Source organism: Pezoporus wallicus, unplaced genomic scaffold, assembly GCF_028554395.1.
Source record: "Pezoporus wallicus isolate ANWC-B61680 ecotype Strahan unplaced genomic scaffold, APGP_CSIRO_Pwel_v1 contig_8047, whole genome shotgun sequence".
Taxonomy (NCBI): domain Eukaryota; kingdom Metazoa; phylum Chordata; class Aves; order Psittaciformes; family Psittacidae; genus Pezoporus; species Pezoporus wallicus.
In genome coordinates this window covers 4,303,785-4,375,873 of record NW_026639548.1, presented here as the reverse complement: position 1 = coordinate 4,375,873, position 72,089 = coordinate 4,303,785, and the positions used below count along the sequence as shown (strand labels likewise).

The 72,089-nt window shown below is 38.8% G+C and overlaps 1 long non-coding RNA gene across 1 annotated transcript; it reads right to left on the bottom strand.

Moving 5' to 3' along the window:
• Positions 1-28,071: 28,071 nt before the first annotated feature.
• On the bottom strand, positions 28,072-68,985 carry LOC130602277 (uncharacterized). Its single transcript, XR_008972868.1, has 3 exons — positions 68,839-68,985; positions 58,522-58,613; positions 28,072-28,188 (listed from the first exon to the last, which is right to left on the bottom strand). It is a non-coding gene; the product is annotated as an uncharacterized LOC130602277 (long non-coding RNA).
• Positions 68,986-72,089: the final 3,104 nt, after the last annotated feature.

The following is a 72,089-nucleotide window of genomic DNA, read 5'->3' as shown; positions in this document are numbered from 1 at the left end:
CACCCATCTCACAGCACACTGCAAGAAACTAGAGTAGATGGAAACAGCATTTGGATCAGTTGGTAATTTACTTTAGCATGAGAAGATTAAAAGCATTTCTCATCTCTTTTGCCTGCTTTTGTATATTCATCTGTTTTGTAGTTCCCATGCCATACAGTTTCCACTTTGAGTAGAAATCTGCAAAACATAAACCTTTACGAGGAAAAAAACCCTGCACTGACAAAATTAGACAGCTGGATACATGTAGATTCCCCAGCAGCCTCTCATGGTCCTAGAAGTCTATGATGTCGGAAGTATCTGAAAGGCATAGTGACCTCTGCAGCAAAAGCAGATGCATCTAACAAAGCATACCTCCTTTGGAATGAGTAGCTCAGTCCACGCCTAAGCTGTTGGTCGGCAAGAGCTGTTTCATATCAACATGATACATAATTATGTTAGCAAATTTGTTTCAATAAATGCATCATATTGAATACCATTGTTCCTTAATTTAAATCCAGACTGTCTCATCACAAAATATATGCTGTGTGGCTTTGCCATTGGCATTTGCTCACAGCTCTAACCACCTCATTCCTCACCTCCATTAACTCCTGACGGGCCTTTGCCCTCCTGCTTTAAAGAATCTCTCCCAGCATCACATCACATGCTTAGTAACAAAATCCCAGCACATACACTGCATTTGGAAAAAGGTAAGCGAGCTAGCATGCCTAGACTGAGCTCAACTGTCTCTAATTCAACTGCATAACACAGCTTGTGTGGCAGGGCAAGAGCCTCACCTTATTCCCTTTTGTTAATAGCCATGTACTGCTACATATCAATTCAATAATGATAACAGACCTTAACTGTAGATGTTGCATCATGCCTAAGAAACTACCCCACAGAACTAAGGGGAAATTGGCAGGTATTCAATTAGCTGCCATTCTTGTTTGTTCTGTGAACTCTACATTTGAAGCCATAGCTGACTGTAATATTCCAATGGTCAATGCATGCTTCTCTATGATTTTCTATTTATTACACACTGAACAAAAGGCAAGAAAATGCAGACATCAAGAGGAAAAATTCTAGTACCACTACAGTAGCTAAAGCTGTCTGCTATTGAAAGCAATGATAGGTCATCTATAAAATAACTTCAACAACTCCACAGTAAGAGAATCCCACTATTAATAGTACTAGTGGCTGAAAGAGATTTTATTCAACAGTGAAAGTCAGTCCACTAGAAAAAAATTGCTTTTACAATACAAGCTACATTGGTTTATGATGTACAGACCAGTATCTTCAGAAACCATTGTGGAAGAATTACAGGGGTTTCAATCAAGATCAAAGTTTGGGCGATAACACAAGGTTAGATATGAAGAACGAAGCTGTCTACCAACAAAGGCACACTGTCTAAAACAAATTTAAACACACTTTGACAGTATGTTTTTGACAGTGTGCATCCTGAGGACAAGGAGCCCAACTAACTTAACCCACTGCATTTAGGATAAAGTAAGTTTTCAAGTCACCCTCCATAAAAAGTCAGATTTGTTTTTTTTAATTCTGTTTTATCAAGCATAACCAGAAATTCAGAACTCATTTCCTTGCCATCTTTTCCATTCACCTTTTATCACCTATCTTACCACTTTTTCATGTTTGGTGATCAACCACAACAGAGGTTAGGAACAAGTCCCTGCAGCTGTTCTGGCAACCAGCAGAGGCAGTACAGATGTGCACCTTCAGCTCACCCCTGTTCTTTCAGATCAGAGCAAGACATGTTAGCTCTGTGATGCCCACTTTCATTACGGTAGCATATTCCTAGGTTGGAGGAGCTACACAGATCATTTATGATGCAGAACCAATATAAAAGCTTTACACAGAACGCCAAACCCCGCCCTTTATTATTTGGTAAACTGGGGTTTCTTCTGAATGCTGACACAATCTATGGAATTAAAGGACCTGCAACAGCCTTTATTGTAAAACTTGCAACAATATTTATGACCAAGCCTATTATTAGAGATTTTACAGTGAATTAAGGACTTGGCAGTGTTAGGTTTAGGGTTGGACTTGATGGGGTCTTTTCTAACCTATATCATCCCACATATACTTTCCATATAAAGTAGCAATTGATTATGTTATATGGTAGGGAATTAAAGCAAAGAGAAATAAGATTAAGAGTTTGAAAATGTTGTTTTGTCCTTTGAAGAACCCATTCGTTGGCCTATCACAGTGTTACCCACTATCATTAACACAATGTAACTATGTATTGCTCCTGTGGCTGCCAAAACCTGGCTGCATCATTCCTAGGAAAATGGGAGAAATATGAAAAGTGAATAAAGAAGCAATTCTAGCATACTTGTTTAGTTCTAAGAGACTCATGAGACTGGAAGGGTTGAAGTTGTGTTTTGCTATATAAGTAGATGGTATCTGGCAACTAGAAACTGAACCACTCTCAAGGGAAAGCAAATAGAACAACAATTGTGTAAGCAAGGCATGTAGAGAATGGAGCACCACCATCCTCTAACATGATTAATTGTTCCACAGCTCTGTTCTCCCCAGGGCTCTGAGTCAAGATGGATTCAGAGGCTGACACAGAATTGGGCTGGAGTTCTCTTCTGAAAACTTCTCCAGAGCTACACATACAAGCTCCCTACGTATCTGCTCAGCGCACAGGTTGCCAGTTGGCAATGCATTTGCCTGTAAGCACTTGGCCATGAGTTTGCATGTCTAAACAGCATGCACAGTACTGTTTGGAGAGAGATAGCCAGGACCAGCTCTAAAAGAGCCATGTGGTGCCTACCCAGTGCACCTCAGTGCCATACAGATGCACTGGCCTGAGCTGCAGAATGCAGGGAAAGGCACCCAGGCTGAGCTGACAGGAACTTACGGATTCCAAGCGGCTGCTTTCTGCTTTGACAGCTCTACAGAGGGCTGCATTGCACTGCATAAACGTAGCCTGACACAGCGTTAAAGACTCTCGAGAAAAAGAATCACAAAGATTACCACAAGTTTTCATTTTAACTTTGCTTATTTAAAAAAGCTTTTTTTAACTGCAAAGAACATTTCTCTGCTGCTCTAAATCGGGAACTAATGCGAAGTCAAATGAGTGGTGAGAAAGTTTGGTGTCAGATATTTCTGCCATGGCTTCCTATGAAGTCAGAAACACTTTCCTCTGGTTTAGTACAATTAATTGAACAGTTACGCTCTGAGAATTTCATGTGGTAGTATAAACGAAGCGGCCCTGTTAATCCAGGCTGATGTGAAATTGCCCTTTAAATAGTTTTAGAATTCTTTTAAATAACTTCTCACAGCTGTATTTCTATTCTTCAGTTAAACAGGCTGGGAAAGCATTAAAATAGAGGGTGGGTTTTTTTCCTAATAATGATCTCTTTTATCATCAGTCAAGATAGTTTCTGCAGGGTTTTATAAATGATTTTGCTTCAATTCCAAATAAATGCCCAATTTTGATATTACAATAGAGTGACTCATCATGCTAAGTGAAAATCACTTTCTACTTCTCTAACTCAGGACAAAGAAGAGGACTGCAAGAGTAAGGGAAGATAGAGTTCAAAAAGGGACAGATTATCACAGCATGAAGTGCTTTAACCCCTGCCAGAGCCCATGTAACAAATCACAGAGGTAAAGGCAGTAACAGCACAAAACTTTCCATTATTGTCTTGACTGCCATCTATTTGTACGTTAGTCATTGGTACTATCAGCTTACACCCCTGCAGCTAAGTGTCCCCCTTTAACTGTTCCACAGACATCAGGAGCTCCAAACTGCAATACCCACTGAGTCCAGTATAGCCAGCCAGTCCAAAAGAGAGCAGTGGAAGAGTTTGACTCTGTTCCCTCCTACATGACTAATCACCAGGTAAAGCCCAAGTTCCAGAGCTGAAGCAAGCTGTTCCTCATTTCTGGTTCTCTTGGCCTGCACTGAAGCTCTGGGCAGACAGATTAAAGTGACACAACCAGATACCAGCTGATAAGGAGGTGTGGGTGAACCTCCCATCTTGAACTTTTTCCATGGCCTCCCCCCTCCCATCTGCTTCCTTGTACATCCTTTCTTGCTCAGCTCTGGGCAGCCCAGATTTGGTGGGATTTGAGAGAAGGGGAATTACAGAAAAGCAATGACACCACTGCAAATGTAATAAAGCATACAAAGACATTTCTGGCTATATATACTCCATTTACAGTGAAACAGCCAATTCAACAGCCAGTTCAATTTAGCAGACTGAGGAATCCAGCCCTCTGCTTCCCCATCTGAACCTCTGCAGAGTCAAACATTAAAAATGATTCAAGGCAGAGATAACACCATTTCAGTACTGGCAAAACCTCTTCAGCTGCTCATCTTTCAGATGTACTTTTTAATTCCTGAGCAGTATAGGGAGCAGCAGTAAAGCCTGTAGTTTATGCCTGGCCCAGTTACAAACAGAGACAAGCTATTACTTTCTCTTTCCAAGAATTCATTCAATTGAATCCAATTTTGAAAGCTTTGGAGAATAATTTGAACTATAAGGAATTTCAGGTTCCTTCCGAGCCTCCACAGTCCCCCGACACTGGCATTATTCATCCACCGTTTGTCAGTGGCTTGGAGGCTATAAATTCAAGCAGAACTAATAGCAAAACAGCTTCTTTGATTACACTGTGAAGGTGTAGCTTGTGTAAGCAAATATCTGGCAAACATTCCCACTTCTGTGAAGCCCTTACAGATACTTCAAGTGGAAGTATTTTTAGTATAATTGCCACTAAATGAAGTATAGGAATCCAATATAATTTTATAACTGATGAAAAATATTGCTACTTTATATCATTAAAATGATTTTTAGAACTGCTGCAATCACATTTTGCTTATATATTGTCTGTCAATGTATCTGAGATTCATAAAAATAGGCCAGTTTTACAGAACACTTGAAATACAGTTTATGTGCAGCCAGAGACATTTTATATTCCGCAATATGTGCTTTTCATTCTTCAGCACGTGCTCATCGTGCCATATACAACACATAGTGGGAATACAGAGCTTTTCCTTCTGCATCTCCTGCAGTGTCATTTACCAGTGACATTGTGTCAGGTATCCAGGTCTTTAAACATGCCTTTCAGCCAAGACACGGTGTATACGTGGAGCTACAACAAAACCTTTGGAAGGTCAGCACAAAGTTACACTGAGATGTTCTCTCCAATAGCCCTTTATCCAGCACAGATCATTCTCCCTGTTGTAACCACCAATTCTTGTTTTCAGGGCAGGCAGAGTAGAAACTGCACACAGCCTGTCCTTGCCTTCCCACTCGCCACCTGCTCACTTGCTAGGGGACACAGCAGCCATGAGGAACTTGCTGCATCTGAGAAGCTGTCCCTTGTAATGAAGCTGATCAGGCCAGGGACTGACTTTTCTCTTCTACCTTACTTCCCTGCAGAATTGCCAAATGCAAGTTACCCTCCCACCCAGTATGATTAATTAGCAAACCAGTGAGTCTGAAAATCTATACATCATGACAGATGGTGGGGCTCCTAGGAGCAAGCAAATAGGACTTTCCTTCCTTTGTGTTTATTACTGGAAACAATATTACCAGCCTGATCACATCCCCAGAACACATTATTCTACAGTTAAAAAGGACTGTCTATAGCTGCTGCAATGAGTCTTCTCACAGGCTGGCACCTGCATGCTGCTGAGGGTCTGTATGGCAGACCACTTGTTCTACCCACACAGATGTTGGCTGCTTTTTGCAAGTAACAGCTCAGCAGTATGTGGGGAGAGCAACAGAAGGCAGCCTGGGAAGAGGAGGAGCTTAAGCAAAAGCAGACCCCTTCTGAATAACCAGAAGAAAGAGGTGGCAGTAAAAAAACCCCACAGTCTAACACCTACTGCTCTCTGTCATCCAAGATGACCCATAAGTCTGTTCATAAACCATGCAGAACTTATTTTCTTCGGTATTTTTAGACTGGTCATGAACTGTTGGCTCAATTTGACAGTTTAATTCAAGGAGAAAAAGGAGGGGAAGAAATCACCCCAGAACACCAGTGAGTGCTGGGAGACATGGGCTTTTGATGCGTGGCCCATCGTTGGTCTTGCCATGTTGGCAAAGGGCAATCTCAACAAACAAGCATAAACTGATTCAAGGCACTAAATGCAACAAGAAAAATAAATCTGTCAGTGTTACTTTGCAGAATAAAATGCTTAAAAGAATTAACTTTAATATCTAAGCTCAGCACAGCCAAGTTTGCATTTGTACTGTTCCAGTGGGGCGTAATCATCTCGCTTGAGCGGTCAGTGGAAGAAAAATGATTGACTACTGTCATTGCTTGTGTAAATGACTCTAGCAAAGACTATAACAATTTAAAGATGAGGGACATCAGCAGGCAAAGAAGAGCCCAAGCCATGTCCATAGAATCAAAAGCCAAAAAAAAAAAAACCCCAAACAACAAAATCACCCAGCAACCACCCCCCAAAACAAGCCCTGAGAATAAAAATAATGGATGTTTTTAAATCAAAAGACCTCTTCTCTGCTGATGATTTCCTCTTTGGCTCCGCAGTGATTCTATTATCAAGCTTCCCTAATGATAAAGAAAAATAAATTCTTGTTTGCCATTCTTGTACTTCAGATAATCTACTCTAATTGGGTGTTTTACTGAGCAATCGATTGTACTTCACTCGCTTTCCTGGATTTGAGTGACAGAATTAGGAGTGAAAAAGTGCTAGCTAGTTAAGACTATGCTGCTATCCTAGTGTTAGGATGAAGTCCACACTGGGCAAAGAATTCCTTTGCAGCATTTAAGCCCTATGTGGCATAGTGAGAAATGCAATCTTGTCCTTGTCTTCTGCTCAGAACGGGAGCAATCCATTTTTAACAACCGCTTCTGGGTAGCTTTGGTGAAGCTGACATGATCACCCATAAGGCTGACATCCCACACACAAGCATTTTAAACCAGATGTGGTTTTTCGCATCCAAGAGAAGGTGGATGAGCTATTTATTGTAGCCATTGCAAAATGAACTCCTGCAAAAAGTGTCAGGAAGCATAATGAAAACAAGAAGAGTGAAGAAATAGCTAAAGTTCAACAGAGTTTTGGTATACAATTTAAATAAAATACACATCACATCAAAGATCCCATATTTATGATTTAAGAGTTTACTATTTTAAAAGTTAGATTTAGCTTCTGATGCATCCTATTAGCCAAGCTGCAGTGTGTTAAGATAATGTGAAAAAGCATTTTTAATAGTGGGTCTAGCTACAATTACCCATGGAATGAAATGGAGAGAAAAAGAAAGATATTGTAGTATATGCCACCACAATGGACAGTTACAAGGTATTTTGTGGGTCTATTTCAATGGAAATATCAAGTCCACAAGTAAGCACCGTAACTGTGGGTAAAAGAGCAATATATGATATCACATAAAGAACCAGAATAAGTTCCTTGGTCTCAGATTCATCCCAATTCATTCATGCATTGTGTAATGTAGTGTGGCAAATTACATTTGTCTCTCATTGCTACCAGAAGCCAGCCAGCCAAGTTTTGCAAATGTCAATTTAAACATTTGCCTGAGACACACATGTAAAGCCCAATGTTTGGTTACATCTGCAGCTACCAGACCAAGCACCCCCCTAGTGACTGGAGGATCAGAAGTATGAAGGAAGCTGAAAATCGTAGAGTAATCACAGAGCTGGTAAAACACTGGTGGCCAAAACTTCAGCTCTTGCAAATCTGTATTGCTACGGTGGCAAACCCACAAGGTACCCACCTAGAATTTCAGAGCTGACCCTAACTGTCTGACCATTGTCACACTTTGCAACCTTGATGTATAGAAACCCAAACCCTGGCATACGTTCCCAAGAACACCTCTAAGTCCTATTTAGGCACTTGGTTTCTAAGAATTATCAAGGAATTTTTACATACTTCATCATTTTTAAAAATATTTAAAATAGAAAAGTTAATGCGGTTACCCATATCACATCTCAAATCTGAGAACCCGTATCGCATCACAAAAGACGACAGCATAGACTAAAGCTGAACTAGCATTTGAATATTTCCCTCACCTCAAGTGAGGAAAAATACCTTGCAGTTCAATTTGAACATAAATACAATCCATTTTGATGTGGAAAAATAAAACCCAACAACCTTAACCCTGCATCAGAAAAAGCAGAATAAGAAATTTCCCCTTCAGCTTGTTCTTAAAATAATTATAGAAAACTTATAAATACCTCTTATATTTCTCAAAGAATTCATGCATGTGGAGATGGATCCACACAGTCAGTGCAATATTCCAGTCATTATATGGAGACAGGTTGGCTTGAAAGGCAAAGTTTAAAATATATTCATATAATAAGACAGTGGGGTTTTGTCTTGGTTGCAGTAAAAGCTACTGAAAGACTCAGAAAGGTAAATATGAAATTTACTACATAGGATTCAGCTTGGTATACCTACCATTCTAATGACAAAGCTATGTTTTCATCTTCACCTTAAAGATTCAGTGTGTGGTCCACTATTTCACTGCCAGCTCTGGAATATACTGGAACACAATAATCATTGTGGCTACAAGCAGACTTAGAAGAAACTGCTGCCTCTCAGTATGTATTTTGCATTACAAGGAAAGAATATTTGGTTTCTTTCCTTTAGTCCATTTGCTTCAGGATCTCTGAAAGTCCAAAGAAGGAAAGCATTTGCTTTCAAACTAGCAGATTTGAATGGTTAAATGGTATGGAAGCTATCTACAGTAAAATCTTACTTCTTTGTGCCTGTGTCTCCTGCCTGCTTTTATTGGAATCTCTTTCAGACATGGACTGTATCTTATCATGGAGTCTACTGTAAAATACCAGAGGTAGAAAAGGCATGACACTTGCTACAGCAGCTCTCCAACAGATTCTCCACTTTCCTGTTTTTCAAGTGTCCAGGGCAGCAAGTTCACTGTCTCTAATAGATAGTAATTAAAGGTAGGAGTAAGGAGGAACAGAAACAGGAGACATTTTGCTCTAGAGAAAGGAAAGGACAATACCATCCCTTTTAAAGCAGGTATATTAAAATGATACCCGCTCTGGCTTTATATCAAGCTGCTAGCAGACTTATATAAAAGGAGCAAGTCATTTTAATTAGCTCTCCCTGGACTCATGAACATGTGGGTCCCAGGTGGTGGGGGAGCAGGGAGAAATAAATATATATAAACTTAAATGAAGAGCAGGCTGGCCTTGTTGCAAGCTATCTCAGCTCTGCCAGTAATCACTTTCAACAATATAAGTCCACAGTGACCTCTGTTGTTCCTTTCATATTGGAGATAAAAAGATGAAGCACTCGTACTGCAGCTGGTGAACACGCTGCGAGCTGGGAAATCAATGACTCTTTCAGATAGGTCTCTGTGCGAAAAGGGTTATCAGACATGAAATAATTAATTTTAATTCAACTGTTTAAAAATAGATGCTGCAAAAAGAAAAATGGCCTTTCCTGATAAACCCAAGGCAAACAGACCTTTTTGAAACTAGTATTTCCTTCATGACATCAGATGCCTCTCATTTTAGAATAGAACATGAATTACATTTTTTTTTCCCCCACTTTTTCCTGTTTATGTACTGTAATGCATTAAATGTGCTTCTGGCAGAATAATTCCAAGTAGTTCCCTACTCTGATGTTCTGCAGTTTCTCAAGGGTAACTACCTCCATCACCATACCACATAAAGCCTATGAGCAGTGGGTCTTCAGAGACAAGAATCTACCCAGAAAGGCAGACTCACAGGGTGGTAAAGGATTAGAACAGAACTGTGCCCAAATTAGTTCTGACATGATAAGCAACTATTTATTTCATCTTGTAATTTACCCCATTTTTTCATCTAAAGACTGTTAGGAAAACATGCAGAATTTTCCTGTATTACAGATAACATTCTCTCCTTTGGAAGACACTGCAAAGTTGGTGGTACAACACCCAAGAGTCCCATTTCCTCTAGGAGGCAATACATGGGTAAGGAAGTTGAAAGCTTTCTTGTCTGCACATCAGGCTTACTAGTCATGCTGTGAATGCAGTGTGCAGAGGTTGAACAATCATCTGCACAGATGTGAAACTGGTGTCTGCCATGTCAACCTCCCTTGGCATTTGGGCTGCAGTAATGCTTTTCCCATAGCCTAACACCTTCTGTTCCACTGAAGTTTTATAGTCAACATCATCTGAACTTGGAACTGAACCAACATCATTTGAATGCTCCAGCCATGGTCTCTGAAAGGGGGACATTTGAAGGCTTGTTTGCCTTCTATACTGTATCAAGCTGCTAAAGAGTGATAAGCAATTCAGCATGAAAAGAAGCTCAAGACAGCATTTATTTTTCCTTCATGTGTAACAATAAAAAACTGTATATTGATCCGTTTTTTGGAAAATAGCCTCCATTTGTGATTTAGGAACAGCAGCCAGGTTAATTGCACCATGCAGTTTGTTGTTTGACCTTCTTCTTTTATCTTTCCTGGCCATTTCTATAATTCCTCCAGAGAGCACAAAATGTTTTGAGTGGATGATGCACCATAAAACTGGATAGAGAGGAACAAACAGCAGCAAACTTCTGTGCACACTCAGAATAACTGAGCAATGTAAGAATTCACCAGCAGTCCCCAGGCTGCATCTAGTATACCCCACACTGATAGAGCATAATTTCTCTGTTTAAACACAGAAACATTTACAAAGACCATTAACTAAGCAAAGTGCAATAAATAAGCCATTGTACAAATAAAAGTAATGCCAAACACAACCAGACACCAGGACTGTGAGTGGGTTTCCTACTATCTACTTCTGCAGTGGAAAAGCAGTGCTCCTGTTTCATAATGCAAGGCCTGGAACTCTACCAGGACAGTTTATCCAATGCATTACAGAAGAAGGTATCAACTGGTTCAGCAGATGCTTCTAAAAAGAGTGTTCAATACTGAACCTTAGGACTTCAACCCAAGCATATTTGCCAGTTCAGTTCATCCCACTTAGAAATTACCCAAAGATTTTGATCTTCTCATGTACCTACTCACTAGAGGGGTCTTCAACCCATTGCTTATTTCTTGCAGCTTTTGCTGCTCTAGATGTGATGCTTGCTGCCTAACCCCCTCTCTGGGGCACAAACTGTGCTATGAATATGAGAAGAGAACCAACTTGGTAACTATTTGAGATTGTCTGGCATCAACTATTGCTCAAATCCAGTTATGTAAGATTCTGAAGTATTTAGAATGTCTAAAAATTCCCCCTCCTCCAGCTGGTTCCCCTGTGAACCATTATCATCTGGCATAATGATAACAATGGTGGGGCAGAGGCACTTCTCACATATAGCCTGGGTGGAGGAGGAGTGGAGGGCTGTAGAAACCACCTCTGACAGCATTACTCCACATTATAGAGAACAGACCCACTCAGGAAACACACAGAAACTCTGTATTGGGGTTAGCAGGTTGATTGGCAAAGGAGGTCATTTGGACAAAGCTTATCTGTGTGCATGGCAAGGACTTGAACTCCTCCTTTTAGGTGCTAAAACACTCAAAATTACCACCTGGTTGCCAGTGCTATAACTCCTTTAGTAATTAATGTTACTACATAGAGGGCTTGAAAGAATGACAATCAAGATACAGCAGTCTCCAAGACAGTTAAAGTAAAGAAAACTTCCAGGAAAAGTATCATTGTTCAGCACTTCCCACCAATTTTGCAGCCATACCTTTGGCATGCTTGAGTCCTACCTTAATTTCATGGAAGTTAAACCTTTCCTCTTGTAGGCATACGTGTTCAGGTTCAACACTCAGCTCTACCAATGAATCATGCAATTCCAGGTAGAAAGCTTCAGCTGTCCCTTTCCATGCTTTCGCCTGTAAGACCACAACTTAACTTAGAACAAGTTCATTTCACTCTGCACTTCACACAGCACCAAATACAGTTGGACAATCAAACTCAACAGGAACTTCTAGGAATCGCCATCATACAAATGCATATGGTGGCAAACTGTTAATACTATTGATTTTACAGCAAAGGAAAAATTACACAGCATACCAAGCCAATTCATCAGTAATTCACTATAGGGGAGCCCTCCTTAGTTCCCATAATAGCTTTACAACATAACTACACTTACAAGCCATCAGGACCAACATTTGTCTGAATTTCATTCAGAATAATAGTCTGGAGCAAAAGCTGCAGCCATAATGTGAGCAGTTCAAATATTCACCCTCATGCAGAGCTCTGGGACAAAGCTTTATGCACAGACATCTCCTATTTTGAATATGAGCTGTGAGCAGGTCTATTGCACCCCGATGAATTACACCCTTGGTGATCATTGAGAAGCGAGAAACTGTTTGATTACTTAAATGATGGGAACTGAAGAGGTATACTCAAAGTCAGGAAGAAATGCTTGTTCCTTTTGATATTAGTTTTATTTATTAATGAAAATCATCATGATCTAATGTCTTCTAAATTAGCCTCAATTAATTTCTGAATTAATCAGGTGTGTTCCTGGTAATTTCTTTCTCCTATTACACTTTTCAAGAATCTTCAAATGATAAAAGGAATTTCAGTACAAGGAAATTGAGAGGTTTCTTTTTAACAGACATTCAAGATAGGAATAGAATAGCTACAGAAGTCATGAGGGTGAATCTCATCAGACTGCTTTGAAACCATATATTAGAAGTCAATTATTTTATCAAAGTCACCACAAATCATCAAATATCCTCATTAGCCACCATTTTAGTTTTGTTTTTAGTTTTCAGAAGTGAGAAAGGCTAAAGCAATTTCAAGTTTTTCAGTCAAACTCCAAACCATTCCTAGCAGCAAATCAGACAATCTGGACACAGAAAAGGAGACGTGGGGTAATCTCTCTCAAGACATTGTGTGTGTGCCTCGGCCTCAATTATAGAAGCCTTTGAAGACAAATTAAGTGTCTTCTAACTCTTGTTAAAACTTTCTTTGCACCTGCAGAAGATCAGACCCATACAGATTGTTTTGTGCTGTCATATTGCATCAGGGTGGATTGGAGCCAGCAACTTCACTTCAGTCACAACAGGAACAAAACTAGTGGTGTTGAGCAACTTCAAGAAGCTACCCACAGGATGAAGGAATGGTCACTGCTCAGGAAGATTCAAGACAGTGCATTTTATTGAGGAAGCAGTCCATAAGCCAGAGGCTGGGAAGCACCCCTTGATCTCAGAGTTCTTCATTGCTTTTCATCAGCATCGAGGCATTCAGCCCCACTTCCCTTTCTCCCCTGCAACATTGTGCAGGAACCTGCTTCTCCCAAGGCTTGAACTGCTGGGTTAGTGTCAAGGGCAGGAATGAAATTAGCATTTCCCTCTTCACCTTCTGAGAATTGTCCAGAAGGAGTCATTGGGGCTGCAACTTACATACACAGTGAGAGTGTTTTATCTAAATCCCAGACTGGTTTGGGTTCGAAGGGACCATAAAGCTCATCCAGTTCCAGCCCCCTGCCATAGGTAGGGACACCTTCCACTAGAGCAGGTTGCTCCAAGCCCCTGTGTCCAACCTGGCCTTGAACACTGCCAGGGATGGGGCAGCCACAGCTTCCCTGGGCACCCTGTGCCACGTCTTACCACCCTCTAAAAATGTATTCTTAATATCTAATTTAAACCTCCCCTCTGTCAGCTTAAAGCCATTCCCTCCAAACTTGTTCTAACACATCCTTGTCCTTCTTATTTTGGAGCCCCAGAGCTGAACACAGTTCTCTACTCACAAGAACCGAGCAGAGGGGGAGAATCCCCTCCCTCAATCCTGCTGGCCACACTGCTTTTGATGTAACCCAGCATACAGTGAGCTTTCTGGCCTGTAAGTGCACATTGCTGGGTGATGTTAAGCTTCTTGTCAACCCCAAGTCTTTTTTAGGGCTGATCAACTTGCTACAGTATATTACACATTCCTTACCATTACTTTGATGTTTCCAAAAATACAGTTATGAAGCTGCATAATGTGATATGAAATTACAGCTTTTTTTCCACAGAAAAAAAACAAAAGGAAGAGTGATGACACTGACATGCTCAAGAACACATGATCTGTTTTGATAGCACATTATATTTACAATGCCTGTCTTCAGGCAGGCTGTGCTGAAAAGAATTTGGAATCAAAAGGCATGTGGTCAGCCTAGCTGGGAATAATTCTGGTACTTTTCTTTCCAGCAGTACAGAAATGACACAGAACATAAAGGATCCAAAGCATGTATCCAAATATATATGCTCAGAATTTAATTAGAGTGAATTATTCTTGTCCACCTAGGATAATTGCAACATTATGCTTTGATGGTTGTTAGCATCACATACGCTTACAGATTAATAGTGTTTCTTCCATGTCTGCTTTTGATTTAATCAGGCCATCACTCATTACAACCATGCATGGCCAGTTCTACAAGATGAGAATGTATAAAAGACAACCTGCATTTCAACAAGCAGGCTCTCAGCTACATGTCGTGCAACAGTGAAATCAAAGCTGCTGCCAAAATCCATACCCAATCTGAAAATATGCATCAAGAGAGGGTTCAGTCAGGTGTGCTGATTCAAAAGCATTTCTGGCTTTACCTGCCCTGAATCTCCGAATTTCCTAGTGCACCTTTTACTTTAGGACTGTGATCCCACTGAAGGCAGTGAATGTCTCACTCCTGCGAAGTTCTTTGGAACATAGCTCCTGAAAGGGTCGTTGAACATACACTTGGATGGCCTTGGAATGAAATCACAAATAACTGGGTATTTGTCAACACACAGCCAAGCCATGGCCATGGGTGTGTTTCTTGAGTAAGCCCTTCTCAGGACTTGGTCAGCCAAAGGTCTGACACCTGATTATTTCTGTGCTGGGAATACTTCTAGATTTTTGTGGTCCATATATATCTGTGTGTATATATATATACACACAGATAGATATATATATATAAGGACCACATATATACACATATATATAGATATAAAAGCACAAGTATGTGGCTCCTTTTAAGCATAGGAATGGTCACAGTGGGACTAGTTTTATATATAAAATGAGACATAGATTTAAGCTACCAGAACAGAGCCAGTATCTATGTTCGATAACAACACTGGAAGTCCTGATCACAATGGAGCAATTCATAATGGTATTTTTAAGATCAATAACAATGAGAGATATATCACTAAATTAAAGATTCCCATACAATTCTTCAAACTGTAAAACATCATCAAGGCATTGACCTAATAATCAGTCTCAACAGATACAGATCTAGCAGACTACCACGAACCCCATCTAAAGTCCAGGAGACTACATAGCAATGACATTTTTAACCCAATTTTCACATGACAGATGCAGCAGCAACAACTGTCATGCATTTCTAAATGAACAAAATAACAGGGCTTGGGCTACTGGCTAATTCACAAACACTGGTTGATCAAGCTTGTCCTAAGCTCCACACTCTGCATTGTTTGGGGATAGTATGTAATTGTGGAACTTGCTTCTCTCTCTTCCCTTCTCTTCTCCTTCCTTCATTCTACAGGAATGTAATCCCTCCAAAATTAAGCACCAAAGCCCGAGACACCCATTTTTCAATACAATCCAGGGGCCACAATCCTACCCTGAGAAATAAGCAATCCGTAACACAAAATACACTCAGTGCCTGAATGCTAATGCAGCAATTAATCATTTTGATATCTTTGCTCTCTCTCCTGCTCATTTTCTCTTGTTTTTTTTGATGTCAGAACCAACTCAGTATAACACTATACCTTTAAAAAATCATCTTTCAAACAGCAACATTAAATACTTCACAGTGGAAAGCAAACAAATCAATACATATTATAGCACTCATGGCATAGCAGGCACTATAGTTATGGTTGCAAAGATACTTGTGTGCTAAGCTCTTTTTTTCCCTCCCTCTGAAAGAAACAAAACCAACCTGAAACACAAGAGCAGCTTTCTTCACAGAACCTGCTGCTCAGCTGAGCTGCCAGGGGAAAAGGCTGATAGATCTTCCTGGCACCAAGAACAACCACCACTGTAACTGTGCAACTACACACAGATATTTGGAGAGAAACACCTCTGCAATCCTCTAAAAGCACCACATGATTTCAAAGGGTGAGCTGTGCGAGGCAAGGCTATCCCATTATCCCAGCATGGCACAAAAGGTACCGCTGAGGAGGCCAAAAGCAGCTATTAAGCAAGAGGAAAACAAAGACTAGAATAATGCCCTTCAATGATAAGTATTTTTGAGGGATCTATGCAAGTTTTTGTTGCTCAAGCCTTCCCTTACCTATGGAAGCACAACAGGAGCACAACATGGAGCAAGATCCCTCCTTCTGCAGCAGACAAGAACCTGTTCTACCATGTTCCAGCATCCCTCCCCAACATATGTAAGACTAATGATAACCCTCTCACTAGCTCCATATGGCCAAGACTGCTCTGCCTGCATGGCCTGCAGCTGAGCCAGCCCTGTGCAGGTGGCACAGCTTATACACGGTGCTTGTTTGCACATGGGGTGCACTGCTACTATGTGAGGCACGCTTGCACGTGGGCTGTGCAAGCGTGTGCCTCACCTGCACAGCTTGGACATGGGGCACGCTTGCATGTGGGGGTATATTTATGCATGGGGTACACTCATGTGTGGGGTGCGCTTGTGCATGAGGTGCACTGCTCGCACATGGGGCAAGCTGGCATGTGGGTACACCACTGGCAGCAGTGCCACCCCAAGAGATGGTGACAGTGCTCAGAGTTGCTAAGTGACAGTGTCCTACCCTTGGGGTACGTTCAGACAGTGAAGATGAAAAATTCCCACCTAATGTTTTAATACATTCAGCATGTAGATACACACATGGCAATTAACGTTCATTTATAAGAACAATGAAATGATTAATCAGCTGGGATTGCAAATGACATGCTGCCTTCACTTGAGGTTCATTTCTGTTTTGCATTGTGCATGGTATTTAGCCAAATCTATGATTAAAGGCCAACTTCTGAGGTCCTGAAGAATAAAATCCTGCTTTGATGTTGCTGATAAAGGCAGGATTTTTCACAGATTTAGATTTTGTGGGGGAGTAAAAAGAAATCAGCGTTTTTTTTCTTTTTTCGCAGTGATTATGAAATCCATGACCATTTTTAATTCAATGAAGATTTGTCTCTTCAATCACAGTGCTTCAATGCAGGGAACAGTATTTATTTAACAGAGGAGGGAAGAGGGAGAACACAGGGCAAGATTAAAACTGGAATGCAGAAATCATAGCTACAGGAAAATGGAGTGTTTTGCTATTTTGAGTTTAAAAAGATTATGCACTGTAGTACTGATGCAGTGGATCCAGAGAATACCATGCATATTCCATTCTTTGTATGGAAGCAATGAATACAAATCATCTCACATTACTTAGTACTTGCTTCTAATTACATTTATCACTGATTTATTATCATGGCTCTCTGATTTTTGAACAAACAGTTTATATCGATTTATGGACAAGAAATAGGCCAAAACCAGAAAGACTCCAGTGGACCTGGCTAGGCTTTGAGGGCAGCCCACCTATGGTAGTAGCGCATACTCATCTTCAGTCACCTCCTATAATCATCCTTCCTTGGTGTTTTTCCCTGTACAGTTTGTTGCCTCACCTCTTTGAGCAAGCTGGATACTCTCTGCCATGCCTTTGGTTATTTCCCTGTGTTACTGCTGAGTCATTCTGTTACCTTTTGCCATCCAAAGCGCTATGTAACCAAATACCAGCATGTCGCTGGTGTGATTTACACTCCTGAGTACAGCAGTTGCAGAGGAATACTTGGTATTCAGGTCATAACTTGGAGCCACAATATACTGACTGCAAAAGAGGCAATACTGTCTTTGGATGACTAAGGGTAAATAAATAAAACAATCCTTACCTGAAGTGGTGAGGCTACAGCATTAAAGCAGAAAGACCAGGTTCTCATCAAGGTTTCCTTTCATTACCTCAGGCCTATCATTATGTTTATTAGCTTGAATCTGTTGCTTATACCTAGGGAATCAGCATTAGTAACCAACACTGTGATCTAGAATGAAATTCCCCTCCCAGTGCAGAGGGCAAAACCAGATCCATGATCACTTCTATCTTTCCTTCACACACTGGTGATACCACCTCACTGCACTGTTATCGTGCTCTTCCTGGCAGTCCTGCAAAGCCACTTCCACTGAGTTTTATTCTGTCAGAGTATGTTAAACTGGCAAGATTTATTCCCAAAAAGATTTTTAATGGGAAAATGATAACGTTCACAACAAGTATTATTTGCATGAAATCACTGAACTAACCTGCATGACATTTGCTTTGTCAACCATCAGCTTGTGAATGAGCAGCAACCAACAGTCAAGGACTTCATACTTCAGTCTGAGCCTTGCTAAAAATAGTTCTCCTGATAATTAAACACTAATGTTCTTTCATGAGTACATTATAATGAAATAAATTGCTTCAAGGGAACAATAAACTACAGGCAGCATCTGAAGCATTTTAACAGCACAGAGCACTTGGCTGCTGCAACATTCACTTGAAGAGGAGAAAGGTAATAACATCTCAGAAACAATTTAGAAAACAATCTTCTGCACTTTCAGTGTTTCTAATAACAAACTGGGACACTTCAATGTGTGATTTTACTCATTCTCAATCACTCGGTGCCACCTGGAATGGAAACGCGTATATGGTACGACTGTGCAAACCGCTGCACTGTTCCCGCAGACCCCAAAGCTTTGAGTTGCAGTGCTTCTTTCCTGAATGCAAACACTCAGTTCTTGGTAAGATTAAACTTAATCCATGTGATGCTTGCTACTTAGAACTGGAAGGAGTTGTTCACAAAATTCAGGATATTTTTACATGACTGCAGTTTGCAGACTGAGGCCTGACTGACTCTGAAGGAGTAGGCGTCAAGAATCCCAGTGCTGTCAGTTGGCCTGTCTGGCCAGGAAGGCTCTGTGCAACTGTCGAGCACTTTATGGTGTCTCCCAGGAAGACAGCTCACATGAACTTCAATACAAATGCCATACAAGAGCCAGGCTCTGCACACAGCAACATTTACTTGTCTTCTAAAGCAGAATAAATGAAATGATCATTGTAGCTTCTTAATACTGAAAGTGTGCTGTAGAAATATTTATAAAGGACTGAGAAAGTGTATTGCCTGTATGTTTCCAATGAAATGAAATTGTGCATGTACCATCAAATTTAAGATACTATCGTGCCATCTTAATACATATTAGATGTAAGCAGTGAGCAGTTAAAATTTTTTATCTGCCTATTCTCTTGCTGCAGGGCAAGAGTAAAGGATTTGTCTTTCTATCTTGGCTACTTCAACATTTAATGCTGGTGGAAAATACATATTTCTATCATGCTGCTTTTTTAGAGTAACTGGATAGAGCTTTCTCTGCTTGAAAATTGTTAGCTGCTACAAACACATGATACTATGCATGTTTTAAAAGTATAAAATGTATTCATCTTTTTATAGTGCAATTTCCAACAGTGATAAACATTCTTGCTAATGTATGGTATGGCAATGTGAATGTAAGCTGTTCATGTTAAAGACTATCTGGCATCCTATTCAGAAAAGCTATTGTGACTCTTGCTAGGAATATAAAAGCATACAGAGATCATGTTGAGTCATGTGGAACATAGAAAAGAAATCTTTTTTTCTCCTGCTCTTTGAAAGTGGCACAATTGCTTGTGCATTGGCCTTTATCCAAGACAGATGGATTATCACTACAACAAATTTCAATAAACCCTCCTTGCATTTACATAATGCAGAGTTTCTAACATTTAACCAATTAAAAGAATTGGTGCTTATAGCTTTAAAGAACTCATACATTAATTATGACTCTCTTTGTGAATATGATGGAAGTGATAAAATAAAGCTCTTTGGTAGTTAAGTAACCTGCTCACTAGTTTACACTACATGGAGACAGCTACTTGGCTGAAGCAATTTTTTTGCTTGAGGAAGAATCATATGGTTGGACTTGATGATCTTAAAGGTCTTTTCCAACCTAGTTGATTCTGTGATTCTATATGGGCTGAAGTTCAGTTTGCTTTTAACACACAAATCCCTATCAAATACTCTATCCACACAAATCCCACAAATACTCTATCAGTGGAAGTCTTGCAGAATGAGATTGATTATTTAAAGTTATGAGGACACTGGTTTGTTTCATACAAAGAAGCCCAGTAATGTGTTTCTTGACTGTATTATAGATTTAAATTGTTTAATCAAACTCTTGCATGTCCTTACAGTTCTGATAGACAGAGGTCCTTTGCAGGAGTCTTCAAACCCCTGCAGAACAGAAATTCTGATTTAACCAGTATCACATAGAACATCATATTGAATCCTTGGCTGTTTCTAGAAAGGTAATGCCCCATGGAAATGCCAGCAAGCATTTAATAGGATGGCATTCCCTGAAACTGTGGGTATGGGAGGAGACAAGAGTACCACTGAATGTAACGGTTAAGCAATAAACAAACACAACTCCCTTTCTCATATGCAAGAACAATTGGCAAAGCTGTGATTTGATGAAGTACTGTAACTCAGTATAGAATAAGCTAAGAAAGTATTAAAAAACTATTTTAATAACCTTTTTTTTCCCTTCTCATTGTGTCTCATTTCATTTTGAAGATGCTTTTTCTTTCTAGGGTAAAAAAAGCCATTAAAACTGAAGAGTGAGCGAGTTCTGGCACACATTGTTCAAATATAATGAAAAAATACAGCAGACAACTAAATCGTATCCCAGAGAAGCTTCAGTGGATTCTACTGTTTATACTGAATCAGGTTATGCCAAAAGCTTGCAAAATTTAACTCACAGTTTGTGAGCAGTGTTCCAGTTGTTACCCACTAATATTTAGAGCAACTCTTGCTGTGCTAGGAGTAGTACGAAGATCAAGTAGGTAGTTAGTAGTAATAAAAGCAACCAAAAAAAGAAATCATATCAGGGAAAAAAAAGAGGGGGTGTGTGTTATGATTTATCAGTTGATTTATGCAAGGATGTTCAGAAAGTCTCCAACTGGAGCATGCATTTAAATTCAGAGCTCTGTAGTCCTATTATTTTAGTCATAGAATCATAGAATCATTGAATAATTAAGGTTGGAAAGGACCTTAAGATCATCTAGTTCCAAACCCCTTCCATGGGCAGGGACACCTCACACTAAATCATGTCACCCAAGGCTCTGTCCAACCTGGCCTTGAACACTGCCAGGGATGGAGCATTCACAACTTCCCTGGGCAACCCATTCCAGTGCCTCACCACCCTAACAGGAAAGAATTTCCTTCTTAGATCCAATCTAAACTTCCCCTGTTTAAGTTTTAACCCATTACCCCTTGTCCTATCACTACAGTCTCTAATGAAGAGTCCCTCCCCAGCATCCCTATAGCCCCCCTTCTGATACTGGAAGGCTGCTATGAGGTCTCCACGCAGCCTTCTCTTCTCCAGGCTGAAGAGCCCCAACTTTCTCAGCCTGTCGTCAAAGTCTACCCATTACTTTAAACTACAACATTTTTTTCCTAACCAGAGAAGTTATGCAAAACATTTAGAGGACACTTTGTTTTCTTCTGTGAAAACCAAGTACAAAATAATGTTAAAGCTCCATCTTTTGATTTCACTACACAAGATCGGATTTAAGACAATGTCAGGCAAAATAAACAAAAGTAATCCTTTTTCTATCCAATCCAACTTTGTTTACTTTCTTTTTTCCCCCTCCTTTTCTATTTTGTTCTGTTATATAAAAATAGGCCTCCTGGTAAGTAATACCAGTTAACAGTAATTACTTAAAGTGTATTTTGTTTAATAGAGAAGCAAAATCATCCTGGATTTCTTGACACATTCTGTAATGCACATCATATGGATGGCTCCATAACTCTTTCTAATGCCTAATAAAATATGCTACTGTATAGCATACTCATTACATATTAAACTGAGAATTCTGTTGTACAAGCACTGGTGTATGATTTGAAAACAATAAAACCAGCATGGAGTTATGAATTATAATAAGGTTTCTGCACTTCTGATTCATAAAAATACATTTTTATGCTGTCTCCTTAGCAAGCAGTTGAACATTTCCTCTAGCCTGTGCCAAATGTACACAATCAAAACATACTGTCTGTATTTACTGCTACATAAGAAAAAGTCTAATTGCTTCTAAATTTGGCCCCACGCACATGTTCAGGAGGCTATTCTTATTTCTTATTTCGTTTTGCTCTTCAGGTCAGAGTTTACAAAATTCTAACTTGTTCTTTTAAGTTCCTCTGAATTACTTTTCACTTCCCTGTGTCCTGTTTGGGTATTCCAAATACATGAATTTGGATTTTACATGTATTTGTGTTTGTTTTGATATTCCCACTCCTCTCCCTCTCCCTTCAGTTTCTTAGAAGAGACGCTTACATATGGAACAGCCTATTTAGAAATAAACACAGCAACCACGCTCTTTAAAAACTCTATTCTTTTCCATGATTTCAACATTCTTTGAATCTCTAGAAGCACAAGATATCTACGTATAAATAATTCTCTTTCTGCCCTAAAGAAAGTAATCCATAAAAGGACCATAACAATAGTAACTTTAGCATTGTATTGTGAAAGGGGAAAGTACCTGTACAATTGACGTCATCTAATGGAGTGTTAAAAAGCAAACTTATTAGCATTTATTGTCGCCACTCAGCATTGTTAATCCAGATTAACAGTCAATAGGCTCAGCACATGGAGAAAGAATAACAAAGGCAGTTTCTGCTGAATGGCTTGTGAAAGGGAATTAGCTCACAATGCTGTTATCAGCACTGCAGCTACTTACTGGGCTTGGCAATCACAGAAGAGATTGATAGTACTTGGTAGTGAACTAATTGCTTTATTGGCATGTGTCTGATAAATACACACTAATCCATTAAATCAGTGTCACAATTGATTCTTAGGTAGAATGCAGAAGAAAATCCAGGTACTAATCACCACTAACTATTGTAAAGAAAACACAATGGCTTATTAATGAATTCCATTATGATGGGATAAATTTAGCTAATGCCATCAAATCCATTATATACAGAATGCTAGTCCTAAATATCATAGCGTTGGAAGGAAACAATTCAGCATGGGTCTCTGCTGATTTCTCTGTGCTAGATTTCTACAGACTCAAAGCTCAGCAGCTATTTCAGTTTAAATGACTTTAACATGAACAAAAGCAAAAAAAGAGAGAACAAAACCGGGATTTTCCTGCCAGCATTGCCTGCAGGTGAGTGGGTGTCTCTGTCCCAGGCTGTGTTGAACTGAAACACCCATGCATCTCTGCAGACAGCAGAGCCTTTCAGAGTTTAAAGGTGCATTACACAAAAAATAAAGGCAAACAGCTATAAGAATAAGTGCAGAAGAGTTTGTTGGAATAAGGCACTTTATACATCATCTTAATAGTCTCCAAGGAAGTCTAAAAGAGCCAAACCTTATGACTTCTCTTTGCAGAACAAGAAATCCTGGATTTCTTATTTAATAATGTTCCTGATCGCTTCTGCTAGTCCATAGGTACAAGCGAATAACACTGATTTTTAGGTCTTACTCTATGATGATTGACACAGGAATGATTTTTACTACTTTGCAGTTGTATTTTTCTTGCAGGAGAGATTAAATGAAAGGTTATTGATGAGGAAGAGATATTTTCAAGGTCAGTACCTCATTGGTACTCTTGTCCTCAGACGTAAGATAGATCATGCACATCCATTTTCTGTAACACACGTTCTAGTATTATTTTAAATCCATTCAGTAACTTATACATCATCAAGAGAAGGTTTTGTAAGGGATTTGCAACAGGCTACTGAGTTCTATGATAACTTGCAACTAGACTAACACATGTTGATCAACTCTCATTGACTTCCTGAGCTCTTGGTGGGACCTTATCAAGAATGGAAACAAAGGATGCAACTTTGACATTGACATCCTGCCTGGAATTTATGGCAGTGGCACCCAATTCACGTAATTGTGTCCTTCCATCTACCATCCAGTTGAGAGAAGTATTGGAAAAAATCCTGACGAGAAAGAATATGAAATGATCTGTCATATGGAAAGCTCCTCACTAGCTGTAATAGGAGCTGATGCATTTCCTTTTCAAAATGCTAATTTTTTTATATGACAGAGGATACATGGATTATAGGAGAAGGCTAAGAAAAGGTTAATATAAAGCAAGAATAATAAAAAAATCTAATTGTGTAAAATAAATATTTCAAGTTGACTCAAAATTAAATCTCTGGGATTTATATTTCAGCAATAAACCAAAACCTATTCAACTTCAGATTAATATAAGCTAATTTATTTTAATACAATTTTTCATTTCAGACAAAATGAAAAATGCACTGTTCATCCAGCTCCATTGGAACATACTTCACTCCAGCTTTGAAATGAACCTTGAAAGTAGAGCTTTTAAAAATACAGATTTTCATTACTATGCTATGTGTGGCCATGTAAAAAGACTACTTGAACATGTGCTGTAAAGTACTGAAGGTCTTATAAGAATGGAAATCCCAGGTTACACTTCTGCTGGCCTCTATTTGAGCTGAAAATTCCATTCTTCAGAATGAAGACTCAGTGTAACATGGACTGATGCCTCCCAGAGAGTCTCCAGCAACAGCCCTGTGGCTGGAGATCCCTCAGGCTGCCTGCAAAAACTTCATCAGATCTCACAGGCACCACAGCAAAACGTTTTGCTGCAAGGAAATGATGCAGCCAATGTTCTCTACTATAAGGACAAGATCCATCAGCTCAGCAAGTCAGCCTACATCAGACTGCCAGGAGGCCATGCCAGCTCTTACCCTGCAGTAAGCTGAGGTCTAACAGGATAGCTTATGTCTCAAAATAAGAAACAAGGAGTAATATGTTTTATTTTAGCTTTGCAACAGGATAAGACTATGCACATAGTCAGGGAACGATTACAGCTGAGCTGGTGGGGCACAGTAACAGTCATTAGCTTGAAGACCAAAGCAACTTCCCCAGCATTGAAAGAGTTCTGTGGCACAGCCAGAAGTAGGACCAGTTTTCCTTAGCCTTGTCCATCTTGTAATCATTTCTTGGACAGTTTTTCATCTTCTCCAATTTAAAGAGCAAGATAATTAAAGGAAACTTTGTTATTTTAGAAAACAGGAACTAATTAACAAAAAAGGAGATTCCTTACAGCATTAAAATAGGTCCAATATGATTTGGGGGGGGGCTATTTCAAGGCAAGACAAAAGGTAGGGTCCATTAACCCAAGTCCACATCAAACACCGTAGTGATAACAGTGTAGGATGATCTGTGCTCAGTCTAAAGCAAACCTGAAGTTTGTGATGGTAAAGTACATACGAATCTAGTTTTGCAAGTACAGGTTTTAAAACATCTCTTAGAGCCCCTGTCAAGACGTGCAATTTTAAATGAAAAGGTATCATTTTGCTACTCAGATAATGAAAAATATAATAACATCAGGAACAGTGGCTGAAATACAAGATACTTATCCTAGGATTTTTTTACTTCATGGAGGATCCAATTTGCTTCTCAACTATACTGATGTAGATCAGGAAAAGTTTAGCTGAACTGCATAAAGTTTGCCACTTTAATGCTCATCCAAGCAAGAAAGAAATAGACTTGTAATCTTGTAATCATGTAAATAAAAAGTGCATAAATAATTTACGCAACTTGAAATTATCTAGCACCACAGATAGGAAAAAGGAGATAGAAAGGTTTACTGTTACACTAGATTGGATTCAAATTATGTGATATTTTACAAAATACATCTGCAAGTACTTAGAAGACCTAAGAAATATGCAAAGTGGCATCTCACAGACCATTTCAGTCTGGAGCTGAATGTTAAGCACATCTGATTTAAAGCAAGGCCTGGAGTCGGTGACAGCCTGAAGGCCCCTGCATGCTAACAGGTGCTGGAACTCCCTGGATAATAAATGAAAGCACTGGGTAGTGGCATGTTTGTCACAAGGGCCCAAGGGCTTACAATTCACCATTCCTATTTGTCTAGCAGAGCTTGATTTGTTAACCTTGTAGTGGCCTGTCTTTTCTTCCATGTTGTACATGCAGTAATTACAGGTTTCACGCTACAATAGGTTGCCAGGGGACTTTTCCAGAGCTCGAAGCAATGATTCAGACGTGAAATTACAGACAGATGCCTGCAGTTGTGACGGCTACATTAATTTGCTGCTTTCACAGGTCACAATGTTGGGTGCTTTATTATCCAGGCTCGGCTCAGCAGGGGTAGGCTTCCTGAGAACCATTTGCTGGAGCTCCCTCCTACACACTGATATTAGTAGAAACCCATTTTCAGTGCTAAAGGATTACTTGGCGTGGCAGATCCTAACAGGAAGGTTTTGTATTTCCTTATGTGCTAATCTGCATTGCTGTCCTTGCATCTGATATGAAGAATTCAAACTAGGTGCAACTGTACAATTTGGAGGAGTAGGTTGAAGCATAAATCAGTGCTCCTACCTCTGCCCAAGCTCATCTGCTAGGGTGACTTTTAGACTGCAGTTGGAAGTAACATGCACGCAGCACAGACAGAGCAAGCGGCGGTTATAAGAGTGCCTTAGGAGTTCAGGGGCCAGGTCTTTAGAACACTGTGTCCTAAACATGGCAGGTTGCTTTTGAAAATGGAAAGTACAAGTGTTAAGTTACAGCCTGTATAAAAAACACTCTCTACAAATTTTGTCTCTCCTACTTAACGCAATGGCCAGTGAGGTCAAGCTGCCTGATTGCAGTATCAGAAACCTGTGTTGAAAGGCTGTGGTCAGTCAGTGGAATCTTCATCTTTTCTATCCCTTGCTGTCTCTGAAGTAAAAGCAGTACTCACAGTGACTGAGGTGTTTTAATGTATTATCAAGTCTGTAACTCAGCCTTCACAACAGTTTTGAAGGGAAAACAAGCTGGCAGAATCACAGTCAAAGAAAAAAGGTTACCAGGACCTTGAAATCAAGCTGCTTGGATATTTCTAAGAATTGTCTTAATTTTTATAGGCACAGAGGAATTCTGTCATAACACCATAAAAAATCAAATCATTAAATGAGCAAGTAGGACCATACATGCAGTTATGAGAACTTCATCTAGAAAGTGTTTCCCCAACTTCTGGAATGGAACACTTTTATTGCTGCACTATCTCCTCACTGTTAAACATGAACAAGTGAAAATTGTACCCCTGAAACTACTCCTACATTTTGGTTTCATGTAAACATGATGCTGCTCACACTATTTATGCAGTTCAACTTTCTTGATTTTACAAAATGGCTGTGGCTTCTGACAAACAGCTATGTACAAAAGACAAGAATCAAGCCCTATCATTTTGTACTAAGAATAAAAATGCATGATATTGCATCTTCTATATTGAAAGGATGAATACATGAGGGTCTATTATAACTGGAATATAATGGCTTATTGCAACTAATTGACATTTTGACCAAATCTGTAATGTGGATTCAAATAGAAGTGCAATACAGCCAATATGCTCAGTATAAAAATATTATACAAAATAGGAACAACAAGAAATCACTACACATTCTGCTCTTCTTCTCACAAATCCTAACAGAGCACTGTAAAGCCTGGAGAAGGCTGGCAATTGCTCTAGTAACTTTCTATAGAAAACTGCTCTAGGCAGACAGCAAGCACACGACCTTTATGTCCCATTGGTTCATATTCACTTAAAATTTAAAGGGCTGAAAAAAGAACTCACAGCTGGAGGCTCTTGGCAAACATTAAATTAGCTGCCACTGTTATCCCTACCTATTCTGGTTTTCTCTATGGACAAGATTTGCCTAATAAAAATCTAGAAGAATAATTCTGAAGTCAGTTTCATATTTAATATGATTGAAGAAAGCTGAAAAGCAGGTTTATTCAACTCATTGAAGAGCCTTGACATTAGGTGAGTCTCAGAGTAAGTATCTTTCCTTTTAAGCACAGCCAGTTAGTTCTGTGTGATTTAATGAAAGTCATGCATCAATAAGTTTTTGTTTAAATATGAATGTTTATAGAATCTAAGAATTAGAATTTAGGTTGTCTGGCTTCTGATCTGACTCAGAATATGTGATGAAAACAAGTGGACTAATTTAACTTACCTAAGGTAAAATTGCATACAAGATTGTAATAAAAATCATAGGGGTCACATAGGACTAGCAAAGCTCTGAGCATATGTTGGTATGCATGAGCATACCAACACAGAGAATATATTGCACTATTCACTGAGGTACATTTGGCATCCAGGCACATCTTAATCTTGAAAGAGAGCTGAACACATCACAGGGAAATCAGCTGTGACTCTGGTGATTTGCCATTATGTGAAATCAATTCAGATTAAAATTTCTTGACCTGGAAAATACTGAAACAAAGCAAGTAAATGCCTGAATGCCATAAATAAAAAGTTAGCAGCACTTACTGGCTAGATTTATAGCCTCTTGCTAGTGCTAAAAGTCTCATTATATTGGTAGAGGCATTTAAATAATTATATTTATGATAATATCTACAGTTCCCAAATGCTATTAGACTACCATGGTTACTGTCCACACAATCTTTGCCTTAAAGACCTTACAAACAAGGATACAAAACATGGGAGATAAGAGCAGCGTTATGGGAGTTGGATGACAGCCAAAATTGCTGTTGAAAACAATAGTGCTGTAGGAAACAGCAAAAATGTTATTTTCCTATTTCCATCTGAAAATAAAATAAAAGAGACATTTCCTGGGAAACCTAATGCAAAACTAGAATTAACCCCTGCACATATTTTGATTATTTGTAACACTAAATTTTAATTAAAATAATCTGAAAATGAAAAGCATAATTAAACCAAATATTAAAATATCCTATTAAGAAAAAGGTTAAAATAGAATACTTCATTTTATTTTACAGTGGAGTTATCCAACATGGATGTAGTCAGACAGAGCCTACAGCCTTTTTGTCCCCATAAAGTGAAGATTTCTGATGGAAACAGCGATCCATCACACAATGTTTCACCTGCTTCGATTATGAGTCCTGACTAATAAATACTCAGCTAGAGCAGAATAAAATTCTCAGAATCACAAAGAAAGCATGAAAGAGAAATTCAGAGACTGAATCCTGCTTGTTTAGAGCTGCAGGACCAAGACATGGCAGCTCTCCCCAGGCTCTGAAGTGGGTGGCGGCATTACAGCTGACACTGCTCGTGATTCAGTTTCTCAGTGTAAAAAAGTAAACATGTCTGAAGGTTAGAATTGAAGTTCATCATAGGATTTTGGGGATTAACAGCAGTTTTCATCTCCCAGCTCTTCAGTCTTGCTTCAGTTAGTTAGAAGAAAACCGGCTAGAATTTATGGAAGAATTAGTATCTTGCCTGGGACCACTTTGGGTTTAAACTCAGTTTGCTTTACAAGGTTTTTCAGCAGTGAGATTCTTGGTTGCTAAAGGAAAAATAATGTAGAAGCTTGCCGAACAGCAAGTCATCTCACTTGTGCAGATTATTTTCACTCCAGTGGAAGATGAGAGATAGAAGTGGTTGAGTGAATGCTGTTCACCAGCAGGGAGGGAAGGAAAGAGGACTGTGGTAGCAGTCTGGAGCTGGGAGCTGTCTTACCTGTTATGTTAGAGGACCCAAGAGTTATTGAGCTCTAGACAAGAAGACAAAGAGCCAGTGATAACCACATCTGATATTGGAGGCGTGAGGGGCCACAGTATCCCTTTCAGTGGCAAATTAGCTCTGTAGATCTTCATGAAGCTGGGATGCCTGGCATAATTAGTGACATGTCTGAATAGTTATTGAGTCAGATACACCTTGGGGTGGATTTTTCTATCATCACTGGCAAACAAAAGCTGCTTCAGTGATATTAACGAACTCCTACTAGAGGCGGCAAGCAAAGATTCATGATCAAGTTTTCTTAAATGTAGGAATTTTAGATCATTTACACTATTCAGTTATTTCAACTACTGCAAAATCTGAATTAAGAACACTGAAAAGTCTTTTTCATTGAATCAACTGCAGGTAGACTCATTCTAAGAGGAAGGAGAGGAATGGAGAACTTTCACTTACAAAGTTCAATGTTTTCTGATTAAATGCAGAAAAAAAATGAAGAATAAAGTTGGAACTTTATTTTCTTTCTAATAGACAGGCTTCATTTCTAATCCGGTTTAGTCTTCTGGTACAAACTTGAAGAATTGTTGCCCATATTTATTTCAGGCTTTTGATGTTATTTCCTCCTTATCCACCTGCCACAGACTTCTCTTCCCTAGTAAACTTCTTCAGGATTTGTTCTTATAAATGAGCTTTTGGTCAGCTCATGTTTTAGGATGTTTGAGACATCAGATGGTGTTTTGTAGGCATCAGAAGGACTGACACATTGGGGTCTCTGTTTTCCATTATCACCTTGTAATTCAAATAAAGGTATTTATTAACACCTTTGTGCAACAAAGGAGAGATATTGTCTTGTTTATGTAAGTGAAATAGAGCATTGTGGAAGAATTCTAGCAGGGACAGTGCTGCAGTAGGATGATTGCATAATAGTATGAGCCCAAAAAGGGAAGGTGGAAAGCTATAGAAACACAAAACTTCTGGTATGTTTGGCTGCAGGTGCAGACAAGGAGGTGGCTCTTCTTCCTACACCCAGCTACTGCCTGATGCAGCACACAGACCCCTCATGATCAACCTGCATCCACCCTGATACATCACCCGAACCCAGACTGTGTCTAGAGGATGAATTTAGATCCTGTCACAGAGAAACCCAATTTTAAAGATCATGATACAAATTTCATAATGATGCGAAACACTTGCAGGAATATTAAAGAGAGAAAAAAAGAAAAGACTCTTTTTAACAAGCTTTATAACATGTAAATACATCAGTCCAGAACTTCAGACTAAATTAGCTGCATTAGCATCCCAGCATTTGAGTGGAGTGTCTGAGTGGAGAACAGCACACTGAGCAAATGCTAACTGCAGCTGCAGTTCAGCTCTATGAAAAAAAGCCCTTCTCAGAGCTCTGAGAAAACAAGGCTGACACCAACTTACAACAGCAATGTAAAGTATCCAAGAATAAACATGCTTCACACCAGAGACAAGCAGAGCAATAGTCTCTCAGCTAGTATCAGGGGTATGCTGGGTGTCCTGAGTAGACTGCAGATGGGCAGTGAGAGGAGACCAAAATCAATATTGCTAAAGTTACAATTAGATAAGCTTATTTTTCCACCTTTATGCTTCTTTATGAGAGTGTCTATTGTAAATCAGCATGCCTGCACTGATGCTGACAGAACTGTGCCAGTTTTTTTAGCTAAATGTAATGTAATCCAAGACCCTGGGAGTAAAGTTGAGCCTGGGAGGGAGAAAGGGAGAGGAGAGGGGAAGGTATTTTGACATTTGATTTTATTTTCTCATTACCCTACTATGAATTGATTGGAAGAAATTGAATTCATTTTCCCCAAGCTGAGTTTGTTTTGCCCATGGTGGCAATCAGTGAATGATCTCCCTGTCCTTATCTCAATGCATGAGCCTTTGTTGCATTTTCTCTCCCCTGTCCAGCTGAGGATGGCAGTGATAGTGGTTTTGGTGGGCACCAGCCAGTGCCAACCCACCACAACCTTCTAGCAAAAACATTCATTCCTGCTGCTGCCTTGATAGCAAAGCCTCTGAGAAGTTTTGAGAAATACTCCACTGTTCCTTCAATGGCTTCTTTCTCCAGTTTTGTCACGTAAATTCTTACCACTGGATAATCCGTACAGTATTTGGTTAAAAATATTGAAATTAACTTGCTTTGCTAGTAATTGGAAGCAATATTTTTCTCTGCACGATCTGAGTGATATCTTGTGGAAGCTCAGGGCTCCTTTTAATCAGCATTCCAGACCACAAAATTGTCTTGCGGTTATTCTGTTACTTTGAAATGAATCAGTGTGGGTGACTAAGGAAGGACGCCGAAACCCCTCATTTTCTCTCCACTGGTGGTCTGCTACCTGCAGCTTATCTATTAGCTCACATAGGTTCAAGTATTTAAATGTTAGGGCGCAAGCACGAACATATGTTTCCAAGCAGGGGGAAGAAGCTTAAATCTTTCATGTTTTAAATATGGGCTTTTCTTGCATGAAGACAGTTCTGCCAAATGACCTTTTTGAAGTTCACACAGTGATCGATTTCCTGCCCTCAGAGGTGTGGTTACAAAATTATCAGTAAAAAAAAATTCCTCTGATTTTTTATGGTTTTTTTTTTGGTGGGATGGTGGTTTTTTTTTTGTGTGTGTGTGAAGGGGATTGGGGTTTTCTGAGGGAGACTGATCAGCTCTTTCTTTGACATAGGACATTTTCTGTATTAACTATCTTTTGCTTCTGAGAGAACTCTTTAATGTTATGCATCGCTTCAGACTTCAATGATTACTTAAGTAACTGCAGTTGTTTTTAGTCTCGTCATTCAACTTATTTCAGTGCACTTTGTTGTTACTATTGTAAAAAGGCAAATATCTGCAGTTGACAAGGAAAATGTCAAATGCTCATTATTCATAGGAATATTAACATTCATAATCTGAATATTATGGCCATTCATACCATTCTTGCAAACTTGAAAGTCTTATTGACAAAGTTCTATTTTCATTGCTTTGCTTTATAATATAGCATCATGATTTTAATGCAAAAGTACACATGAGGTTAAGACCTTCCATAAGATCTAGCTAATAATTTGAAATGTTTGGGCAAAAATACATGACCATTAAGATTGTGTTAATCACTGTCATTCCTTCAGCTTCAAAAGCCAAGACGGTTTGGGTTTATTTAGAGTTTAATTGCAAACTTCCCACAGGGGTCTCAGTACACTCCTTATAACACAACCTTTGATGACTTAGCCATGCAAAGGATTTGGTTTGAAGTTTTTGATCTGACACATGGATTATCGCTGTAAAGAACTAGCAAGGCATAAAATGGAATCTCTAGATTTGTTTAGATTAATGCCCATCATCCAGGCTTGATATTTTTAAGACAGGTTTCTAATTACTATGCCCTTTATGCTGGAGCTGTGCACCGGAGATTTGTACAAGCATCAGGGACAATGTTTATTGAAATGTGTGTGATATAAGACTGTTAGCAACTCCTAAAAGAGCTATCTACTCTGTTTGTAATGCTCCTGAGTTCTCACCAATCTAATGTGTACTCTACCACCTGTCTCCCACCATTATTATTAACTTATGAGCTTCTCCAGGCTAGATAGAGGCTGAATAAATTGTAGATATGAGTTTCCCAAAGGGACAGAGAACACGGAACTAAACACAGCTCACATTCAGCCGCACTTTCAGATGGCAGGGGAAACTTACCCAAGAAAACATTGACCAGTGCCTCTGAACAACTTCATGTCAGCACTTCATGATCTGAGATCATTTTTTCTTTTTAACTACTGCTGTAAACACTCATTGCAAGTCAGCTCCTACACTGATACAGTTCTGCTGCCTGCATAGTTTTGACTTATATGAGCAACTCAAAACATAAATAGTCCAGCTGAAATCAGCAGTTACACCCAATGTTGCTACTGAATAGGTGAATCTGTTGACAGATTATTTGTGTAAAGCCCTTGCCTACTCTGAAACTTCATGAAAACTCATAAAGAAAACATGTGCAAATGAAGGGCTACAGCAAGGCACAGAAATCATGCGGGCTGCAGGATTAGGGCAATTTTAGACATGTGTGTCAAGAGAATGAGAACCGAGATAAATGAGACTCTCCAGCTTCTTCAGGATGGATATTGAGGTAATTTTCACTTTGCCACCACCAGGACCTTGGCTGTCACATTCAAGAATAGAAAGTAGTTCAGATGCAGCTAAAATTCTTTGCACCTTTTAACTTTTCAACAGTTCTTTCTGTTTGTACCTTCTTTCTACCACCTCTGTCCTCATCCTTTCAATTTTTTTTTCCTTTATTCTTGTCCCACCTGGAGAGTCTGTGTGTAACCTGTAGGCATAAAACCCTACAGAACTTACAAGATCTGTGTGCTGGCAATACCTACCCAAAAGGCCATGGCTTGAGAGGCAAATGGAAGTTTTCAGAGGAGATTCCAAGCATAGATTCCAACCCTTTTCCCACACAGGTCGATAAATCTCTCAGCCTTCACATTATCCATACTGACATACATTATTTGTGACACACTTTTTAATCTTTCTATTTCCAATCCCAAGGTGTGGGGTTTTCTCTCCTTTGTTTGTAACTTGGGTAGCTCATATAGTTACCTACCCTGGCTTATGGGAACCTTGCTGACCCTTGCTGGCCTGCTCTGGATAAAATTATGGAGATTGTGCAAAAGTTAGGCTTCAAGTAACAATCACTAACAATTACTAAAGGTAGAAAAACAATGACTTTACAATAAAATTGAATCCTTAGTATTCTGTACAGTTTTACAGAGACGGAACAGAGACAGGGTACACTTTATGGGAGAAAAGAGGATCTAAAAGATGAATGCAACATCACTCAGATCAAGTTAAGAGCTACTTGACCAGAGAAGGTCAGCAAAACTTTCAAAAGTTTTGGAGAGAGGAAACTGCAGCTTTCTCAGCTGGGGATGACTGAAAACTCAGAGTTCAACTTTCACCTCACATCTGAGAGTCTTACACCTGTATAACACCGAGACGACTAAGGTACATTGGAAAAGAGAACTTATGAAGATGACAGGAAGATCTCTGTGTTGGGCTGTTGTTGATTGTTAAAACATTCACAGCGTCTAACCAAAAAGTTTCACTTTGGAAAAGTCTCTTACAAGGTCAGTCATCCTTGAAGAAACTTTGTGATTGAAAACGAATGCAAGAGGATAAAGTGGAAACACTAAATACTATGTGCAAGTGCGGCTTTACAACAGCTCCACTTGCAAAAAAAACTAAATCTCAGATAAGCTTCAGCATTTTTTTTTGTGTGTGTGTGTTTTTTATTTTTGTTTGTTTTGTTTTCTTATAAGCTTCCACATTCCTAAATTCATTCCGCCACTCCCCTGGGCAGCCTGTTCCAATGCCTGGCCACCTTTTCAGTGAAGAAATTGTTCCGAATATCCAAAATCATCACGCGGTTGATTCTGCTGCATAAAAAGCTGCTTTCTGTGACAGAAAGAAAACCAACCAACCAACCAATCAACCAAAAAAAACCACACAAAAAGAAGTTTTGCTTCAAGAGACTCAGAACAGGCAGAGAACAGTGTGTTTGGTGTGTTTGTGTGCATTTACTCTTCACTTACTACCTGAAAATAAGTCAAGAAAACTATGAGGAGAAATATGGAAAGGTTTCATTTTTTCAGTAAAACATTAAGATATTTTCCCTTCTTTTGCAACCATTTGTGTAGCCTTGAAGGAAGCAAATAAGCACTGAAAGGAGATTATTAGGGTACTTTAGCATAGGATTTTAGTTTTGGGTGATGCTGAGTGATGCTAGAAATGCACTCACGCATATGCTGAGTGATCAGTACCAGAAATCCTTCCCATTCTGATTAATTTTGCATGTGGCAGTTTATTACTTCAGAAAAGAGATGGAGGCTGTAGCAAAGATTGTATAAAACTCCGTGGAGTCAATATTTCTCCCTTCACAGAAATGTTTTTGGAACAATCTGGAAGAGTTAACATTACTATCAGATATCACTGTAATATAAGTAATGAATTTGCAATACTAATAAATGGCAAAGGCTGATTTAAATCTCTAACTATAATAGAGCTCTATCAATTTAAACAGATAAGTGAACTCATAAATTCAGTTTTCCTTTGCAGATGTAATGCTACCTTCCAATCCACACATTGCAAATCTGAAACCGCAATATCAAAATGTAATTTCAAACTATGTGATTATGAGCACTGACAAAGCAGGCAGAGGGTTAGGTTCTTGAGGACAGTAGGAAGTTTGCCTCATTCTGAAGTCCTAAAATACTGATTTCCATTCTCCGAGAAGGTCATAGGCTAAACAAATCTTCTTTGAAAATGTACCTGCTGAATATATATCTGGTATGGAGAAAAGCAAGTTCAAAAATACCCGATACTGATATTGTTGTACATTCTGTTCCAGGAATGGAACAACTGAAAATCTTTCTGTATCTTATCTGCACCCTACATTTTAGGTGCAATACTGCAGTTCTACAATATGGATCATGGTGATTAAAATAATTTTTGTCTTGAAGAAAGACTCAAAAATTGAATCACTTTTAAGTTCTTCCCATTCTGAAATTCATGGAACTTCTCAGGATACATTCAGAACTATGCTTCAACTCAAGCACATGCACACGATCCTCTGCACAACATAAACACTGAAAATCACTTTGGAAATTGCACAGGTATTTCCCTTGAAATGGATAATCCTTATTTGCTCCTTTACTCTGAAAGTGATTTTCACTATTTCCCTGCCATTCTTTCTTATGATTAATGATCTGAATGCTGGAAATGAGCTAGGTTACCTTTAATTTAGCTGCATCAAGCTGTTTGCCAGGGAAACAACAATATATAGGTCAGGTGGGCAACTAACATCTATAAAAAGCAGCTCTGAGGCCAGAATGCCATTTCAAAGCCCTATTCAATTAGCATTCACTTTCTATGTCTTAGGTCATTAAGCATCTGCAAAGTGCTCTGCTCCCATACAGGCTATTATGATTCTATACAAAATGTGCATTATTGTTGTCAAGAGAGCTCAATTTGGAGCAGAACCCAAGCCCTCTTAGCACCTAAGAGCCTTCAAATGTTTCTCCCACAACTCCCAGGTAAAAACAATCTGCTTTTCTGCTGGGGTTTTATTTTTTGGTTGTTTGTTGGTTGGGTTTTATTTTTGCTTTAGTAGTAGGAGCATGGCAACATCAGGCATCACGCAGTCCACTCAGATGATGTGAATGATATGTGCACACTGACAGTTACGGAAGTCACTTTGCCATTATGACATTATTTGTATTACAGCTGCCTGCTCCTATCAGAACTGCATTGCACTCACTTGCACTCAGTAATGGATAGTAGTTGCTCCAAGAGTTCATACTCAAAATCCCACAAATGACAGAATATTTAAAGAAAGCATTATAAAGCCCTGACCTCTGATACGTGAGCAACTACTGGACAAGAAGATGTATAAAATTTTGAGTCAGAACTCCAGTTTGAAAGCCAAATGAACTCTCTGATTCAGTGTTACAGGTAAACCCTGAACTAAGCCTGGGAATACAAAACAAAGTTGAATTCAGTATATGTATGGGCATTTCATAGAGCTACACAGTATCAGGACACCAAAGACTGATTCTGAGCTTATGTAGCAGTTTATATATTACTGGGCTAATTGAACAATGCATGAGATCTTCTAATTTGGACTACAGAACTGTATTTATGATTGTCTTCCCAATTCCCGCAGGACCTTCTCCCAGTACCTACATTCAAACATTCTGAATGTCATCTTGCATAAGCAATTCTGAAATACAAAATGGTAATTGCACATTATTGAAATTTTGCTGAGATTTGGCAAGTATTTAACTGTGCTTTCCATATTTTCCCCTGAATTTTTTATCATCCCAATCAATTCAGACTAAGATGTAATGTTCAGAGCTTAATAAGGCTGTAAGCATTTATTTCCTTTATAATTTTCTATTAATTACAGAGGAGCTAATGCATTTTAAGAGTCAGCTATTAATTCATTTACATTGGTTGTCTTTTTAATTGCCTGTTAACTACCTGTACTCATTTGAGAGATTTACATGGAACTGTTGCCAAAAAGTCATGTGCAATTGTACCCGATCCTTTTTCTGCCCGAGTTCTCTATTATTTCATGCCGTATTTATCATGGTTACTTTCCTTTTTACACAGCCTTTTAGCAGCTTAGATCTAAAAGCATTTAGAACAATTAGCCTATGTAATTATCTTCCTCCATTTCTCTGACTTCCTTCTAATATGAAAAGAAAACAAATCAACCAAAAAGCTTCAGAGAAAACACCCCAGATAAAACAGATTTTGGTCTCTCACCCATAACAAAAAACCCCAGCTTAGACTATAGCCAGTCTTCAGACAGAATACCTCTTAAACGGAAGAACCACCTCACTAAACTAAGCATGTCTCCAGGTCCACTGCTCTCTACCCAGCTCTTATGTCAAGAAGTTCAGTAACACATAACAGAAAAATATGGAACAACCGGCCTGAGGAAGTTTCAAAATCAGGTTCTGAAGCTGAAAGATGAAATTTATGTTCCAAGCGAAATCTCAAAATTGTAAAAATTCAGCAATTCCATGTTGGGAAGAAAATGAGGCATTTTTAGCATCTCAGATTGTGTCAAATGTTTTCCTAGTCATTGCATGTAGCAATACGAATGAGGTTTGCCACCTCAAACAGATTAGACAACAGACCATTCTACAACACATCATTCAAGTCATCCAAGTTCCCCAACTCCCAGTCCTGAATAACTTGCCAAGAAACTAGATAAGCAAGTTTTGAAGCAGAATGCATTAGAAGGTTGTGACATGGGCACACCACTGCGCAATACCTGCACTTCATAAAAAGGCATTTTTCAGGGGAAGAATATTCCACTGGAAAATTTCTGTCTATCTCTATCAGTAATTGGCTGATGCCCTGAAGCAGAAGTGCTTATATCTTTTTTCCCCTTCTGTAATCTTATCTAACATAGCTGTGGATGTTCTTATTATCCATACAAATGTCTAATCCCTTTTGAATCCCACTAAGCCGTTATCTGTCCCACAGGGTAAATTTTCTTTGTGTAAGAAATCTGATTCCTTTTAGCCTCTTCAAAATCTGTAAGTGATCCATCTCACTTGTCCTTGTATTATGAGAAAGGGTAAATAAGAGTTTCCTTTGCATCCTATGTATTATTTTGCATACCTCTTACACATTCTTATTTTATAAGGTTCTCCGCTAGGATAACATTCTTAATCCTTTTCAACCACATTTCGTAAGGAAGCTGTTTGTTTAAATAGGATCTTTTATTCCCTTTGGATGGAGAAGGGAATAAAATTATGAGATCTGAAATGTATCATTTGATTCATCAGAACTGTAATTTTATGCAAGTATAATTCTATTGAAATCAGCATCTCCTAATGTGCAACGCTTGTCTCTTTTCCGTCTGTGTCTATAATGGCACCATATCATTTTCTGTCCTCTTCGGCGTATCAGCTAGTATTTTTTGTCCTTTTTTTTTGAACCACAGCTGTACACTGAGCAGAAGGCTTCCTGCAACTATCCAAAACAATTCCCAAGTCTTTATGTGACCTGGTTCCAAATAATTTGGACACCAACAGCATGACCCACCAGAAAACTCATGGAGAGACAATCTCTGGGCTGATTTCTGTTGCTGATTTCACTGCTTGAAATGTGCTTAGCAAGAAAAAGAGCATGGATAGGGGAGGAGCAAGAGACCACATGTGGCTATTTATTTTCAGACATGTAAATTGTTGGCAATACCTTTGTTCTATAACACTTTATACCAGCAGTTGAACCTTATTAATAGATCAAGTTATATTTTGATGACACCCAGAGACCCCATCTTAACTTGCGTAAGGTGCACTTAACACAGATGTCTTACCTTCATAAAGCTGGTAGCATGAGTAGTGTGGATAAAAGGAAGATTATTATCCCTGCTGTACAGACAAGTCAATGAGACAAAGGAAGAATAAATGTTTTTCCCAGAGTCTCATTAGACATTCATTATGAAGGTGGAAATTGAATCTGAAGTTCCCAAGTCAGTCTGGAACTTTAAACACTCCTCTTCCTTATTCCTTAGGGAACGAAAAGGCAAGCTAAAAGAAGTCGAACTTCCTTAGTTTTCTTGCACATTGTTTCATTCTCCTATGTCCATCCAATTCTATTATTTGGAGATTTAAAAACAGTCTGTTTATCTTCCTATTTCAAACTTGGAATCTTTGGGGAATGGGCACACTAGAGAGATGTTTAACACAGCTAATCCACTCATAATGGCATGCAAATCTTAAGGAAGGCAAAATGCTTGCATGCACTAAGACTGGCTTCTGAATAGTAATTAATGAACACGTATGAGGCTTTTCAGTAATGCTCAGCCCCCAAAAAGAAGAAGAAACAACAGAGATAAGGCAGCTCTTTTTCAGCAGCACTTCTGATAATTAAGTGACCTTGTCAGGAATTATAGATGTTTACTGATTCAGCAGAGAACACCTGAGGAGGGAAAAGACAAAATTGCCTTTATATGTCAAACCAACTATAAAAAATCCTGGCTTAAGATAGAAGAAGAAGAAAAAATGTCACCTAAATCTTCATTTTCAAAAGCCAGTATATAATGGGGCTAACATGACAAAAGCTTCAAGAATACCTTTGTGCATTTTTGCATCTTTTTATATGTAAATCACATAATGTAGGGCTTTGGGCTGCTTATTTAACAGCTGTACAATAGGAGCATTAACGTGGTTTGGCTTGAGAGATGCATATTTCAGGCAAAAGGAAGTATTTGTATCAATATTACTACATAGAGAATAGGGAAATGTAGAAGAAGAATGATAATATAAATAGCAGTGAGCAATTTCTTTCTGTTTAAATAAATGGGGAAAAAAACTCACCTGATGACTGCAATTAATTCATTACTGTGTTACAAGTTATAGAACTCCGTGGTTGTACATCCTAATGACTAAGTAGGGCAGTAAGTGATAAAGTGCATTGGTGTGGTTATTTTTGACTCATGTCATGAATTTGAATCCTCGTTCCTTGCATGAGCAAGCACCTGTATTCAATGCACTGTGCTTTCTTCTCATGAAAAGGACAGCCTTCTCACCTACTTATGAAGCCTTTCTGAAGCTGATGGAGTGGGGAGCCAGGAAGACATAGAAAGTGCTGTCCTGTTCTGAGGATGAAGCTAGGAGTTCTGCTCATTTCAAGAATAAGTTTTTGACATTCCTCATGCTGTGTCAGAAATGTGAATGACCAGTGCACAGACTGTCCTTTGCCCAGGCCCAGAATAGAACTGGATGAGTGCTCACAGTAAATTATTTGTCAGTTTACATTGTTCAGCATGTGAAAAGCTCAAACTCCAGGCTCCACATACTTTCCGGCACATGAATAATGACGGTAAGTTTGTTTTATGTCCTGATTGCTGTGATGACCTTGTGCTAGCTCCACTGCAGGTCAGTAAATCCTAGGACCTTCTTAAGAGATGCTAACTGGTCCAAAAGATTTTGCCACCAGCACATGGTCTGGTTATGCCCTTGTGGCAGGGCCAGGCTGGAAACAATGCCATAGGCCACCATCTCTGCACCAGCTGAAAGTTCTCTTCTTTTGATGCTGTTTCAGCTGTTCCAACTGGGCTGCATGATGCTCCCTTCTACAGACAAGGGATAGACACATCACAAAGTACTGGGCTTTGTGTAGTCCTCAACATTACGCTTCTACCTCCTTAGAAGTCACAGGACCATGATCCATAGACCACCAGTTAGACGACATACTCTAAAGGGCAGAACTTATCCTCTGCTTATACAACACCCATTCAGTTCCCAGCAGGTTCACTAGCCAGGTTGTACTGATCCAGAACAGACACACAAACATTTCCAAGACGTGAAAAAGAGATAAGGTAATGGAAATATTGTCCTATGAATATAACAAAAACACATTAAAATATGAAAAAAAATTATATTGGGATCAGATACTGGCTATTGCCCAGGTGAACCTTCTCTTTATACTAACACTGCTCTGCAGAGTTTGTCCTATTCTATTGAAAAAGAAAGGAGAATTTGTATTTCTTGATATGTCTGCTGATGGTCAAGTTCCACTGTCTATAATCCCTCTTTGGTAATCAGAAACATAAATAATCAGTCTTAAAAAGCGTGCCTAGCTTCACATTTATGCAGGTACATTTGCACTTAACACCTTCATTTCTAACTGCACATAGTTTGGGCTTTTTCTAATACTGATTTTCAGGAAGTAGTCATTCAAACCATGAAGCTAATGGCACTTGCTGCAGTGACTCAGACCCCATCAATCTACTGCATCAACCTCCTCAATCATTGGGGTAGGAAAGAAAAACCCAAACCAAACAAACCAACAACCCAGCCTCCAAACCACAGCTCAACCCAAAAACCTACAATAAATACTGTGAAGATGCAAAGCTGTAACTGCTTTTGATCTTCTGAGTGTATCTGTATAACTGAGCTCATTTTCCACTAACACCACCATTTTTTTTAAACTATTAATTGCACCAGCTAGCCAAATCTCATATCTTTGTCAAGTTATGCGCCATAATGAAGTGCCAGAAATGAGATCCTTAGGAACAGGAAACATTTCTGGTTTTCATGTTAATTAAAATGGCACTTCAATTCATAAAGTAATTATGGCATTTACTTGATCATATACTCCAGAAGCAAGTATCATAAATTTCAAGTATACTTTTTCAATGAAGTGATTACATCTCTGCTTTACATAAAAAACTGGTATCACACTATGCCAGCCTCTAGAATAAGAAAGTTTTACCGCTTAGAAGTTACCTACATGCTATTGCAGAGTACTAAGCAAGCTACCTTACAGCTGTTGCTGTTTGTGTGATTCCTATAGGAAGTTCCTGTAACCTAGCGAAGGAGCTAAGGGAATTACATGCAGCCCAGAGCTGTAATCCAGCCAGCCACCAGCTATTCCCAGCTCACTGTTGTGCCAAAGGTATCTTCAGCTTTACTTAATCCCATCAACACTTCCCCACCCTGCAGAATGAGGAAAGCAACCTGTTGGCAACAGCAGTACTTGCATCTTCCCAAATGTGATGGCTGTAAAACATACCTGGTAAATTAATAACAGTATGAATTTTAAATCCTGCACCAGCTCTCCATGAGATTAAATCAGTGTGGCATAATTAGCACTGTTCCCTCCCAGACAAAGGTCTCCTGTGCTGTCAAAATTCTTTAATATACTTCAGTCTGAATAGAATTTTTTTTGGCAATAGATATCAGTTGGCAGGAAACATTCCCCATGACCTTTTCACTTATACAAATAATTCAGGGTTTTTGTTCAAAGTCTTCACACTGCATCTTTCACAATAAGTGGCAAAACATAATGGAAATAATTCTCGTTTATCATTCAGTGCTGGGTGGTTGTTTTCATGCAGAAAAAAATCCCATTATGTGCTCTTTATTTTTTAGGGCTATAGTCCAAGAGAATCAGAATTTCATTTTCAGACCATGCAAATTATTAGGTAGCACATGTGCCATTGATACTTGTTATATTTGGGATATTCTTATTAGATTCTGAGCATTCTGCCCAATTATAAGCACCCATGTTCTAACATGCAGAAGCTGTGTATATTTTGTCCCTCAGGAGGCATGGGCAGGGCAAGAAGAAACACTGATTAATGTCCCCACTAGATACATCTTGGTGCCACAATATTGTGCTATGGAATTGCCTGCCTGGATTTTGTAGGGTTCTGTATAAGCAAGCTGGGAGAAGGATTAAGAGCAGAGGAGTCAGTCTCAGAAATTCTGGTTTATAGTTAGTTAGAAATTCTGCTTCTGATGCAGTAGATCTCATGCTGTTTAATGCCAGTGAGCCAGAGGTGGAGAGCAGATGTTCCCTTCAAGATCCAGATGTGCTTGTGGAAGAGGTTACTGCCCTTAAGTGCTTATCAATGACCCTCTTGATCTGCTGGGAGTGGAGTTCTTGTCAAACACTTCATTTGTTTAAGGCCAAAATGAACCAGACTCTCAGATTTCCAATTTATCTGAACTGAAACCTTGCAGAGGTTTCCTAATTATTGTAAAGAGTAAACTTCTGCACAGAAAATAAAAGGCAAGCAGATTTAGACAGTAATCTCTGTGCATTAAGGCAGAACTGAAAAAGCATTGTTTTACATGCTCAATTTTGTATGTTTGTGCATATACAAAGGCTGAAATAGGTCAGTCTGAAACACTGACCTAGCAGCTTGTTATACACCTTGATATATTAACATGCAGAAAAGGTTTTTATTCCTAGATAGCTTCAGACTCTGTTCTATCAGTGTGGATGGCAATGAAATGTGCGTGGCATTTGCTGCCACTCTTGGTTATTCCTGATAGATATGAAATGCAATTTACAAAATATTCACTGTTGTCAATATTCATTGGTTACTATACTCCTTAGAGAGATGGCTAAAGTTGAAAATAAGGGTTAAAATTAATTTTATATAAAATTTTGGGGTTAAATATATTTAAATATGGGTATTTTGTCGAAGTTAACATTTGGCAAAGTAAGCAAAAGCTAACATTCACAGGAGGAAAAGATGTGTCTTTTTTGCTGACATCATGTGTTAACAAGAACAGAATAGAACTGTCAAGAAATGTTATTTTTCAGTATGCGTGGTCAAGAACAAGCCAAGATTACCATCAATTCAGAAACACAGGGTTCAGCACCACAATTGTTTTCTGCTGGCTGGTTTTGTAGTTAAAACACGTTCATCCTTAGTTCAGTTGTACCACTGGTGTCATCAGTGGATAATTTTCACACTATATACAAGGGTTATGGAAATTGCAAGAAATACAACAGCAGCAGCAATTAGTGCCAGTTGGAGATGGCCGAAAACCCCACAGCAAAACGGAATTACTCAACATTCAAAGTACTTTGCATTCATTAAGAATGCAGAGTGGGGACATTTTTGCATGGAGAAAACACAAAAGATTTCGATATTTATATGGACAGCGAAATCTTGGAGACACGCAAAAGTTTGTTAAAAGAAAACAGATCTATTTTTCTTACATATATCAGCATATTTTAGGCAGAAATAACCAAATCCGAGTCAATTTTTTCGTATTAGGAATGTTCTGTCATGCAAAAAACCCCACAAACCAACCCACACTTTTGGCTTTCACCTGGAGTGAAACATCTTGTCAAAATCTCAATAAAATCTAAGCTCTGCAGAAACTTAGGTGACAAAGATTTTTGTTTCAAAACTCTACACCCACACCCCTCCCAACAAGGCAATCTTGCCCAGCTTGACTGGTTGGGTTTATGTAACAAGGGAAGAGGTCTTACAGTTAATTACGTCTTCTAAAATATATTCCCTGCTTTTGCTATCTGCTGAATGAACAATTTACCACTCATTAGTACACTTTTCAGGTTAATTAAGTTTTGCAGTAGCCGGAACACTGAACAACACTGCTCAAATGTAGGTAAGCAAGCTGGACACATTCAATTTATGCTGTACCATTACCACTGGATGGCATTAGTTAGTTGTGCTGCAAGAATGGATGTGAAAGGGAGCAATTAAATTTGTACAGCTTTTACCAGTAAAGATTAAAGCATTCAGCTATGAGTTATCACTGTGTTATTAGGTAAGGGCAATTGATAGTGCATTTGCTTCACCATGCTAAGCCAGTTTTCATGAACACAGACTAAAGTACTGTGTTACGCTGTTTACATATAAAAGGACAAATAACCTTGTCATGTCAGTAATAGGCACAAATACAATAACACTCCAGTTGACTTTTCCGTCACATATCAGTGTTTCAACTACTGTTATGATAAGCTTCATAACATAGGCATTCCAGTCCCAGCAATGGAAACCAGCACAGGTCAAAGCCTTAATGCAGGCAACCAATCTTCAGAGCGTTTCCAAAATCCAAAGGCAGTTTAAACTGAGTGTCTCAAAATAAGCCAGCTGCTGGATTTCTTTCTCTGACAGTGTGTGTTCGAGAGTCACACAAAACCCACAACAATGCAACTGACAAATAAATACACACAAACACATCCCATGCATGCAGAGCCCATCCACCCTTGCTAGCTTCAATAAGATCACACAGTGCTGGTCACTGATGTTTGGAGCCTGGCCTCAGTGCTCGATGCATTCTCAGTTCTTTTCAAGCCACAAGTATGAATCTGACAATAACCTGAGAATGGCATTTTTAAGGCTGTCAGTGTGCCAGCCCTGCCTGCATTGCTGCAAAAGGTGCTGAGGTTTAAAGCCCTTTTTCCTCCTCATTTCCATTTTTCATCTCTCATACATCACCAGAGAGCCAGACGGCAACAAAATTTTCCTCATAGGCAACCTGGTGTAGACATGAAGAGCCAATCTCCAGACAAAAGCCTCTGCTCTGTTAGAGGCTGGCTGCATTTGAACAAGGTAACCCCTGAACTCTTCTGGCTTTCTGGTTGGTTCATTGGGGTTTTTTCAGATTGTGGAATGAAATAATATTCAAGTAGGAGTCCTGTGAACTCCTCCCAGGTATCCAGAATACAGGTTACGGGAACCTGAAAAGCACTGAAAAACTGGGAAAGATGGAGCAAGAATCCCTCAGCAAGGCTTTCTGCATATAGCAAAGCCATGTTACAGTCCTGCTGTCTATAATGCGCATCTGGAAACCCTGGAGCCTTTATATTTAAAGGGCAAATACAGCAGATGGATAAATCACTAAATACAAATAACGATTTACCAAAGGCAACATTAAAGGGATTCATCCATGATCATACCTCTGGTTTATGTCAGAGGTGTGGGTACAGCCCCTAAAAGCTCCCTGGACATCTTCCCTTTCCTTCACACTTGCTTTACTTCACATCCGAACAAAAGAGAAAACATAGGAGCAAATACCTCCTCTCCTATAAGAGGATCTAAATGTAATGTATTTATGAATCATATTAATAATGGAATAAGGAATTGATGAATAAGAATGAAAACATTTACATAGCAAAAAGAAGCTGCTTTTACTATAAATTATTAATAGCCTAATAATGACAATATGAAATAATAATTAACAAAGGCACAGCTATTATTACCCAAACAAGAAATAACTTGACTTAACAAAGAATCCTATATAGCAGATATGCTAATCTGATTTTCCAGTTTCTGGAAACACTTTCTGTTACTTTTCAAAAACTCATTATCAAAGTCACAAGTAGGAAACTACTCAAGCATTGTGATATTTTGATTGTAAAACAATTCGATAGTTATTATAAAGTTTTTCTCATCTCTCTGTGGGAGAACAGGATGAATTCATTTATGCAAGAGTAATTTCTTCCACAGTCATTTTGTGAGATGATTTATTTGTAGAGGGGGACAAACAATAATAAAGTCTCAGATTTAAATAGCGCCTTTCATCCCAAAGGATCCTAAAGTGCTTTACAAGATATATCTCTACACAGGAATAACATCACCCACCTCTGAAGTGATAGATGGCACCTGTTTAGCAGCACACACAGAAATGCTCCATAACAGTTTAAAGCAGGCAGTGAAGAATACCAGAGCCAGCAGAAACCACAGGAGGGATTAGAATATACTCCTAATAAGTACATCAAAACTTTTCCAAAGTATCACAGAAAACACACTTTTCAAGAATTAACACGTGTTTGTTAAGTCTCTGAACCTTTATACCTCTGCTGCTCCTGGTATCTAATTTACAGAAGCTCCCAACTCAGCAGGACACACATTTTCTATTTTTAAGATTCCTTAAGGCACAACAATACTCTTGGAAATGTTCCCACTTGTGCAGAATTGATTCTTCCAGCAGTACACCACACCATACTCCTCCCCCCATGCAGAAGAACCCACCTGCACATATTTGAGAGCTACTCCCCTATTACAAATCCCCAGTCCCACATACTCAAAAGATTTTGCAAAAGCACTTTCAACTGACTTGTCCTTTTCTTTTACAGTAAACTCCAAAACAGGTCATGGCATGGAAATATAAGTGATCAAAGTCCCACCAAACCCATTAAACAGCAATTCATTGCTGAAAGAGCAGGTGACCAACATTTTCTCAGTAATCCTCATACTAATAAAATGGGGTGCTAAATAATAGCCATGCATAGTAACATTCACCTCTTCTCACACTTTGGTCTTATCCGAACTCACTGCAATCAGCCAAAAGGCTCCCACTGTCTCCACTGCCTTTGAGCCACGTGTTGTTTTCTTTCTCAAGTTAGTTAAAAAAGAGACACCTCTTTTCACTTCTACTTCTTCCATTTTATCACATAATACTTGAATACTTGAATCTACTTTTTTGGCCAGTGGTTGTTCCAGTCACCCCAAAGGACATATTATTAAGCACCCACAGCTACAAACAGCAGAAGAGAACCAGAGATGGGATTGTTGCATGCAAAGTCTGGTGACGACACCAGCAACTTGATGGTGGCCAACTTACGCTACACTTCAGAAACATTTTCAATGGTGTATAAGTAGCAGGTGCTGTGGTCTTTCCAAAAGAAGAAAGTAAACAAGGATTTCACACACAGAGTTTCTAGAGCACCAAGGTTTCCACTGAACAACTATTTAGGTCACAAGAATTACAGACAGGGAACCTAAGCATGGATTAATAAAAAAGCAATTTCCACTATCAGTGTTTTTCAGTATGCTCCATAATCCTTTGCTTTTTATGAGATATAACTACCCTCACCCTCGGGTCAATACCCAAATGGTTTGTATAATGTGCATAGAGGATAATAAATTGGGATCACCATCCTCTGATCTTCATTTAGTCCTAAAGCAATCTCTAACGTGAAGGTCCTGTGCCTTCTTACAATATCGGCTTCAGTTTATTTTACAATATCTCGGAAATTCTTGTTCAGACACATCAAATACATTTCGGGAGGTGGGGTTCCTTTGTTTTATTCTTTAAACATGGCTCATTTTTAGCTATACATTCTGCAATTATAATGTCCTTTTCAAGTCATGGTGGGGTGTACCAATATCTGAACTAAGAGAGTGATGTAACTAATAAAGGTGTGGAGCAAACCACAAGAGCTGTCCTAACAAAAAAAGCATTAACATCAAACTTGTTCATATGCTTGAGTTTCATTCCTAGGACTCTGTTCTTATATGTATGGCAAAGTGCAGTAGAAACAAAGCACCTTTATGTATTTACAGCACATGTTTCAAAAGGCGTGCATTTTTTATTTTCCACAGCTATGTCCAGCGAACAACAATTCAATTTCTCAGCCACTTCTTGCTGTTTCTAAATATGCTTCCATTCCATGGTAACAACAAAACAGCTTCCAGACATTTCCAGGAGACAAAATCACCCTACATGATGTATTTGTAGGTTGAAAATTTGAGCTTTGCTTCCAAACCTTTCTTTCTCCCTCCAAATCTAAATAAAGCAAGGATGTGCAAAAGGTTTGTGCAACGGACTGTCAAAGCCCTATGTATGTAAGAGGAAGCCTAAAACCTGCTTGCAACAGCTAATTTATGAGGATTTATTAAGGTCAGGTTTGAAACTTTTGCTAACTGGCCATCACTAAATGGTGAAAAGTTGCCATATTTGAGTGATTCTGCACAATTGGTGTATTTTTTCCAGACAACTCATGAACAACAGCAGCAGACTTTTGCAAGGACACAGAGACATCTCCATTCACAGGACTTTTATGACACTTGATTGGCACTTCTGGACAACAGTGCATCATAAATATGTAAATATAAATACACTTATTTTTCCATCATATTGGTGCAAAACCAGGACTTCTATGGATGTTTTTTCCAATATCTGCATGAAGTGAGGCTGTGGTTTTCCAGCATACAAAATTAACATGCACTATAGTTTAGAAAACAGAAGAGAAGCATACAATGTGTAACAGAAAAAGAAGTTCCTTTAGGAACCTATTGCTATTGATATCTCAGGGCTATTGGCACCTCTTGGGAAAATGACATTCCTTGTGGCTTAAATTGTCATGGGAAATTTAGTTATCCTGAGATGGAAACATTTCATCCAAAGAACTAGGAACTCCAGCACTAATAAGCTCTTAAAATGTATGGAGATACTCTTTTAAAAATGATTTAGACTGTAACTCAGTAAAAAAGAAATGAAATTATACAGTGCTATTAAATGTAGAGCATCAGTGTAAATGTCTTGATTCCAGCCACTTGCTACTATGATGAGAACAACAGAAGATAATTAATTCTTCTTTTGTAGCGATGAGTTTCTTGTGTGAAATTAAAGAATGAAATCCAAGCAGGCTCAAAGAAACATGCTATCAATCATGTGAACTATCACAGGTGTCTGGAATTGTCTACCCGACAAAGTTGTTGAGGCAAAAACATTGGGGTCATTAAAAATCATGATAGCATCTTGTGGTTAATGGAGTAATACAGAAAAAGGAAATGAGCCTTGAGAAGCTGAATGCCCTTTACTCAATCCCCAAACATTATTTCTTCTTGTCCTTATGTTCTAAATTAATATCTTGTTTTCCAACCAGTGTAGCATTTCCATTACAATCACATGCCACTTTGGTTTAGCAGAATCATTAACCAAGCTATTTACATCAATTACCAGGCAACCCATTTTCCCAGTATTGCTACTAATTCCCTTGTCTGAAAGGTCTTGCTATAAGGAAATATGGGATGTCAGCAATATCCAGGACGTGCTATTGATACTATTGCTGCCTAACCACTAATCAGTGTACCCCGAGAGCTGAAGAGGATAATGGTATGTAGTCACACACTTGTATTAACTGTGTGATTTTCAGCTAACCACATACAAGTAGCAGGAGCAATAGAGCACAGAGATAGACTCTATATAGAGAAGAAATAAAGTCAGCTCTGAGACAGAATGAGACAAGAAGCTGTCAGGGTTTCTACAGTCCCATAGATACCTGTATCTATCAGCCTGTGCTGGAGTAGTACCTTCCTCAGCAAATGCCACATGGTAGCTGACATTTAGGTGATGACAGCACTGTGGTTATATCAGAACTCATCTGAGGCACGGATTCTTCTCAAATGTTTTTCCTGGTAGTCACAGGGGCTTGTTCAGCAGATAAACAAGAAAGCAGCCATTCTTGCAGTTACTATGAAGCTAAAGAACCAAGCTCCAACACACATAGCGATAAAATGATTTTCAGAACAGCAAATCTCACACACTATAACTTGATTCTGTGGCAATTTCAGAAGAACTTGACATGTGATGTAAGCACCATTGGGAAACACTCATCAGCTTCTAGCACTGTGTATATTGCTAGCAGCAGCCATTGATTACTGAGAAAAGCATTTACTGTCTTCAAGTTTCCTAGGGCTATTTGTTTGTCAGGGGAGGCTGGTAGAGGAGTGACAGAGGTGGACATAATGTTTCATAATCAAGGTGCAAAACCAGCATCATGACCTTTGTCAGGATCTGTTTTCAGATATTACATATTAAATAAATGTAAGATTTATTTCTAAAGCCATTTTTTTAATAGAAGGAATGTCCCAGCTACATATAAAACATTATTTATTATATATTAATCAGACAAAATGATAAAAATGGAGACAGAATTAATTCTTGAACAGCAAAAATGCTACAGATAGATAAGGACTAACACAAAAACCCTAGCTGTTTCAGCAGCTCATGGAGCACAGGTAAGAAATACCAATGCAGCCATCAATTGGAGGATTATAGATCATGTGAATTTACCCATTTCACAGGGGACTGGAATTGTATAACCTCCCTGGTGCACTGCAGCCTGAAGTTCAGGAGTACACTGATTGAAGAAGGAAGAGAAGACAGCATGACTACAGTGCATGACAAGGGTCATAATTCTCTATTCACAGGTATAGAATTTGACCATATTTTCACAGGTAAGAAAGCTAGAAGAAACCACTGTGACTATTTGTTTTGTTAAAAATAGAATGAAGGCTTCAGGGCTTCCCTTAGGGGTTTTTATTTGATTTTTGTTTGTTTCTGTGGCTTTCTTACTACCTCAAGCCTTCTACCAAAAAAACCCCCACCCAAATCTAAAAGCACGCTCATCTGTCTCGGGGAGAATGAACCATGGTCCTTGGTCAATTCTTTTAATTACTTGCAGGGGAAGGGGAAAGCTTTATCAGTCAGAGATGTAAAAAGCCCACTGTAACATAACTTACCAAATTACTTTGATGAGATGTACTTTCCACAAACCTTTGCTCAATGACATTAATTAGTCTCATTTAAGTTCTTAATCATACTAATAGAAAATATTAATTAAATATTATAGAATTCTTTATTCTGTGTCTCACTAAACTTACTAAATACTGGCATGCTATTAGTTCACTTTCATTTCTCTAAACCTTTCTTGGTATTCCAAGGCTTACTGAAAACCAATAGCAATGGCCCTGAGTTCCCCCAACCCCTTAGAAGCCCAGGATCCAGCCTAATCTGATTTGCCAATTTAAATATGACATTTTAGTGCCTGCTGTTTAGCATTTGCCATAATTATTGCCATTACAGGAAAATATTTTATGATTATGTGAGAATTTCTCATCTGGAAATAATTCTGCACAGCATCTAGTAAAATATTCTTACACAGTCTCCAATTATTCAAATTCTTCAGCCTTAATTCTTTCTCTAAATCAATGTGACTCATAATTATTTTAAGCTTTATGAAATTAGCTCTTTTAAAACCACTACTATACATCCATGACAGATTTGGGCTTTATTCTGTTTGCATATCAAAAATATAATGCAGCTATAATCATCTACTCCTAAAATACCACGATTTTTCAGTCCTTTCATATGTCAGTCTTTTGTGCCCAGCATCCTAATTTAGTTCAAAATGTGCACTTGCTTTTCACCATTTTCACTTTGTTTGTTATCAAGTGTAGTTTTGTATGAATTTGTGTCCTCTCTGATAACCCTGCGAGGTGTCCTGCAGTATCATTAAATTGTGTGCTCTTCTTTCCCAATGTCTGTTCTTCTGCTAATTTTAAGAAGTAATTGTAGAAGCACAGCTTATGCCTTAGCTACAAGGATCCATCACACTGCCTATTGCAGACTCTGTGCGTGTGTATTTTTCACAACAGGAATTATCTACCTTCCCTGTGTACATCTTCCCATTTTTCTCAGGTTGTGGTCCATACTGAGAACTGTCTATGTTCTTCAGATATAGTGGTGAATTCTATTGAAATTTGCTTGACTTCCTTACCAGCTGTTTAATTCACATTGCTTGGTCATGTCTAATTTCTTCTGATCTTCAGAGGCAGCTCCTGAATCTTTCATATGTGATACGTAGACCCTATAGGCTTTGAGACAGAGTACCTTCAGTGGTACTTAAGAGACAACAGTGGTCTCTAAGAGGAGCCCTTAAATTGGGTATTTCACTTTCACACCTGGAAAGCACTGGAGAAAGTAGGTAGCTTTTGTGCACATGCTATAGTGCGCCAGGTAAGTAGAATTTGAAGCAGAAGACTAAATGCATACCTAGGAAATATCACAGGTTAAATCAGAGCCTGAATGTGCTTTGCCATTTGGGGAGATCCCATAAGCATGCATAAGAACAGAAATGTGCTGATTTTAAGCTGAACAATGCTGTGCAAAGGAGATAGGGTAGTTCTTAAAGAGTGTAATTTGCTTCTGCTCCAAGTGGATGAGCACAGCAAACAACGGTCCAGTATTCCCTGAGAAGAAATGTAGCTTCTGCCTCATGCCAGAAGAGTTTCATCAAAAGGGTGGTATTACATCAATGTTAATGTGCTCTCAAGAAGAGGAAAATACTATCACATGGCATGCGCTTTAGCATATTTTTCAAAGTACATGGCTGGTTCGCACATTTAAGTACTGCTGGATTCAAAGTTACGTCAAAATGATGTTTTGAGGCCTATACTGACAAACAGAAAGGGAGAGAATATTCTAGAAGACTGCAAGAGGGGAAGGAAGGTGGTCACAATTTAGGACCTGTTATGAACTGACAGATTTGTCAGACAAATGTAAAGACAATGGGAAAGAAAACCACCTGGATAATTCTGTGCAACGCAAAATCTGCATGCAGACCTCACTTATCCTTCAGTCAGAAGAGCATTGTAACCAGCACGGTGGACAAGAAGGGATTAAAACCACAAGTAAATAAGAATATGCGTCCCTTGACATTTCGAAAAAAACTCGCAGATGTCATGTCTATGTAATTATTGTGCTTCAAAATGGACTATGCTGCAAATGGAAATGAGAAATGGCATTTACTTACTCATAGTTTTAATAACGTGCAGATATTGTATAATGCGTGTCAAGTGCCATTTAGCTCAGCAGAATCTAATTAATCTTAGTTCTTTCCACCATATCTTCTGTTATGCATATTGACAAATAATGTGTATGCTAAATGTTCTGCAGCTGTCACAGTTAAGTTGAGGAATCTTTACTTTCTACTGTTTCAATAATCCTAGTTATCATAAGGCCTTTTTCAAGGTGCCCATCAACGGGCACCTCTCTAACTAATCTTATACCAAAATTGCAGTTACCAATATGACAGGAGGGTAGGACAGACAGGACAGACTACCATTAACTTCAGAGAATAGATGAAGTGCTTAGAATCAAATTCAACTAGGCTCTATTGGAAATGTTCTTTTCCAGGACTGCTCTACAGAGAGCCCAGCTGCCTAAACCAAACTAAGTTACAGACATGTATGACGTGATTTCATTTACCAGCAGAGAGGCATTGTTAGCATCTTGCTGGAATCCCAGGCTCACAGTCAAGACAAGGATGTGGTCCCATTTCTCTTGTGTAACCTTCCGCAAATCACTTCACTGGTTCTTTGGCTTCTGCATAAATAAAAAGGCTGCATTTTTCAAAATCATCTGGTGACTTAGGAATCCACATTCAGTACTACTGGGGCTCCTAATTCATCTCACCACATTTCAAAAATGTAACCCACTGTCACTTATCATTCTTTGTAAAGATCTTTGATAACTGTGGCTCACAGATCTTTGATCTCTGTGGACTATGGAAGAGTTAAATATATATCAAACTACAATAAACTGTTAGAAATGTGATAGTTTTAAATAATCAGTAAAAAGGAGCTTCTGCATTTGTTACTTCTCTTTATGAACTCATTCTATTGTATTAAACTATTGAAAAAGATCTTAGAGTGGAGCACAATCCTTGCACTGTAATATATTGTGAAATGAATGCTCACAATGAGGTGAAAAACTAGTGGGGGCCAGTCTTTGAATCTCCCTGCTTTTGTCAGTTTAAGTCAAAACATTGGAGTTATTTTATGTTTAATGTATCTTTTCAATTCATCTCCACCAGGCACTTATTTTTGAACCCTTATGTAAAATGAAAAACCTATTGCCATTATTCTGTATTCAACCCCTGCATACACAATGCTGTAACTATCCAGCTGATATATAAGGAGCTTACCAGCTGTTTCGTATTTTCTCATCCTTACTTTCCTTCATTTTAAGGACTTTAAATCAAGTCTAAATATATATATGTGGGTATCAGGAAACCAGCAGAACAGGTCAACAGTAACAATTTGTCATCTCCACACACTGTCACACGTTTTCTTTTGATAATCTAATAGGAATCCTAAAATATTTACACCTATAAATTCTACAGTGTGACACAGGGATCAAAGATGTGGCTAATCAAAGTGTATTCAGATTGGGAATATGTGATAGAAGTGCTGGTCATCTACTCTGGTCTTTGGGAATTTTGCATTTGTGATACAGTGATGCATGAGAACTTTGAATAACAGCACCTAAAATAGAGACCCAGCAAAAAAGCTAGTAATCTGGGTGGAGAGGCAGCATACAGTGTTTTTCATCACTTCCACTTGGCATCAAAATAGCTCAGATAATTACATCAACTTCAATGAATTTGGGAGCAATAAATCATGCTACAGATAATTTACTTGGGATTTTCTCCAGTTAATTTTTATATTATACTTTAGGCAAACAGAAGCATTTAGTTGAAAGGCTTATGAATGTCATATCATATAATTTTTGTTGCAATCCTCTTTTAAAAGAAATAGCAGTGCTTCACTTGTATTAAATTACATTTAGGAAAAAAGGTTAAGTTAAAGTAACAGTATTCACCACAATAACTTATGCTAGTGATAAATGTCAGCCTTGCTGCAAATCCCCAAAATACAGATGTGGGTTCTTTACTAGGTGTGAGGGCTAGGAAGGATTTTTTGCACAGCTTTAAGAAAATCCCACAGTTACTAACTTGTCTCTTTGATCCAGCTTTTAATGATTGAGAAGGTTAAACTGTCATCAGATATCACAGATTTTGAAATGCCTGATTTCCATTCATACTAAGAATTCAAATTCACCCTGAAAATACAAATCTTCATCCTCCTGCTTTAAGCTAATACAGTCCCTGCTATCAGGTCACAGACAGGCTTCCAGTAGCAGATGACAAATGGTGAACTCTGAGAACCTTTATATTGCCCAAGTGCCACAATTCTAGAACATGTCACTAACAGCTACTGTATTTAGAGCTGATTTTATTTGCCTTTACCTCTCACAGCTACCCTACCTCTCTACTTAGATATGAGGACAGGAGAATAATGAGATTTTAACACTAAAGAGAAAGGTAAAATACTTGCAATGAAATGCATTCTCCTGGCAAAAACTGTACCTGATCTAAAGACAGTCCTCCATGGAAAGATTCTACTTTTTATCCTGAAATCGTTTCCTCTCTGTCAGTGTCACAGAGCTTGAATGTAAGGAGCCATAAGCACTTGAAAAGAACTGTGCCCAGCTTTAGGGAAAAGAGATTTGGGAAAAAAGAAAAATCATCCTTTTTTTTTTTTTGTTAAAGAACACTTGAAAAATAACTGCTGACAAATCACAACAGCATTCTACAACCCCCCCAGTGCTTAGCAGACACTTCTGCTCTGTGAGGAGGGACAATAAAAAGAGAAAGACATTTTTGAAAGGAGATTGCTGTAACTCAGATGACTTTATTAGCTGCTGTGGTTCTCTGTAATTACGGGCAATGCAGACCTACAAACTGTAGGTTTTGGGCCTGATCTGATGCCCAGTGAACTCAGGGTAAAGCCTTATAGTGATTCAGTGGACCAGAGAACAGGCATATAGGAGTTAACACTGCTTTGCACTGTCTCTCTAATCTCACAAGACTCTAACGTGCTGCTTTGTGCCCATTTTGTATGGTCAGATAGCCACAGGTATTTGGAAGCTAAATGAAATGTGGTTGCAAATGGAATCTGCTGTATTCTCCACTACATTTCTGATATCTTGCACATTCACAGGACATACTGATAACAGCATATTCTCTGTGGCTTTTAATTCAGTGCAAGGAAGCACCTGAATGACTAGATCTTTCTAAAGGCCACTCCTCCAGGAGAAGGACACTCAGAATGGCAACAAAAATGTGGGCCTCAGAACAGAAGACAGGATCTCTATAGCACAGGTCATCACAGAACTATTCTACATAATGCTGGTAATGCCCTTGGTTAGAGAGGATCGAAGTCTAGAAGCCAAGGGAAGGCAGCAGACACGCAAACATCAATCCAGATTTTAGATTTCAGTAGTCTCTCTGGTACTTTATTCTTGTTTTCTTTCAGAGAACTGTCACCATTCTCAAACTGCTTTTAGGTCTCCATGCTGCACAGCAGTTTGCTGATACTAACTTCCCTATCTAATACATCCAGATCGGAAATGAGGCAGTCAAATCCAGTCACATGAGTAACAATACAGAAGAAACAGCTCTCTCAAACCAAACACCGATGGGAAATGAGAGGCCCAGGTAAAAATTTATGAATGTCTAAACTCCTGAATGTTACTCTAAACCCAGTAAAAACCATCAAAGGAATCCATTCACTCCTAGGCAGTGCAGATGAGAGACATCCAGCTACTAAGAAAAATGTCACAGAAACATTAGGAGCCACAAGTAGTCAGCTACTTCAGCTATAAGCCATATGAATTTCTAATGCCAGTTATCAAAATACTAACGCTCTTAAAACTATTTCTAGGATGTAAGGAAAAATATATTAAAATTGCCTTAAGGATGAAAACCAATCTGTTTCAGTTGTGGCCTGCCAGAAGCTATCTGACCAAGTTCAACAGCTGGGAAGTCTGTTTCACTCTTCGTTTATGCTCCCTTTGCCATATCAATTGATGTCAAGTGTGAACCATGAGAAAGTTTAGAAAGCCAGCAAACAAGCTGTAAACAAGTGACTGCGGTAGAGGTAAATGTTTTATTGCTGGCATCTTGCATCAGATTCAGAGTCTGGTGTTTTGCAGAGTTACACTCTGCATTGATTTATAGTGTTTATGGCAACCAATATTAGATGACTGTACAGTGTAAAAGAATGTCAGCCCTGCATTACAACCGCTGTGTCTCGCTCCATCTGTGTGATTTACAGGAAAACACATTCTGTCAAGGATTTTTTTTTCTTTTTAGGAAATCTGACTTCACTTGTGTATTAAATGGTGATTACTCATGAACTGGAAAGGGTGAACAATTGTGAGTGCAACAGAAGCTGAAGCCCTCGAGGCCTTTTAATTTTATTTTCAGTATGAAACAATTCCACTTTTAGATGGATGTGCACAACTAGTGAGAGAAGAAGGAAACAAGGAACATGAGAGATGGAATAGCAGAAATACAATAGGATCCAATATTCTGTGCTTTGCAGTGGATCAGAATATGAAGACGAATAATCTGGCACCAAGAGGCAATGTACACTTGCAGCAGACAATGTTATTAATGTAGCTATATGCATTGCTGAACAGGAGACATTCCTGATGATAAACTGCAGGTAAATCACAAAGACAGCACTGTTTTGATTATGAATTGGATGCATTTTTATTTAATTTGTCTTTCCAGCCCATTGGTCTTCTGCTCATTTTAATGATGTTTCCCTGAGATTCTCTTTTGGAGTGTTTTGAAAGGTATGATCCAAATTTTAGAGTTATGACTGGCCATACAGTCAAGTACATCCTTGCTTATTAAAGAGTAAGGCCTCTCTAGCAAAGTGGAAACAAAGGCTAAATGGAGAAGTCTTTTCATATTTTACTAGCAAGAACAAAAGATCTTCACTTAAAGGAATCAGAAAAACAACTTGGAACCACTCCTTACTAGACAGGCAAATTGCCTGTGAGCAGAGAGAGCTGTATTCTTCACTGATTACCTCGCTCAGCTGTTTCAGACACATCCAGAAAGAGAAGAGAATATCAGGCAATTTGCTTCTGTGAGCCAACCTGCAAACATTTACAACCCAGCCTAAGCAAAAAACACAGACAATGTTTCTTACACCTTTCTACTTCATTATGCAAACATACACAGAATGGAATGATCTGACCCTCCAAAAATCTTCCCAGGAACACACGGCCCATTTCCACATGCGCAGCCTTGCAGCTTCCACACAAGGCTGGGTTTCTTTGCAAACAGAATGAAAGACAAAAAACGGGATAACTTGTCAGTACGATGTCCAAGATAACTCACTGTGCTCTGCACAACAAACAGCAGCTGGGAGCTGCTTCCCAAAGAGATATGCAAAATTATTTAATTGACAAATACATTCCTTGAAGGAGGGAGAGAAATGTCACACCATCTATAAGGTGAAACCAAGTCAAGTTGCTACTATTACTATCAGAAAAGAAGAAAAATCCAGGAACAAGAGTACGTAGCAGTTGTGGGTGTTCTGTGACAAAGGAAATACTTGGCAAAAAGCAAAAATAGCCTAAAATTTTTATGAAAAAGTACTTTAGCTTCCTTAGCAGTGACATTGAGTTATGGCTGCTATTTACAGGTCTTGTTAGTGTAACTGCTCCTTTGTAATTGTGTTTTTTTAATAGAAAGCAGTAGTAAGAAAGAGCAAATATTTATGGACATTAACAAAGGGAGGATATGATAACACACATGGTCACTGCAAACAACAGATTATATGGGAAGCATTTTTTGTATCATCTTTAGAAGTATCTCTCTGGATAATGGATTAGACCACTCTCTGATTCCTATACAGTCCCATTTGCTTTGAAGCATCTAAAGATACTAACATAAAAATGTACTAGAGTGATTTATTTTTGTTTATGGTTTAGTTTATAACATTTTGATTTAAAGACAAGATGTGTTGTGTTTTTTACTTTTTTATTTACTTTCAGTCACCCCTGATTATATATTTATTTGTAGAAGGAATGTTCTCTTCGATTTTAGCAAGGTTCAGCCACTTGTAAGCCTTGCACAAACTTGCACCTGATAACATAGCTGTTGAGCCTAATGGTGGTACACCTCAGCAGGAGCATAGGACAGAGGGATGGAAGAATAAGTCTATTAAAATAACGTGGGGTAGTGAAAAGATCCATTTTGTTACTTCCACCTACATTCACTCCCAACACAGAGCATCCCTGCATGCCAAACTGACCACTTCAAAGGCCAAATCCTGCTCTTTGGGATGCTATGCTGCTGTTGAAAAGCAAAAAGGAAGAACACAGAAAAATAAGGATAGGATACAACAAATAAAATTGTAAATTCTTCATGAGAGTTTGCAGTTGCTACTTTTGCCTTCTTTTCCATCTTGTGTTGGTAGGAAGCATGACAATGACAGCCTTGAATACTCATCTCCTGTATTTCCCCTCCCCTGAGTGCAAGGGAGATCAGGGCAGTTTTCCCACCTGTTCATCAGCACTGATACCCAGGATCAGTTTTATTTTTCTATCCCTGTCCTTGTTTCTTCTAGCAGTGCTAAGAAGAACACAATGGTGGTAATGTTTTACCATGTGTACAGGAGTTGCTTATTTCCAGCTGATCACCAGAGAGCATGACAACTTACAGAAACATGAACAGGATTCAATACAGGGATTCAGAGTATCTGTTTCCCAGTATAAGACAGCACTGGTAACTGGTTTATAAGTTACTTCTTTCAATGCACAGGCCCATTTAATTTTATTTTAGTTTTTAATAAATGTTTTATTATGTTCCAGCTCCTACTTACATGTCAGTGAGACCCAAAGAAATTTTTGATCAATATCCACTCATTTTTACCACTGCATCCCTACAGATCTCAGGCTACATTAGTGTAAATGAAAACTAAATCTGTCCCTAAATAACTCCAAGTGCTGTTTGAAAGCAAAGCAGCACTGCAATAAGACAGAGTCCCAGCAACATGAAATCTCACCCATAGTAGAGCTGATCCTTCAGTGGCATAAATCAGCATAAGCCTGCTGATGTCTAAAGACTGCCCATAAGCCGTACATTCTTGATGTAGCTGTGCCCTGCTCCCCCAGCCAAAGGAAACACAAATATATCACCAGCCCAGCTCTAATTTCATAGAGCACTTGGAACATTTTGTTTCCACAATTTGATTTCTGTAGATTAGAACAGAAGTCTTCAGATATTTCACATGTTCTATGGCAACCATCCATAATACCACCTTCATTTTTTATGAAGGAAACAGAATTTGTGTTGGATTAACTGTTTCTTTTTTTTTCACATTTCATTGGGTTTGAAAAAAATCACACTAATTTATATCAATACAAGTGAATGATTTATATCTTACAAATACAGTGGACATGAACTACCACAAAGAGATGAAATGAAAAAGCAAACAAACAACTACAGTAGCCTGAAAACAGAAAAATCCATTCAGCATCCTTTGTGGATCTGTTGTTGAAGATGAAAAATCAGTCACAGATTGCATTTGTAAGGGATGACTGCATCACTGATTTCACTCTGACAATTACTGCATTTCCTGAGGAAGCACTGGTCCTTTTTGCAGAAAGACAACAGGGAAAGTGCAGACACTACTGTACATTTTTAAATGAAGAGCCTGCAAAAGCCAATGTACTCAGTAAAGGCAGTTCATTACTAGTCAGTGGGGCACCACTAACCCTGAATCCAGTAATGAATTCATGCTTTGGATGCCTCTAATACCTCTAATTATGTATCACATTGTGGGCAAAAGCAGCTTAATGTAGTATTTTAGAGAAGGCATGAGAGAAATACAAAGTTACTCCTTTGTTTTTCAAGTCCCCTTCAGAAAAGTACTAGCCATCTCTTCCCCAAGATCTAGTGTTTTGAACAAAAGAAGGGAAAGGTTTTTGCAATTAGACTCCCAATTTGAACCTGCAACTATAACAAAAATAAATACTTATAAATCTATGTTTCTTAATGTAATACATGCTATTTACTCCTTCTGTTTCTGGTGTGTGAATGGTGTCAAACATGACCTGACTACCTACAATTAGATAAAGTAGCCACCATCTAAATGCATGCTTAGTGTCATCTTACCTTTTCCCATTCATACACAGTCTGTTTATTTAAACAGAGTTTGTCTGGGAGATTTCCTAAATCTGAGAAAAGGGGGCCCTGTCTCTCTTAGCTAACACTGGAAAACCCCTTCCTGAAAACCTGAAGAAAAAACAGACTCAGATAAATATCACCTGCCTTACCAGTACAACGTGGGTTGATTAAGAAAAGGAAAACAAGTTGAACCACTTATTTCTTAGTAACTCCTTCCTCTACCCTCAATCATTTCCCACCAATCTTGGCAACAATGGGTGGCAGAATGAAGGTTTTTTCTAAGTATTGTTGTTAAAACCAAAATAAAAAGAGGGACCAACTTGTCAGAGCAATGGAAACCACTAGAGACAGAAAATGCACATTGGAGACAGTGAACCCTCAACTTCGAAAAACATTTCTGTCTCCCTTCTAGAGCTTGACATTAACAATTTCTTCATGCAGGAAAAGAAAGAGTTTCTCAAATACAAGTTACTCATTAGGAAAACATTTATTTCCCCCTGTCTTCTGAGAAAATGCATTTCATTGTATTTATATCCATTCTGCAAGCGTTAGGTATGGGTAAAGATTTGATTCCTAGAAACCTATCAGGATAAATTTGCAAATAATGTTTTCCTGGATAGACAGTGAACAATTGCTATTTTTATTATGGTAGATTTAAGAGGCTCTCAGTTGGAGATCCATCATACTTGATGTATTAAGTACATAATAAAATCTCCAGTGGATTTGGGGGTTTAAACTGGGGGGGGGGGAGGGAGAAACCCAATAAAAACCAAATCAACAGATAAGCAGCCATTTTACAACAGGACAATGGGAGGAAAAGAACAGTATTTGGCAGGAGACTGCCCAAATCTCCAGACCATCAGATAGAAGTATTAATAAAATCCTGACCATTTTCTTTCAGCTCTGCAATGGTTACCTGAGCATGTTTGGTTTTTTAGCAGCTTCCCTGTTACAGAAGGTGAAGCAGGTGATTTGACAGGAACCTGGAGGGGACAACTTGAAAAGCTTCACTAAGCTCTTCATCAGACTCACCACTTTTCTGAGTAACAGCAAGGAGACAGGCAAACACTTAAAACATTAAAGCCTTTAAAGGGCAGGAAAAGCTTAATGACCTTTTTACAAGCCCAGCACATGTGCTCTGTGGTGTGGCTCTGCTGGTGAGATTTTCTTCTTTTTTTTTTCCCCCAAACAGAAGATAAACAATAAATGATGTGTTTGAGGCTGATTTTCCAGGTCATCCCTAAAAGCTGGCTTAGAAGCTGCAGCATATCAACATCTCCTGGTAATTGAAGAAGTTAGTTGAACAAGCCACTGAGCAGGCCAGAATTATGAATCAACACTTTGGTTTGTTATGAAAGATTGGGTTTGAAACACAGAATGGAAATGTAATGGAATTTGTCTGATACTGGTAAGATCACAGAAAGCTTGTACTGTGCTGCCCTGCAATACAATTATATGATGTTACCATGAGGCATTTTTTGATAGTCTGTGACTCCGTTTCTAGAGACTAGGCACCATTAATTTTGTCCCCTAGGTTGGTTTAGTAATTTTTCAATCCATTTTACTCTTTGTATCCGTATGTAAAATGGACAACTGCTGTCGTGTAACTGCTACAAGCTACTCCTATAATTCAACAGGAGAGAAAACAGGAAAAAGATAGATCTAATTCACATTATGCTAACCACTGAACTGATACTAGCCGACCCTTTATGTGACCATACATGAAGACTTACAATACTCAGAAGGCTTGTAGTTCATACCCTGCCAACACCCTCCCATTCACATTTTGTTGCAGTTCAGAGTTCAGACATTCTCAGTGTCTCAACTAGCAGCTATATTCTTGCAGTACAGCTAAAAGGGACCTTGGAGTGGAAACCCAGACATCTCCAGTCCAGACTCCAGTAACAATCCAGACAGAAATGTACACAGGCAAACTAACTGTCCATATACTGCTTCATAGTTTAAATGTTTGAAGAAAAAGAGAAATAACATGTCTACCAATCAGATTTTTAATGCTTTGAGTAATTCAGCAAGATAAAGGTCAGAGAATGCTAAAACAGGGGATTAGCAGGTTCTCGGCACATTGTATAATCATCTCTTAACTCCCTGAGGCTTCAAAATAGTATCTTGACAAACTTTGTGTCCACAAAAATTCCATATTACCTGGAAACTTTCCAGCTCTTTCCAAAGTTTGATTATGCCAATCTGTCCTGTGCATTTGCTTGTGATATGAATTTTATAGACTGCAATCATTATTAGGCATACAGCTGTTGAGAGACGGTGACTGACTTGCATGCTCACTGGTTGTCCTTGCTTTAAGTGCAGAGGAAAGAAACTATCACAAAGTATAAGAAGACTGATTGCTTAGAAAATGTGGCAGGATCCGATCAGTTGCTGCTTTTAAATCAAAGTTATTTTAAATTGCACATGGATGAGGAAGGAATTTTAATTCATTTCAGCTAGAATCTTTTATTGAAGAAAACTTGTATACTCAGAATTACTTGGAAGAACAAGAAAGCAGGCTCTGATCTCATTGTGCCTAATTTTCAGGAGTATTCTTTATGGAGAGAAAGGTTTCAATGACACCAGTTCAGGTGGGCTACAGTGTAATCTGGCCTGGGACTTCTGTGATCAGTAAAGGAACCCTGCTCCTCCCACGCACACATCTCTTAACTACATGGGGAATTTGGAATCAGATAGACAGGATACCACCTCATCTGAATCAAATCAAGCCTGGAACACTGTCAGTGACTGCAAGTATAACTTCCATGAAACAATGGGGAAGAAAAGACAGAGAATTCTATCTCCCTGAACCGTAATTCCTCACATGGATGCTCCAGGGAATGGTTGAGAATTACACACGCTGTGTGACAAAATATGAGTAGACCTGACACCTACTCATCTCAATTCAAACAACAGGTATCAAAGCCCCAACTACGTGTTCAGAGAATATCCTATTTCAGCTTTTTTGTAGATAAAGCAACACGTTATGGTTGGTGCTACCATGTACTGGTATTATCTGATTATTTTAGAAATGGGTGTCTAGTTTTTTCTATGTGTTCTATTGAAATATAAAGAAAAATAATCTACAATTTGTGCTGTGCTGTGCTGAGCCATCGTGATTGTGCCAACAGAAAGAGCCTTAACTACTGTCAAGTAATCCCACTGAGTGGGACTGTTCCCAGTTGCAAGCACTCAGCCTGTCAACCTGATGTCACCTTTGTTCTCACTTTGTTTCAGCTGGTCTGACCCGTATTTACAGAATCAGAGGAATGCTCTTCAGTCAGCGCACCTTCCTGTAGTTTACTGCAATTTAGTTACGTATTGATACTGCAACCAACCAACTTTAATTCTTTTCAATGGTTCAGCAAGAACACAAGGTTTTCATCCAGAAATCAGTGAGATTATTCATTTTGGGAGTGCTGGCAATGTAGAAAATTAAACAGGTCAATTAAACAGGATGATAGAGCTATAGGAGCTTTCCTCTAAAAGAAACCCACATCATTATTCAGGCATTATAAATTACACCTTTTAGGTGTGAAATGAAAGTACCCATTTGACATGGCACTCTGTATGACAAAGAATGAATATTTGGCTGAGGGCTGTAAAGCAAACCTCCACCTTGATGGAAAGTGTTATGGAATCTGTAATGACTATACAAAACTGGCAGGACCTTAGCTTAATAAGGTCTCATCCAAATGACTTGCACACTAAACTGCATGGAATTCAATTTCTCTACCTCTGAAAGATGAAGGGCAAGTTGATCCTGCCAGGGATTCAAATTTATGGCCTCAAAATGTGAAATGTGTACCATTAAATAAGCCTGCTCAGTGGCTAGATAATATCACATGCTTTTCTGAGCTATTGTCAAAAAAAAGAAAAGAAGGAGATGGGAATATAGTCATAAAAAGGAGGTAAACAGTGGATAATTAGTACTACGTATTGCATACACAGGCAGTGAAGTGAAAAGATTAGGAAAATTTTGGTAGAGTATCTTTAAAATAATAAGAAAGGGGAGAAAATCAGCACAGGCGTAGAAGACGACTGAAAAAGATGACTTCTTCCTACACCCGGTTGTCCTGTGTGCCTAGAAGTCACTTCTGTGAAAAATGGAGTATGTCTGTAGTAACCTGTGGCCATCAATGCTGGGCCAGGTGTTCTAAGTGACTCCATTAGAGATATTTTGCCAACTCACAGCAGGTCAGGACAAAGCCCACTGTCACCTTTTTTTCCTGTAAGAAACATGCTGAAGTCCTTCCATCTCTCAAAAGTGAAATTCACCAGGACAATGGTCATAAAAGGGAGCCAGATCCATTGGCTGCATTTTTACTGCTCCACTATAAACCTTGTATTATCCTCTATGCAAATGCAAAGAAACCAGGTAACTTCTCAAAGCTTTCACCCACCACGTAAGCTAAGCAGAAAACAATTACTTTTGTTCCCATAGTGTGGGAGCTTTCTCTTCCAGGCTAATTAAGTGGAGAGCGTTGGCTGGGATTTGGAGCTGCAGTGTAAAATGGGAGGCTGACATGAGTAGGTATGTCTGCAATTTACATGAAGGACCATTTTTCTGCGTGTAATCCATTACTACAAATCCGAACAATAATTTAGAACAGTGCTAATCCTCCATAGCATTGACCCTAAAGAACTTTGCAGCAACACAAATGAGATCAAAGGGCAAATGAAAGTCTCTTAATCCCTGTAAGTGTGAGTTCAACCTAATTTTACATTTCTGTCTTTTAATTCTCTCTAAATCTGTTTTTAACTTCGCTTAACATTCATTATCCTTTTTCATGCCCTAATTCTGCAAGGAAAAAAAAAAAGCTCATGTCTAGGAGTACATTCAAACATTTCTCCACTGGGCTGGTATTTTTAATATGAAATACTAGTTTACCTTGCCAGCTGTTAAGAGTGGGAAGTAGGTGGAGGGGAGAAGTGGATGTAGGATATGCAATGGAGGGTTAAGACTGATGAACGAGGTGCAGAAAGACTCCTTTACGATAGCTATGTCACATGGATGAGCAGAAAATCTAAAGAATAACTTCTAACAGTAAGATTGTCAGGGATGAGAATTTCCTTTTACAGAAGAATTTACTTTGAATTGAAAAAAACATACATACCAGAAGAGAACTGTATAGTCCTTTTCCAGCAGTAAACAGAGAGGTCTTTAATGGAGATGCATGCGTAGGGATGTATTAACCAAAATTACCATTTACAACAAAAGGCAGTATTCCTGAAGGTCCCTGGCATTATTTGATCACAATTCACTGTTCCTTCTACTTAGTCAACTTTGCGACATTAAAGATCTCATAGCTTCTGACTGTTTCATTAATGAGGTCCCATATACATTTTGTAATGCAGCTATTGCTCAATAGTATTTTGAAGCCATGCCAATATTTTTATGTTACACAGATGTGTGTATTTTGGATATTGAAAGCTTTTTCCATTAAGCATTATTCTTTGCTAATGTGTAGTTAATAACACAATGGGAAAAGCTTTTAAACTGCTCTGAGGATTAAACTGCTCATACTTGTTTAACTGCTTGATTTCCTAATGGATATAGTGCAGGATTTAATATTCTGCTCATTTACATTACTTATCAGAGGAAAAGAGAGAGACCTTCAACTGAGTATTCTAAAAACAACAGTAAATCATGTTTAAGTTGATTGATTTCTGCATAAGTATTAACCCAGTCTAATGAAAGGCACAATGTCTTCATAATACATGCCATCATGTTCAACTAAAGCTGAATATTTAGATTTAGTTTTTTTACTTAGAGTGGTGAAACAGCATCCCTATTGCTTGATTGGATGTGACTTATCTCACAGCTGGATTCGCTCCCTTGTACAAAGCGTGGTGCTAAGTTAAAATAAAATTCCATTCCATCCTTAATTAGCAGAGTTACACTGATTTACATCAACCACTGCTCCAGCCCTATAGATCTGCTATCATAATTGGAAATCTTTGCTCAAATGCATCAGACACAGAAAAACTTGTAAGGATTAGATTATACCCCTTTATTCACTCTGAGAAGTATTTTAGCCCCTAACATATTCATTAAAATGGACATCGGCTGAGAACAGCAGCAGGAACTGCATGCACCACACAGGTAACTCTTCAACATGTTCTCTTTCATTTCAGTCCTCCCTTCTCTCTCCCACGGCTATTGCAGTAGCTGCATTATGATGGTGAATTTATGACACAGGTTAAAATCTTAGTGTATAACCCCAGGTTGAAACATCCCCAGTCACTCCCAATCAGGGTGTAAAAGTTAACTGAGCCCAAATCACTCTACCAATTTCATGAACACCAGCTCAGTCAAACATTCATCCATGTAAGTACCTCCTTCAAACTAATACAATGCCTCTGCCTGGAAAGCACTGACTCCTCAACCAAAAGCATTTTGCATTAAAGAAAAAAGTCAGACTTAAAGAGAAATGTGTAAGAGAGACAGCTGTCTAACTAAGTCAATTCCCCAGGTATATTGTAACGCTGATGGATTAACTTCCTGCGGGCCTCATTTTTCTGCCACCAGAATGTTAAATAATGCCTTATTCCACAAGAAACCCCACTGATACCCACTGGAACTAAGCAGAGATCATAGCAATACTCAGCATGAGCAGGAACACACTCATAGCTGAACACAAAGAACAATGATCTCAATTCTTCAAAGATAACTCTCTGTAAGTCCAAGGTCTGTCCAAGTTCCTGAGGAAGGATCACAAAAGAAGAACTGATATTCCAAGAGCTGTTCTCTCTTACAGAAATGGCCACATTTAGAACTTTAGAGTAGCTATCCTCACATGTTTAACTGAGGATGCTGTGAAAAATTAGTGTCATGAGTGCTAAAATAATCAAATCCATAAAGTTCACCACAAAATCTATTGGCTACTTCAGCCCACATATCCAGTTTGGAAAATGGCACTTCTCTTATCAGATTGGCAGCTGCAATTCAACAGTACAATCACACCTCAAGCACTCTCATTAGCTGAATGGCCAATACAAATGGTGTTAATCATACTGGTGTTAATCAACCGGCATTTCACAGAAGTCTGTTATGTAAAAATCAGCAAAGGTCAGAGAAACATCAAGGAGAATTAAACAGGATATGAGCAATCCTCTTCATTAATAAATTTTGGTTTGTTGGTACCTGATGAGGTAATATCCTTTAAGAGAACTGCTCAGGAATTTAAAAAAACAAAATTACCTGGGAAGCATTTGAGTGTGAAAGTCTCAAGCATTGAATCAGTTATTCAGTTGGATTATGCAGAGCTCTGAGATCCAGATATGCACTACCCTCCTCCTTGTCCTGGCCTCCTTTAAAAGATGAGCCAGGCATGCAGACAGAGAGAAGGCTGTGGTGTATTCTGTTATGGTTCCAGTAACTATGGTGATGCAGGGCACACCCAGAGCACGTTGCCTGGCAGTAAGGGTACAGGATGGATAACCGTGGACCCAAGACTTGAATATGCCACAGAGTAAACAGACTGCAGTGACCAAGATTAAATCTGAAGAGATTTTATGAATTAATTGTTGCTCCTTCATTAAGCTGAATTGACAGTTTTGGGAGGTGGTAATGTTGAATACTGATGTGGTAGATTTGTGTTCCAGTGATCAACATTATCTTGAGTCTCCTCAGCATACAGTATGACAGTGGGGAAGAGCACCCAACTCTTCAGGATCTCCTGTGAATTTGGGACAGCACCTTGCCATCTTTGGCACTCACTGGCAGTTTCCAGTCTGGTTTAATTGAAAACTGTAGTTCTATACTTTGGCATCTCAAAGTCAAGTTTATGCAAATCAATTACAGTAGGGAAGGGAGGTCTTAAATCATGTTATGAAATAACATAAACAATTCCATTTGGGTCTGAAGTCAATTATGGCACTGTAGCTGTCAAAAGGTTCATCTGAAGCATTTGTTGCCTAAATTGAAGGTTGGACATCCAAATTGAAATGTCATTTTTATTAGTCTCTGACGCTTAGAGAAATAGCCTCTTCTACTCTAGCAGGCTATACCCATTAACTCCCATTAGTGCTAATGGAGTTATGCACATACATCACATGCACATATATCACTAAGCACCTCTGTAACACTCATAATACCACATTAGATAGAAGCTGTTTTATTGAAGTATGGTAGGAAAGATTACAATATGGCATGTTTGACACCATCTTCTGAGGGCCACATCAACATTTTAAACTGACGTATAGTCTAAGATACAAAGCTGGATCTTCATGCAAATCTAATATGGAAACAGCCTTCCTCTTGGATCGAGTAAGAATTTAGCCTCTTTCAGGCACACTTGATGTCCTAGTGTTACTCCTGTTTCAGTATAACAATGTAAGACAGAAACTCTGGCTCTTTTTAATTGAGAGGCAACTGGGAACAGTGGCTCATGAACTGCTTTTTCAATTTTCCCTTTCATGTGTGCTTGCTAGAAAAACTAGAGGTTTTTTTCTCTGCTATTTGGTTTTCAGAATCACTGCCCTTGCACCTACCATGCTTTATAATAAACTTGATTATAAACTAGGTTATTAAAATAAATGATTACAGAAACTGAAGTACTACAAATAATCATTAACAACAAGGAAAACCTGATCCAAAGACCCTTCTGGCTTTAGCAAGTTTTGTTGTTGCTATCCATGGTGTGGAACTTCCTCTGAAAGGACAGTACTAGAGATCAGCCAACAAAGGCATTCTTTGGAATATATATAATAATATATTGGGCTTCAGGATATCATTGCATTCTATTGCATGTTACACTCAGACCTATTAATTAAATTGCACTGATTTTGACAATCTTTTGATGAAGGCCAGCAGTATAAAACTCTTTGGGACAGGGTGATTCTGCTTTTCTGTTTGTATGCCTGCTTACTCTAATTCTATAAATACAGAAAGAGAGTGCTAACGTTTGCTTCATGCCCAGTTTAAATGTCTTCTTTTGTATAGCTCTTAAACTAACTGAGGTTGTTTCTGGGTGATCTGAATTGATTCCTTTCTTTCTAGCTGAGCTATCTGAAGGAGCAACTATCTTATGCTGTTGTTCAGCACAGGCTATTCTGCCTTTGGTTGTGTACAAGCAGGATGTCACATCTCAGAAGGCCAAGTCCTCAGAGAGGGATTATAACAAAACACACAATGATGCTTGCATTTATTAAGAACTCTACCTTTTGTTATAATCCCATGATGCTTTACATTATTGATTTGGCATTCCTGGCACTAATCTATCAATAGATAGATTTTTCAGCTGAAGAAATGGGTGACTGTCTGACATCTTCAAATAGCTCTTTTACTGGCTTAATTCTTGCACTTAGATACCATGTTTTAGTAATGTTGAGATCCAATCTACCATAAAGATACTGTGTAAAAAAAGTGAAAACATTTACCAGGGTTGCTCAGTGGTACTTCTCAGATATCAGCTAAAGTAACCTAGTAAACTGTGCAGAGTTCAAGCAGTAAGCAGCTCTATGTATATTGTAGCATACACCTTAGTCATCTCATTTCCTCTTGTTCAGAGAACAGATGACAATGAAAACTGATTTCAAGTAGTTATGTATAATCCCCGCTAAGTGGTTGTCAGAATTTACTGCAGTTGTTATGTACTGTAGATACACCAAAAGGTAATTTCCAAAAGACTTTTATAATGCCATTTTAGAATGCTTTCACCTCTGGAGTAGTTTTAAATGAAGAACACTCCAGCAAAGTTAAATAGGCTGCTGTAAAACAAGAACAGAAGAGAGTCACTCACTGAGCTCTGAGGTTCTGCTGTTTTCAGGACAGAAGTGGGAGGTAGAAAGGATTGTTTATGTATGAGAAAACAACCTGCCTTTAAGACAGGGGTCACTGGGTGAGATCCGCTTATCCCTGTTTCCAGCTGGTTTGAAAACTAATCTCATGTGCTTGGATTGCAAGTTTATATTGTAGCATTTTCTGGTAATACATAATGCAATATTGCTGTTCCCAAACCTGCAGAACACAAGGAAGATAGGAGAAAAACTTTAAAGCTAAACAACAGGAAATTAACAACAATCTTTCTCATTCTTAGCACAAGCTTGATGTGCTGTACAGACTCTTTTAAAGCACATACTCTTCCCTGTAAATGGGAATTACATTAGCATGCCTGTGATACCTGCCTTCCTGGAGAGTACATGTGTATGTCACTGTCTATCTCTAGAGGCTGGAAAATAACCATCCAGTGGTATGTGCCCTAACACCACTGCCCATAGAAATTCAGATGAAACTCAAGTGCCTTCCCTCTCCAGCCAGATGTGAACTCCAGTTTTATGGGACACTCTGAAGTGCACAATGGACAGGACAGGTCAACGGATGGGCAGGGACAGTGCCACAAAACGTTCCAGTTTTGTGAGTAGCACTGCAAGAGTTTCATTCCTAATGCTCCTACCCGTTACACATTCTATGTTAAACTGACCTGCCTTTCACCCAGGCTTATACCACAT